Here is a 72,089-nt window from a genome sequence, read left to right as displayed (position 1 = left end):
AAGAGCTAACAAGCTTTAATTGTTCAAAATTGTCACAGCTCCTAGCAGCCGAAAGGGACACCAAACCTCTGCCATCTTCAAGATGATAGTTTCCCCCATTTTGGGTTGGAAGAGGCTTTGGAGGGATTGTAATAGGAGAGGGTCAATTCCTTTGTTTTCAAAATCTCTATTGAATCTAAAACTTCTGATATATCTGAAATTTAGATAATGAGTTATAAGTAGTCCAAAGAAGATGAGAAAATTTCCAAATATGAGACAACAAATATGCACCTCAATTTAGAAAAGCTTAATGCATATTCAAGACGATCAAAGTGGTTCACTGTAAGAGATCTATGGTTACTGGACATTAAAACTCAATGGCAAACAATTGTCAGTTGTTGAATCAGTTGATTAAAATATTGCTGTAAAATTTACCATTCCTTAAAAAATCATTAGAAAAGGTAAATTCAGTACTTCACAAGCTCACAAAACATAGCAATAAGATAATCAAAACTACACACCTTGGAAGTATCTAAATGGCAAGAATGTAAAGTGAAAATTTCAGAGGAAAATACTACAATCAATAGGCAATCTTGGGTTCTTAACTGACTTAGATCTTAATGGCCTTAATTCACAATTCCATAATCAGTAGGCAAAGGCTTATTCGCATACAATTAGAATTCCAAAGGAAATAGAACTTGGTAGCAGGTACAAACCTTCAAATACATATATTAAACCATCAATTAACTTTTAGACATAATCATACCTGCAATTTTTTACTTCTCCAAATTGTGCAAAACAAATACCTCCAAAAAACACATTAATCAAGAATCAAATTCGAAGTTCATCATTAAATACTAACTGAAAAGCAAAAAAGCAAAATCCTCAACCACTCATGAATATTCAAACACCAAAAATGGATTCAATAGACAATTAGCAATTTTAAGTCAAACGTTTCAGGGGAAAGAGAAACTAAGCATTGAGCTAGTGCCAATAGTAGTCATGGGGATTGCGATTGATGAACATGATCACATAAAAAGTCTAGATTATTCGGGGAATGTAACTCAACCTACAAGAAAGACAGAGACCAATCAATCAAGCAATAGGATCTGTTTGGATGCCAAGAAAAAATGAGGAAAACCAAAAAAAAGAAAAGCCAGAGAGAGGTGTGATACTGCAACAATAATGTCAAAAGCAGACACAGATAGGAAGATAGGAAGACGCAAGATTGCAATTAAGATTTCATGTTAGGATGTGTTCCAAATTCCTAATTAGTATAGATTTTTTTTATAAATAATATTATATAAAATATTTTTAGGTTGAGATATAATTGTAATATTAGACTTCCTTATATAATATGGAAGGTTGTTGGAAATATCTCTATAAATATTTTAGGTTAAGAAGGGAAAAAGTTATGAAATAGATATGAGTCTGTAAAGACTATACAAGGTGGATAGATATGTGAGGAAGAACGGAAGGTACTTGGTGGAGTGAGAGAGCTCGTAGTAGGTTAGGGATACGAAGAGTGAGAAAACATGGGATGTTTTGAGAATCCAATAGTTGTATATAGTTATTTACTCTATAATATTTTGGTTTTGTCCTCTATAATATTCTTTATTGTATAGTGAAATGATTCTCTTTTATCCGTAAACGTAGGTATGGTTGGCCAAACCACATTAAAACCTCATGTACAGTTTGTGTTGATTATTTTATCTTTGTATTCTTTATTAATGATCTTTGCATCAAAGTTTCTACCGCAACAAATTGGTATCAAAGTTTAAGTTAAAGATTTTTGGAAGAGTAAAAGATCATATAACACACAAGATGAAAACAAAAAGAATTTTCAATGAAGGTAGAGTCAATTGCTCTCTTGTAATGATATGATACAAAAAAGAAAAAAAAAAAGTTAAGTTTGTGTCATACAAAGGTTGAGAATTGACTTCATGGAATTTGGTTCAAGGTGGAGATTTTTAGGAAGTATCTCAAATTCTTAATTAGTATAGATTCATTTTTTATAAAGAATATTTTTAGATTGATATATTATTATAATATTATACTTCCTTATAAAATAAGAAAGATTGTTGGAAATATCTTTATAAATATTCTAAGTCATAAGGGGGAAAAGTTATGAGATAGAGATAAGTTTATAAAGATTATATAAGATAGATAGAGATATGAGAAAAAACGGAAGGTACCCGATACCCGATAGAGCGAGAGGACTCATGGTAGAGTAGGGATACGAAAAGTAGGGAAACATGGAATATTAGGTTAATGGAATATTTTGGGAACCCGATAGTTATATTTAGTTCTGTCTTCTATAATGTTTTGGTTTTGTCCTCTATAAAATCAAAACATATATGTTAACAATGTTTATATGAAAGTTTTTGTTGTCGCAACATTTCACAACTCATGTACTTTGGTTGTTGTCAAAATACAGAAAAAGGCAAATGGGTAGGGTCACTTCAAAGAGCTCAAAACCAACCGAGATTAGATTAAATGGAGGTGAGTGAAAGTTTATTTATTGATAGTAAAATTGTTTATTTTTTTATTATATTGAATTTAAATTCATAAATGTAAAAATTATTTATTTATTATAATATTGAATTTAAAGGTATGAGATATAAGTTTATTAAAAGAAGTATGTGTTAAATGATTAATAATCTAGTAAAAATTATTAGTTATAAATAAAATTTTCTCATAAGATTTTACAAAAATTATTTACCATAAATTGATATTGTGATAAAATTTATTTATTTTATTACAAATACAACATTCATATTAAAATATTATGAAAATGTATTTACCTCAAATATATTATGTGTCTGAACATGATTTTTTATCATTAATAAAAAATTCATAATAAAAGAACTTTTTTTGCCATAAAAATGAAAATCATTGCAAAAATTTATTTTTTTACCATAAAATATTATTCATGCCAAAAAATATTGTAGCAAAATTGGGATTTTGACCTTAAAACTACTACTCGTGACTCGTGAGTGTATATTGTATATTCTGTTTGTAAGAAGCTGAATCATGAAATGGCCAATGTGTGGTGGTGGAATAAACACTGCAATATTGTAGGCCGCCAATTTTGCACCACCCAATTCCTGCGGCGAAGGATTTAAACACTGCAATCTTGCCCACCAAAATCCTCGGAAAGAGGGAGTTATGCGAGCACGAAACCTAGACCAAAGCCTTTGGCTTTTTTTATTTTTCTGTGGATCCAAACACGACTAGCTTTGCCGTGCGGTTAACGTTGGAAGTCACATCTATCTCTCCTCGTACTGTCGCTACTGTGGGAAAATGACTAGGTGCCTGTTTTGAAATTGTTTTTTACACGATTTTCTTTTTTCCATTAAAAAAAACATAAAAAACTATTTTTATTTTCTATTATTAAAAATATAAAATAAAATATTTTTCGAAAATACTTTTTAATTATATTTTTTTCCACTTGTTTTTTTATTATTATTTTAAGAAATACAAATATATAAAATAATTAAAAATAAAATACCTCATATAAAAATTATTTTTAAAACATATTTATAAATATTAAAAACAGATTAAAAATATTTTAAGTTTTCAAACAAACTTTTATTTTACAAAAATTATAAAATTATTTTTAAAAATTATTTTCAAAAACTATTTTAAAAAACAATTAGCAAACAAACCCTAAAGGTTTTAAAAGTTCTATTGATTTTAAGAGCCTATTTAATCACGTTTTCTTAAAATATTTTTTTTTAAATAATTTAAAAAAAATAGTTTTAATTTTAATTTAGAACAAAATTTTGTTTGGATGTTAAATATAACACATAGCTTTCTTGATTTATTTTCTATAAATATATTCCTTACTTATTTAACAATACAAAAGTTTTTAAAATATTTTCTATTTTTTCATGTATCGTTTAGAAAACTCTACAATGCTAGATTGACTCATTTTGATGCTTGAATTCAATATCCGTCTTAACTTGGTTAATACTTGTATGCATAATATTCTCAAGAGGTGAAGGGCCAAAGCCAGATATGACCCGTCTCTATTGCCTTCCGTAGAGTAGCAAATTAGGTTTTGAAAGAGTTCCTTCTGTAGGCCTATTTTCCCAGGTAGGAATATTGATTTTATGGAAGTGGACTTATTTGATTTTGCTGAATTACGCTTGACTGAGTGTAGCCTACTCCAACATGCAATATGAATATGGTGGCCTCATAAAAGCCATGTTGAGAGAGGTGAATCTTAAGTTATCTGTGGAGAATTGGAGTGAAAATTTGGAAGTCTTCAATGAAGTTGTCTCTTTGTATGAAACTTAAAAATTGGCCTAGAATTGAAGGGTCTGCAGCCTTAGAAGCCTAAAGAATATGTGATCTACCCCTTCCTTCAGTACCCTTTTTAAGTCCCCAGCCCCACAACTCAGTACTATTTATAGTCGCCAATTGCCCCCGTATGTTGGGATATGTCTTTTATCCTTAAATGTAGGCACCATGTTGACGTATGATTTTTGAGAGATTTCTTGACGGTAGCATCATTGAGGGAAAGCATTCAATATTAGTTACATCATTTTACAACACATTACGATTTTCCATTAAAAGGATTTTGAAAGCATTTTAGGTCAGCTTTCTAGGAGAGACGTTGAGTGACTAGCCATTTATGGAAGGGAGATGCGGTTAAAAGGGAGACATTTGTGTAGATGGACTAGGATAGAGATCCCATGAGTGCGAGTGTTATTCCTTTAGCACAAGGGCATGATGATGGTTATTGATGTCAACTCCCTTCTCATTGGTGAGTTAGTAGAATCTCTCTTGATTTTTAAGATATTTCTTCTCCCTAAGAATTCTAACAACGTAGCCAAAGAGTTTCTAAAGAGAATCCAGGGGTGGATCCAAGCAAGGCCTGAAAAAATTTCTACTTCTCACGAGTGAAATCAAACCTCAAACCGAGTGTTTGCCTCCCATGAAAAGTGTCATGATTGGTTATTAGGCTAAAGCTCATATATTTTGTAATTGACAAATTTTATACATGTTTTAGAAGTTGCGCCCACCCTCTCCCCCCACTTGGCTATTAAAAGTTGCAATCAATAGATGAGAGTGAACACTGAAAGTTGCAATTAATAGATGAGCGCAAACTTCTGCTAACCATAGCAAAGGTTAAAGAAATTTACTCGATTTCAAAATAAAAATAACTCTAAATCATATTTTTAAAAGGAAAAAAATTAATCTTACCAAGGAAAAAGAAAAATAAAATGAGTTAAATAAAATGCCTAAGTTGAGTGCTTTAATTATGAGGGTAAATAATTGTTGCTAATTATTTTCTTAGCCTAAAATAAATAAAAGGGCAAGACAAATAACTGAGAGTGATACTAATTAAAGACAGAAGAGTTAGATGACTCAAAACTTATTGTTTTTATAGTTTATGTTGAAGTGTCAAATCCTTAGTTGAAATTAAAAAAAAAAAAAAAAAGAGTCCATTTGTGAAGCCTTTTGGAGACACCTCCTCATAGGTTAATTGGTTAGGCTTAGATAAGCCTAAGCACCTTATATTGAATTTAAAATTTAATATCAGACTCTCATCAAAATTGTTGGCTAGGCTCTCATGAGAAAACGATTGCAAGTGCCCCATATCCAAAAATCCATTATGGCTAATATGGCTAGTTGACAGCTGAACAAATTTGAAAAGCTATGGTGTAGGTCTAGAGTGGAAAAGTCATTTTCTCATATTATAAAAGTTATACTATCCATAAAAGAATAGGTCAAGGTCGATTGAAGCAAGTTTGACTTTTCTGCACTAGCCCTAACACAAAGCTAGGCTGCTACATGCTGCTACACTAATCTCAAGAGTATCCTACCATGGTCTGGGAGCATTCTCTTGTTTGTTTCTCAGGAAAATATTCAATGTTGCCATTTTCTAACATTCTTACCAGTAAAAGGAGAGATTAGATAACAAAGGATCGAGGTTCAACAATGGTTGTAAAAAACTTCAATATATAATTGATTTAAATTCCTCCATTCAAAAGCCTTAAATTATGTTTGATTCTCATAAAATTTGAGGAAAAATACAAGAAAAAGAAAATACAAAGGAAAAATATAAAGAAAGAAAAAATGAAGGAAAATAAAAAATGAATTAAAATTTGATAAGTTATTTTTATTTTTTACTTCAAACTCATTTTATTTATTTTAACTCATTAATATAAAGATTAAATAATTTTAAAATACATAAGTTTTTAATTAATTTTAATTATATTTAATTTTCTTTTATATTTTTTATAAGACAATCAAATATGAAAAAATCATTTTCTTTTACATTTTTTTCTTTCCTTAGTATTTTCCTGGAATCAAACATAACCTTAGAAAGAAATATTCAAATACATTTGAAAAGTATAAAGCAGTGCACCTTGACATAATTAAAACCAGTTTTATCTGAAAACAAACATCATAATCAAAATCACGTGTTCCGATAAATTGAAAATATATTCAACCATGCATGTGGATTAGAATAAAAAAAACATATGATTGATAGCAGCCTTTTGAAGAGGTAGAAAGATCATATATATTTTAATGAACTCTAATATGAGAGTTTCTAGAAAACCTTCAATATTCTCAAAAAGCTGTTGTAACCAGCGGAAAATAAATTCACTTTAAATCTTGAATTTTACTGCAAATATCAAACCTCATGATTTCCCATTTTTGACTGATCTGAATTGAGAATGATCCTTGTCCTGGGTAAGTGTAGAAAAAATCCAAAATTAACAAAACAAAAATTGAAAAAAAAATGACAGAAAATATGCGTTAATAGGACTAGATATGGATTTTCTGGAACAAAAAGGAAAAGAGGTGTTTGGCAGGAAAGAAAATAAGTCCAACTTGATGAGCAGATGTGTAAGCCCCAAAACAACTTGATAAGGATGTACAAAATACTTCCAACAAAAGCAACTTATTTTCCAACCTCATTTTGTTTTCAAGTCAGAAAATATCAAATTTTTGGTCACTATCCAAACCTAGGAAAATATTTGGCCATTGGAATCAAATTTCTTTAGGTCACTATTGGAGAGGGTTAGATTTTCTAAACTTCTAACTTTTTGCTTACAAAAGTCAAGCATTTATCAATTTTTGTTAGGTCACTTGGAAGGGAGTTTTGGACAACTAGTTCATACTTATAATCTATTTTTTCATTTTTTGTTATTAGCGTACATTGACTAATAATTTTAAAAAATATTTCTATTTTTATTAACACTTGAAAATTTTAATTTTTAAATATTAAAAATACTAAAAATGCTTCCCAAAAACACTGTCAAATATACTCTTAGAACCTATTTAATAATAATTCTAAAAAGTATTTTTAATATTTTTAATACTTAAAATTATAAATACTAAAAACGTTTTTTATATTATCTGCAATCTTAATATCTTACCAAAAAAGGGAAAAAAATTACCATAAGAACTCTGTTTTGTTCTAAACGCTTTGACGAAAATGACTCGGAAGTGTGCTCTTATTTATTGAATCTGTATCTATTTTGGAAACCTAATCCTAACTTCATGGAAAACTAACAATGCAAAGCGTGTCTTATGTGCCTACCTCCCTTCCTGAGAAGTCCCATGTATCTTCGCGGGAGTGAAAGGGAAAGTTGAAGAATTCCTCGAGAGACTCTAACATTCGAGCTACACTACTATCATTCTTTACTAGGCAAGGTTGGAGTTTATTCCCTTTTTTCATAGGATACATACAACTAAGTATTAATCGAAAATGTTCTTTATTGATGTCAGTGACCGAGTATATCATTTCCAACAGTTGTTCATATGTTGTCCCAAGAGGCACATCAATAGGTTCAACCACAACTCTATCCCCAACATAATCAACATCGGTTTGTGTTCTCACCATTTTCCCATTACAAAAACAAATTATTGCCACGGATAAATTGGACATAGTTTACCTATAGAAGAAGCCAAAAAAATTAAATCAATTTCATTTTTAACCACAAAATTATACAATATAAAACATTACTAATAACATCAATTTGTAATGAAATAACAAATAACAATAATAGGGTATGTTATTAACAATAATCAAGAGAAGGAAGAGGATCGCGTTGTATAAGGCTTATGACATTAAGGGAAAGATGAAGGCCTCCTTGAGAGGTGGGTTTCGTTGGGTTAAGAACAGAGCTAGAAGATTTTTTTTTTTTTTTTATTAAACTGGGCAAAATCAAAGATTTTGCATTTGGGTAAAAAAATTGTTATTTTTGCATGACCTGCACTTCTTCTTCCTCTTCGAACCCTAACCCACCATTGCCCAAATTCGAAATCTACCCAAACCCCCCAATGTACAGAAAACAATTTCATTTAATTTTTCGTTTTCCTCTGTTTGGTTAGTAAGAAAGCTAAGGAAAATGAGGGAAAAAAAAAACTTACCTAGTAGATGCTGCTGGTGGGAGCCGTTGATGGTGGGAGTCGTAGATGGTGGGAGCTACAGACGGTGAAGAGAGATGGCGGGAGCCGCAGAGAAGAGAAAATAATAGTTAGGGTTTTTGTTGAATGATTTCGGATGAAAAAATTGGATCTTCAGAGTAGTGGATTGCTGATGTGGATTGCTGATGTGGATTCAAAAGACTACTTTGACAAATAGTTTGAAAGTTGTATTAGTTTGATTTTTTTTTTTTTCAGTAAACATTACTTTGGTTGCAAACTTTGATTTAGGTCTTATGAAGTAATTTTTTTTTTTTAGGAATTCAAGTAAAGCAATCAAAAAAGGAATTTTTTATTTGTATCTTGAAAATTTGTTGGAGAAATTTCAAATGACAAGTTGCAAACCTTTGTTTACACTAATGACCCTCAAAGAGAAGTTACACTGAGCGATAATGAAGAGAAAATAGAAGAAATAATTTATACAAACCTAATTGGTTCTTTCATCTATCTAACAATTGCCAAACCTAATATTGTGCAAGTTGTTGGTGTAAGTTATTTGAAGATTTATATGTAATCCTAGTAAGTTGTATATATTTTGTAGCAGCAAAAAGATTCATTTGCGTTAGTGAGCTAGACTAATTAACTTAGGTTAAAAATTTTATTTTTGGATTCAATTATACATGCTTTCTGAATTTTACATTGGCCTTGAAACACATGTTATTCCTAATTCATTCACAAAGCTTTTCAAGTAAGTATTAATAAGCATATGTGGTGAATAATGCATGTATAAGGTGTGTTATATATGGGGCTTAATTTCAAAATGGGTTTATTTTTTTAGCTAAAAAGTCAAAATTTGAAAGGGAGACTGAAAGCTAGAGCTCAAGCATGCCAGACGATTAACTGCTAGTGAATAATTTTATGAAAATTTTCCCTTTTTAACTACTTTATTAATTAACAATCATGGCCTGACCCACTTGGATCTTTTAATTATAAATACACCTATAGGTTGGATTTTTACACACCATGCCCCTAGAGTTAATTTTCATTATTGTTTTACACATTCCCAACACTTCCGAAGTCTATATTTTAATTGTGGCTATTAATCACAGCCTTTCAAATTGTTGACAAGTTCACCAAGGACCATATAGGTATCGTGTTGTGGATATAAAAGTGATTATAGGTGTTGATCAATGTAGTAGTGCGTAGTCTAGGTATTATGTACTTTCTTTCAAATTTAGTGAATTTGTCCTATGGTCGATTGATCCATAGTGTTTACATCTACCAAGTTTTTTGAAAACATTATATGTGATTTTTTAAGTTCATTACATACCAATTATGATATTTTTTTATTTTAATATTGTTAAAGTCTATTTGATAGTGACTGTCGAAAATGTTTTTAATCCTTTTAATACTTAAAAAATAAAAATTTTCAAGTGTTAAAATTACTAAAAATATCTTTTATAATCATTATCTAACATACTCTTAGTTTCATAAACAAACAAACCTTGATTCGTATCAAAGTAGTGAAATTTAAAAATTAAAATTTTTCATTCCTAGTTGATCTTAATTTATAAAATCACAATAATTTAGATTATTCATTAATAATCCTCCATACTTGGGTAAAAAAAAAAAGATATCTTCACCGGAATGAAATAATTCTTAAAGATTAGGGAAAATGAGTTTGAAACATTGCGAAATTTGGGATTCTTATTACAAAAAATGGGTTTAGGATATATGTCATCTAAGTATAATAATATATAAAACAAGATGAAGTATTAATTTCCATCATAACAATTTTTCTTTTGAACTTCTTTTGGTATCACTCAATTTAAGGTTTTCGTGCTAGTAAATTTAGTAATCTGCAATTGTGCTCTGCACGTACCTAAGGGTCTCCAAAAAGCCCGCGGCCCGAGCCCATTTTTGGATGGGCCGGGCCATGGGCTCCAATTTAGGCCCGGCCCAGCGGGGCTAGCCCACCCGTAAGCCCGCCACTTAAAAAAAAAAAAAAATATATATATATATATATATATATATATATATATATATATATATATATATATATATATATATATATATATATATATATATATATATAAAATATTCAAGAAATAGAAAATGCTACATTAATAAAAATATTCATTGCTAACTATTTTATTCATTGAATGTATACGTTACATTTGAAAATGTGGGAAAAGTTTACATCACTACAAAGTAAATACATCCCAACTAGGTTGACACCTACTTATTTGTCAATCATTTGTACTTTTCAACCACAAAAATAAAAATAAAAATATGACATACATTTAGTAAAATATTTTAATCATTATCTCTTGACGGTGATGGCGAACTATCGCAAATCTATGAAGATCTTGATGATTTTAGTTTTTCCATATCAACAAGCATATTTTCTTCTTGAATAGAATCAAATATCCTTTTATCTGCTATTGTCCAGTCTTTCACACATATATTTGCTTCAATAGAATCCGGCGCTAAGCTACATCGTTTATCACTAACTACTCTTCCACTTACACTAAAAGCAGCTTCTGATGCAACTGTACTCACAGGAACTGTTAGTACATCACGAGCAATGATAGAAAGCACAGGATATTTGTGTTGTTGTGATTTCCACCATATTAAAATATCAAAATCTTCATTATCTTCAAATGAAATTAAATCAATATTAAGATATCTATCTAAATCAATTGTGTTGTTTGGAGAACTATTTGTTATCTTTTTTCGACTTTTTAACATTTCTAGAGCTCCTTTATAAAAAGATGAAGAACTTGTAGATATAGGTGGTAATTTAATAGAACTAATATCATCACCATATTTTTCTTTATAATAGTTATATAAATTATATAATAATGAATTTATTTCATTTTTAATTTCTTCAATTTTTATTTGGTTATTAAAATAAATAATTGTTAACCATTCATACAAAGCTTCAAATTTCAATCTAGGGTCCACAATTAAACCAAGATAAAAATTAAAGGTATTTCTCCCCAATATTTTCTAAATTTTTCTATCATTGCAAATATTGCATCATTAAATATATACAAATTTAAATATTTTTGAAGTACAATAAAAATATTAGTTATTTGCATGACAACTCGGTTTGAAGATGGATAATATACACCACAAAAATTTTTTGTTGAAGTATCAAATACTTCAAAAAGATCTCTTAAAAGATCTGCAATATGTCAATCATAATCATTTAATACATCAATATCTGCTTCACAATCATTGTTAATTAATTGTATTTCGTATAGTTCTATTACTTTTCTATATTTTGTAATAGTTTGTAAAAGTTTATAAATGGAATTCCATCTAGTGGGCATATCCAAATTTATATTTCTTTTTTTCATATTTAACATTTTGCAACAATAAAAAAATAATTCATGTTTTGCTTGAGAACTATTAAGACCCGCAACAATGCCTCTAATTTTTTATAATGTATCATCAACGTGTTTTAATCCATCTTTTACAATTAAATTTAAAATATGTGCACAACAACGCACATGAAATATTTTACATTGATCTTCTTTTATTTGTCAATATCGTTTTAATCTAGATACTGCTGCATCATTATTAGAAGCATTATCTAATGTTATTGTAAATATTTTATCACAAATGCCAAAATCTATGATTTCATCATTTATTAAAGATGCTATATTTTTACCATTATGTGGAGCATTTATTATTTTAAATGAAATAATTCTTTTATTTAATTTTCATTCATTATCAATATAATGAGCAGTTATATATAAAAAACCACTATGAGTTAAAGATGTCCAAATATCAAATGTTAAACAAATTCTTCCTTCAAAATTTGCAAAAAAAAGTTTTAAATTTTCTTTTTGTGTTTCAAAATTTTTTATAAGAATTCTTTTAACTGTATTTCTAGAGCAACCTTGAAACTGAGGATTAACAGCTCGTTGCATTGTTCCCGTAAAATCATGAGTTTCCATGAAATTGAAAGGTTGTTCTGCTCTTATTATATAACCAATCATTTCTTCACGACAATAAGATTCATCATAAGAAAATGTTTTTAAATTTTCACTTTCATCTTTACCTAATTGCATATAATTTCTAATATTTACATTATTTTTAGTTTTACAATTTTCATGATGCCTTTTTAAATGACTTGTACCTGCATTTGAGCCACCACTAAGAAGTTTGTTACAAATTTTACATTTTGCTTTTATTTCTTTTTTATTATTTTCTAAATTTATTTATATTCTATCAAAAAAATTCCATATATTTGAAGTAAAGTTTTTGCTATCACATGCATTAGATGAAGAACAAGAACCACTTGCCATAATTATAATTATTGATAAAATATTATGCTAAAAATAATAAATGTAAAATTAAAATGTAACAAATAAATAAAAGTAAAGGTGAAGTATGTTACTAAATTGGAGAATCGAAGCAGAAATTCCTTCAAATTTGAACTCTTTGAACCACCAATACTTGTTTTTCACCACCAATAATATTGAATAATTTGAGACAAAATGCAATAATCGGAAATATTGTGGAATGAGAGAGAGCTTAAGAGTTGAGAGAATAGAAAAAAATTGAGGGTATTTAATATTTATAGGGATTTAAATATTAGGATTTAATTTTTTTTTTTTTAATCAAGACCGTTCAACGGTCATAATATTGAATTGAGTGGCAAACATGTTCAACGGTCATGGACCGTTGAACAGCCAACTCACTTTTATTTTTTTTTTTAAATCATACAACATTTCTAATATACATATAACTAATACAAAATAGTTACACAAAAGAGGGCTAGCTCCCCCTTCCCTTCAAAACTGAAAACTATTTTAATTTTTACCCAAGCCCGTCCAGCCCTCCCAACTTGAGGGCCCACAGGCTGGGCCACGGGCCTTAGATATACCAAGGCCCGGCCCGGGATGGGCCATGGGCCTTACTCCTCCGGGCCAGGCGGCCCGGCCCAGCCCGTTGGAGACCCTTCCAGTGACGTACCTAAAAGGACGTATATAACTCCAGAGAAATTGGGGCGTTTGCACCACTCAATTCCTCGCTAAGATTTAAACCGTACAATTTTGGCCCCGATACTTCCCATCGGAAATAGACACATGCCGCAATTCCTTTTGGCAATCCAACATGACGTCCTGGGCGCCTTCAACTTCTTCTGGGGATCCAAGCAAATCTAGCTTTGCAACACGGTTTACGTTGGAAGTCATCTCTTTCCCAATATTAACTACTATTGCTGTAGAAGTCTGGACTTTGGCCCTAGGAGATGTCACTTCATCAGAAAAATATATACGAGAGGCAGCTTCAACTTCTTCTGGGGAGCCAAGCAAATCTAGCTTTGCAACACGGTTTACGTTGGAAGTCATCTCTTTCCCGATGTTAACTACTATTGCTGTAGAAGTCTGGACTTTGCCCCTAGGAGATGTCACTTCATCAGAAAAAATATCTACGAGAGGCAGCTTCAACTTCTTCTGGGGAGCCAAGCAAATCTAGCTTTGCAACACGGTTTACGTTGGAAGTCATCTCTTTCCCGATGTTAACTACTATTGCTGTAGAAGTCTGGACTTTGGCCCTAGGAGATGTCACTTCATCAGAAAAATATCTACGAGAGGCAGCTTCAACTTCTTCTGGGGAGCCAAGCAAATCTAGCTTTGCAACACGGTTTACGTTGGAAGTCATCTCTTTCCCGATGTTAACTACTATTGCTGTAGAAGTCTGGACTTTGGCCCTAGGAGATGTCACTTCATCAGAAAAATATCTACGAGAGGCAGCTTCAACTTCTTCTGGGGAGCCAAGCAAATCTAGCTTTGCAACACGGTTTACGTTGGAAGTCATCTCTTTCCCGATGTTAACTACTATTGCTGTAGAAGTCTGGACTTTGCCCCTAGGAGATGTTACTTCATCAGAAAAATATCCACGAGAGGCAGCTTCAACTTCTGGGGATCCAAGCAAATCTAGCTTTGCAACGCGGTTCACGTTGGAAGTCACATCTCTCTATTTCTGTAGATGTCTGGACTTTGTCACTTCATCAGAAAAATATCTACGAAAGGATTTGAAAATATATATATAGCTCAATACTAGAAGCTAGTTTTCTTCGTGGAATCATCTGCAAACATGAGCATTCCACCAAGAAGTTCAGCTCTTCCTCTCTTTCCCGTTCTGATGCTATGCTTCTTTATCTTCATCTGCTATAAGCTCTTTCCCAAGTTAATCCCTCGCTCCATCATGTCAAATTACATAATTCCAACCGCCGCTCATTTGACATGGGCGTGGGATTTCTTGCTTCACCATTCCCTATTTCCTAATTCTCATCACAATATGAATGTGCCGAAAAATGGTGATCAGGGACTAAGACTAGGGCTCTACAGACCCGAGCCGGGGTCGAAGGAGGTGGCTGAGTGTGCAGTGTGCCTGTGCAAGATTGAAGAAGGAGAAGAGATAAGAGAGTTGAGGTGTGATCATATGTTTCACAGAGATTGCCTTGACAGATGGGTTGGGCATAGAAATGGCACATGTCCCTTGTGTCGCGGTTGCCTTGCTCCTCCACGAATGGTGAATGGGGTGGGAGAGGAAGTAATAGTTTTCAGGTATTGTTCATTCAGTTCCAGTACTCGGTCTATGTGGTGGCTGCGCTGAATTCATCATCCCACGATAAGCAACTTTAGTTTAAGATTAAAGTATTCATGTATTGGCATTGTTCAGAGGAGGAGTTTCTTATATAGCTGAGTATTAGGGACCTCCTCATGTCCCTGTCGTTCATCAATAACCATGGGGTTTTTCTCTTTCAAAGTCAGAAGCTAGAAAGAGTTAACAAGCTTTAATTGTTCAAAATTGTCACAGCTCCTAGCAGCCGAAAGGGACACCAAACCTCTGCCATCTTCAAGATGACAGTTTCCCCCATTTGGGTTGGAAGAGGCTTTGGAGGGATTGTAATAGGAGAGGGTCAATTCCTTTGTTTTCAAAATCTCTATTGAATCTAAAACTTCTGATATATCTGAAATTTAGATAAGAGTTATAAGTAGTCCAAAGAAGATGAGAAAATTTCCAAATATGAGACAACAAATATGCGCCTCGATTTAGAAAAGCTTAATGCATATTCAAGACGATCAAAGTGGTTCACTGTAAGAGATCTATGGTTACTGGACATTAAAACTCAATGGCAAACAATTGTCAGTTGTTGAATCAGTTGATTAAAATATTGCTGTAAAATTTACCATTCCTTAAAAAATCATTAGAAAAGGTAAATTCAGTACTTCACAAGCTCACAAAACATAGCAATAAGATAATCAAAACTACACACCTTGGAAGTATCTAAATGGCAAGAATGTAAAGTGAAAATTTCAGAGGAAAATACTAGAATCAATAGGCAATCTTGGGTTCTTAACTGACTTAGATCTTAATGGTCTTAATTCACAATTCCATAATCAGTAGGCGCAAAGGCTTATTATTCCCATACAATTAGAATTCCAAAGGAAATAGAACTTGGTAGCAGGTACAAACCTTCAAATACATATATTAAACCATCAATTAACTTTTAGACATAATCATACCTGCAATTTTTTACTTCTCCAAATTGCGCAAAACAAATACCTCCAAAAAACACATTAATCAAGAATCAAATTCGAAGTTCATCATTAAATACTAAGTGAAAAGCAAAAAAGCAAAATCCTCAATCACTCATGAATATTCAAACACCAAAAATGGATTCAATAGACAATTAGCAATTTTAAGTCAAACATTTCAGGGGAAAGAGAAACTAAGCATTGAGCTAGTGCCAATAGTAGTCATGGGGATTGCGATTGATGAACATGATCACATAAAAAGTCTAGATTATTCGGGGAATGTAACTCAACCTACAAGAAAGACAGAGACCAATCAATCAACCAATAGGATCTGTTTGGATGCCAAGAAAAAATGAGGAAAACCAAAAAAAAAGAAAAGTCAGAGAGAGGTGTGATACTGCAACAATAATGTCAAAAGCAAACACAGATAGGAAGATAGGAAGACGCAAGATTGCAATTAAGATTCCATGTTAGGAAGTGTTCCAAATTCCTAATTAGTATAGATTTTTTTTATAAATAATATTATATAAAATATTTTTAGGTTGAGATATAATTATAATATTAGACTTCCTTATATAATAAGGAAGGTTATTGGAAATATCTCTATAAATATTTTAGATCAAGAGGGGAAAAAGTTATGAAATAAATATGAGCCTATAAAGACTATACAAGGTGGATAGATATGTGAGGAAGAACGGGAGGTACTTGGTGGAGCGTGAGAGCTCGTAGTAGGGTAGGGATACGAAGAGTGAGAAAACATGGGATGTTTTGAGAATCTAATAGTTGTATATAGTTATTTCCTCTATAATATTTTGGTTTTGTCCTCTATAATATTCTTTATTTGAATAGTGAAATTATTCTCTTTTATCTGTGGACGTAGGTATGGTTGGTCAAACCACATTAAAACCTCATGTACAGTTTGTATTGATTATTTTATCTTTGTATTCTTTATTAATGATCTTTGCATCAAAGTTTCTACCGCAACAAATTGGTATCAAAGTTTAAGTTGAAGATTTCTGGAAGAGTAAAAGATCATATAACACATAAGATGAAAACAAAAAGAATTTTCAATGAAGGTAGAGTCAATTGCTCTCTTGTAATGATATATATGATACAAAAAAGAAAAAAAAGTTAAGTTTGTGTCATACAAAGGTTGAGAATTGACTTCATGGAATTTGGTTCAAGGTGAAGATATTTAGAAAGTGTCTCAAATTCCTAATTAGTATAGATTCATTCTTTATAAAGAATATTTTTAGATTGATATATTATTGTAATATTAGACTTCCTTATAAAATAAGAAAGATTATTGAAAATATCTTTATAAACATTTTAAGTCATGAGGGAAAAAAGTTATGAGATAGAGATGAGTTTATAAAGACTATACAAGATAAATAGAGATGTGAGGAAAAATGGAAGGTACCCAATACCCGATAGAGCAAGAGGACTCATGGTAGGGTAGGGATACGAAAAGTGGGGAAACATGGAATATTAAGTTAATGGAATATTTTGAGAACCCAATGGTTATATTTAGTTCTGTCTTCTATAATGTTTTGGTTTTGTCATCTGTAAAATCAAAACATATATGTTAACAATGTTTATATGAAAGTTTTTGTTGTCGCAACATTTCACAACTCATGTACTTTGGTTGTTGTCAAAATACAGAAAAAGGCAAATGGGTAGGGTCACTTCAACGAGCTCAAAACCAACCGAGATTAGATTAAATGGAGGTGAGTGAAAGTTTATTTATTGATAGTAAAATTGTTTATTTTTTTATTATATTGAATTTAAATTCATAAATGTAAAAATTATTTATTTATTATAATATTGAATTTAAAGGTATGAGATATAAGTTTATTAAAAGAAGTATGTGTTAAATGATTAATAATCTAGTAAAAATTATTAGTTATAAATAAAATTTTGTCATAAGATTTTACAAAAATTATTTACCATAAATTGATATTGTGATAAAATTTATTTATTTTATTACAAATACAATATTCATATTAAAATATTATGAAAATGTATTTACCTCAAATATATTATGTGTCTGAACATGATTTTTTATCATTAATAAAAAATTCATCATAAAAGAACTTTTTTTGCCATAAAAATGAAAATCATTGCAAAAATTTATTTTTTTACCATAAAATATTATTCATCCCAAAAAATATTGTAGCAAAATTGGGATTTTGGCCTTAAAACTACTACTCGTGAGTGTATATTGTATATTCTGTTTGTAAGAAGCTGAATCATGAAATGGCCAATGTGTGGTGGTGGAATAAACACTGCAATATTGTAGGCCGCCAATTTTGCACCACCCAATTCCTGCGGCGAAGGATTTAAACACTGCAATCTTGCCCACCAAAATCCTCGGAAAGAGGGAGTTATGCGAGCACGAAACCTAGACCAAAGCCTTTGGCTTTTTTTATTTTTCTGTGGATCCAAACACGACTAGCTTTGCCGTGCGGTTCACGTTGGAAGTCACATCTATCTCTCCTCGTACTGTCGCTACTGTGAGAAAATGACTAGGTGCCTGTTTTGAAATTGTTTTTTACACGCTTTTCTTTTTTTCATTAAAAAAACATAGAAAACTATTTTTACTTTCTATTATTAAGAATATAAAATAAAATATTTTTTGAAAATATTTTTTAATTATTTTTTTTCCACTTGTTTTTTTATTATTGTTTTAAAAAATATAAATATATAAAATAATTAAAAATAAAATACTTTATATAAAAATTATTTTTAAAACATATTTATAAATATTAAAAACAGATTAAAAATATTTTAAGTTTTTAAACAAATTTTTATTTTATAAAAATTATAAAATTATTTTTAAAAATTATTTTCAAAAACAATTAGCAAACAAACCTAAAAGTTTTAAAAGTTCTATTGATTTTAAGAGCCTATTTAATCACGTTTTCTTAAAATAATTTTAAAAAATAGTTTTAATTTTAATTTAGAACAAAATTTTGTTTGGATGTTAAATATAAGACATAGCTTTCTTGATTTATTTTCTATAAATATATTCCTTACTTATTTAACAATACAAAAGTTTTTAAAATATTTTCTATTTTTTCATGTATCGTTTAGAAAACTCTACAATGCTTGATTGACTCATTTTGATGCTTGAATTCAATATCCGTCTTAACTTGGTTAATACTTGTATGCATAATATTCTCAAGAGGTGAAGGGCCAAAGCCAGATATGACCCGTCTCTATTGCCTTCCGTAGAGTAGCAAATTAGGTTTTCAAAGAGTTCCTTCTGTAGGCCTATCTTCCCAGGTAGGAATATTGATTTTATGGAAGTGGAGTTATTTGATTTTGCTGAATTACGCTTGACTGAGTGTAGCCTACTCCAACATGCAATATGAATATGGTGGTCTCATAAAAGCCATGTTGAGAGAGGTGAATCTTAAGTTATCTGTGGAGAATTGGAGTGAAATTTTGGAAGTCTTCAATGAAGTTGTCTCTTTGTATGAAACTTAAAAATTGGCCTAGAATTGAAGGGTCTGCAGCCTTAGAAGCCTAAAGAATATGTGATCTACCCTTCCTTCAGTACCCTTTTTAAGTCCCCAGCCCCACAACTCAGTACTATTTATAGTCGCCAATTGCCCCCATATGTTGGGATATGTCTTTTATCCTTAAATGTAGGCACCATGTTGACGTATGATTTTTGAGAGATTTCTTGACGGTAGCATCATTGAGGGAAAGCATTCAATATTAGTTACATCATTTTACAACACATTACGATTTTCTATTAAAAGGATTTTGAAAGCATTTTAGGTCAGCTTTCTAGGAGAGACGTAGAGTGACTAGCCATTTATGGAAGGGAGATGCGGTTAAAAGGGAGACATTTGTGTAGATGGACTAGGATAGAGATCCCATGAGTGCGAGTGTTATTCCTTTAGCACAAGGGCATGATGATGGTTATTGATGTCAACTCCCTTCTCATTGGTGAGTTAGTAGAATCTCTCTTGATTTTTAAGATATTTCTTCTCCCTAAGAATTCTAACAACGTAGCCAAAGAGTTTCTAAAGAGAATCCAGGGGTGGATCCAAGCAAGGCCTGAAAAAATTTCTACTTCTCACGAGTGAAATCAAACCTCAAACCGAGTGTTTGCCTCCCATGAAAAGTGTCATGATTGGTTATTAGGCTAAAGCTCATATATTTTGTAATTGACAAATTTTATACATGTTTTAGAAGTTGCGCCCACCCTCTCCCCCCACTTGGCTATTAAAAGTTACAATCAATAGATGAGAGTGAACACTGAAAGTTGCAATTAATAGATGAGCGCGAACTTATGCTAACCATAGCAAAGGTTAAAGAAATTTACTCGATTTCAAAATAAAAATAACTCTAAATCATATTTTTAAAAGGAAAAAATTAATCTTACCAAGGAAAAAGAAAAATAAAATGAGTTAAATAAAATGCCTAAGTTGAGTGCTTTAATTATGAGGGTAAATAATTGTTACTAATTATTTTCTTAGCCTAAAATAAATAAAAGGGCAATACAAATAACTCAGAGTGATACTAATTAAAGACAGAAGAGTTAGATGACTCAAAACTTATTGTTTTCATAGTTTATGTTGAAGTGTCAAATCCTTAGTTGAAATTATAAAATAAAATAAAAAAGAGTCCATTTGTGAAGCCTTTTGGAGACACCTCCTCATAGGTTAATTGGTTAGGCTTAGATAAGCCTAAGCACCTTATATTGAATTTAAAATTTAATATCAGACTCTCATCAAAATTGTTGGCTAGGCTCTCATGAGATAACGATTGCAAGTGCCCCATATCCAAAAATCCATTATGGCTAATATGGCTAGTTGACAGCTGAACAAATTTGAAAAGCTATGGTGTAGGTCTAGAGTGGAAAAGTCATTTTCTAATATTATAAAAGTTATACTATCCATAAAAGAATATGTCAAGGTCGATTGAAGCAAGTTTGACTTTTCTGCACAAACTAGCCCTAACACAAAGCTAGGCTGCTACATGCTGCTACACTAATCTCAAGAGTATCCTACCATGGTCTGGGAGCATTGTCTTGTTTGTTTCTCAGGAAAATATTCAATGTTGCCATTTTCTAACATTCTTACCAGTAAAAGGAGAGATTAGATAACAAAGGATCGAAGTTCAACAATGGTTGTAAAAAACTTCAATATATAATTGATTTAAATTCCCCCATTCAAAAGCCTTAGAAAGAAATATTCAAATACACAACTAGTGTGACATTTGAAAAGTATAAAGCAGTGCACCTTGACATAATTAAAACCAGTTTTCTCTGGAAACAAACATCATAATCAAAATCACGTGTTCCGATAAATTGAAAATATATTCAACCATGCATGTGGATTAGAATAAAAAAAATATATGATTGATAGCAGCCTTTTGAAGAGGTAGAAAGATCATATATATTTTAATGAACTCTAATATGAGAGTTTCTAGAAAACCTTCAATATTCTCAAAAAGCTGTTGTAACCAGCGGAAAATAAATTCACTTTAAATCTTGAATTTTACTGCAAATATCAAACCTCATGATTTCCCATTTTTGACTGATCTGAATTGAGAATGATCCTTGTCCTGGGTAAGTGTAGAAAAAATCCAAAATTAACAAAACAAAAATTGAAAAAAAAATGACAGAAAATATGCGTTAATAGGACTAGATATGCATTTTTTGGAACAAAAAGGAAAAGAGGTGTTTGGCAGGAAAGAAAATAAGTCCAACTTGATGAGCAGATGTGTAAGCCCCAAAACAACTTGATAAGGATGTACAAAATACTTCCAACAAAAGCAACTTATTTTCCAACCTCATTTGTTTACAAGTCAGAAAATATCAAATTTTTGGTCACTATCCAAACCTAGGAAAATATTTGGCCATTGGAATCAAATTTCTTTAGGTCACTATTGGAGAGGGTTAGATTTTCTAAACTTCTAACTTTTTGCTTACAAAAGTCAAGCATTTATCAATTTTTGTTAGGTCACTTGGAAGGGAGTTTTGGACAACAACTAGTTCATACTTATAATCTATTTTTTCATTTTTTGTTATTAGCGTCCATTGGCTAATAATTTTAAAAAATATTTCTATTTTTATTAACACTTGAAAATTTTAATTTTTAAATATTAAAAATACTAAAAATGCTTCCCAAAAATACTGTCAAATATACTCTTAGAACCTATTTAATAATAATTCTAAAAAGTATTTTTAATATTTTTAATACTTAAAATTATAAATACTAAAAACGTTTTTAATATTATCTGCAATCTTAATATCTTACCAAAAAAGGGAAAAAAATTACCATAAGAACTCTGTTTTGTTCTAAACGCTTTGACGAAAATGACTCGGAAGTGTGCTCTTATTTATTGAATCTGTATCTATTTTGGAAACCTAATCCTAACTTCATGGAAAACTAACAATGCAAAGCGTGTCTTATGTGCCTACCTCCCTCCCTGAGAAGTCCCATGTATCTTCGCGGGAGTGAAAGGGAAAGTTGAAGAATTCCTCGAGAGACTCTAGTACCTTGGATGAATGATGATCCTTGCCTGAGAAAGAGAACGTTGGAAATCAAATGACCATATTATTGATTTCTAAATGTGAGAAATTTCCATTGGCTGTGGTCTCTGTCAACATATACAATTGAAAAGTAAAAGCTGTTGAACACGTTTTTCAATTAGCCTCAACATACACAATTGACACATATTGTGTATATTTATACAGACATATTTGTTTATGTACTGTTGTTTCGAAAATTAAATACGTATACGGCTGCCAATAAAAGCTATTTATATCTGTGGTTTTGTGCAGAGCTCTATCCTCAAAAGTTAGTTTTCTTCGTGAAATCACAAAACATGAACTTTCTACTAACAAGTTCACCTCTTTTTCTCTTCCCCATTCTGATGCTATGCACCTTCATCTTCATCCGCCATGAGCTCTTTCCCAAGTTCATTCCTCAATCCATCATGTCCAATTATATAACTCCAACTGCTTCCCATTTGGCTTGGGCATGGGATTTCTTGCTTCACTACTCCCTCTTTCCTAATTCGCACAAAATTAATGTGCATGAAAATTTTGACCAGGGACTAAACATAGGGCTCTATGAGCCTGAGGAGGGGTCGAATGAGGTGGTAGAGTGTGCGGTGTGTCTATGCAAGATTGAAGAAGGAGAAGAGGTAAGAGAGTTGAGGTGTGGTCATATGTTTCACAGAGATTGCCTGGACAGATGGCTTGGACATAGAAATGGAACATGTCCCTTGTGTCGAAGTTGTACTGCTCCTTCAAGAATGGTGAATGAGGTGGGAGAGGAAGTGATAGTGGTCAAGTTTTCTTCATCCAGTCCTGGCAATCGCAGTATGTGGTGGCTGCGCTAAATTGATCATTGTCATCAATCAGAGCCTTCAAAGTACTCCTATTCAATGTATATTGTAAAATTATGTTGTTTGATGCTGTTTCTTCTCAGCCAAGCATTGAAACCAGTCTACTTTTACGTAAATTTAACAATTGCTTTCATAGATTTCTCATTTTTGTGGCTTTAATTTCCTGAATTGGTTGTTGATTGATTCCAGCTTCCGACTAACTCACTGATATCCTCTTCATCTGGAATAATATTCTGGCCGAAAATTGGGTATATTTCAATACCAACTATTGCATTGATGGCACATGTGTATGCATTGCCCAGCACAGGCCACATAGTACATTCCTGACTGCTAAAGAAAATATGAGTCTGTAATAGCCTAGTACTATTCATGCAGATCATCTTTTGTGGGTCCATTTGGGATTTGTGGCACTAGCCTTGTCACCTACAGATGTTTGAATCGATACTTATCTACCTTAATGGCAAATCCAGATTAAATTTGGATCTCTGCTTTTTCTCTTCACCGGACCATAATTCTGAATGTGTCAAGATCATATTTGAAAAACAATCATAGGATTGTTTGGAAGCCATTTTTGGAAACAATTTTGCCATCTTTGGAACAGAAAAAAATACATTTGACGAAGAAAATCATTCTTTGTGAGATGAATTTTTAAAACAAATATGAGACGTTTGCAGTTGCCTTTTTGTATACTATTCTAAACATCAATAGATCAGATCGAGAACATATTGTCAACTCTTGCATCGGATACGTTCATGAACCACCAGTTGAGGAAACTGTTTTTTATATTTAAATTTTCATATAAAATTTTGTTCCAATGAACAATTTGAGCTGGTCAAGAACTGTTTCCAAAAACACTTTTTTCTTAAATCCGGTTTTGGAAAATATTGCCAATCTGACCTCATGTCTTCAATATTCTGCATTTTTTTCTTCTATTATAATGACATTTGCGAGGCTGCTAAATACGTAGCTGCAATCCAATTTTCTTTGTCACCATCACACACATTGATTGTGAGAGGTAGAACATTGAAACTTTTCCTTGTCTGTTCTGCCTATTCAACTCACGTGATGAGAAAATTGAAGAGTATCCAACGGACACATGGGACCTCAATTCTACTGTTCTTTTTTTTTCCTTATAATTTTCAAAGTTGATGACGATTACGTACAATATTTTATACTGTTTTTGCAGTAAAAGTGTGACTAAATTGCATAGGAATTTCACGTCCGCAGCCTCCTTTCCGTAGTCTGTTTTTTATAAAAAGAGGCCAAGCTTTTACGTTTCCATGAAGAATAGTCACCTAAAACAAATTTAATTAGGTTAAATATAGACGTATAAAAAAATGACAATTCAAAAAGTTGGTGGAATATGATGTGATAAGCAGATTTCTTAGTCAATGAAATCAGTTCTATTTAACAAATAGTTTTCTGGTATGAAAGGTGAAGTAGGGCTGTGCAATTTCCTCGTAGTTTCAAAAGACAAGCTTTGAATGGTCCCTTGTTATTTATCTCAGCCTTCCCGCTCTACTTTTCTTCTCGCTTTCTGCATCTTCCTGAGGTAATTCCCAGATTGATCATGGTGAATTACATAGTTTTACCCATTACCCATTTCAAATGGGCATGGAGTTTCTTGTTCCACCGCTTCTCCTTTGCAAGTTACACACTTGGCATGCTGGAAAATGGTGAGGAAGAACTCAGGATAGGCCACTATAAGGTTAAATTAGGCTCTGAGGAATCAGAAGAAGAATGTGCTGTCTGTCTATGCAAGATTGAAGAAGGAGATGAGATAAGCGACTTGAGATGCGATCATCTGTTTCACAAAGTTTGCTTGGATAGATGGGTTCAGTATAAGCGATCAACCTGTCCGCTGTGTCGTGATTCTCTAGCTCCATGTAGAGCTGTTGCTGAGCTGGGTCAAGAGGTGCTTGTGTTTAGGTTTTGCTCTTTCAGCTCCGGTGACCGGAATAGTTGGTGGCTGCGCTAAGCCATGGCCATATGCATGTAGTAAACAGCAAATTATATTTGGTGCTTCAATGTGTCAAAGTCATATTTGATTGTTGAATGTGGCCTCTGGTTTTAAAGTCACCATGTATATATTCAATCCATATCTGGACTTGGTCATAACTGATCTTTATTTATAAGATAATTCACAAAGAAAATTTTTAGACATTAATTAGACGTGGTCGGAAATGGGTTTTTGGGTGTTCAAGTAGGTTGACTCAACTAGATTTGATCTAATATTTTCAAAAGCAGAGGAAATTGAGAGTTTTTTGGGTTTTTGGGTGTTCAAGAATGGTGAAGGAGGTGGGAGAGGAAGTGATAGTCTTCAACTTTTGTTCATTTCAGTCCCAGTAGTCCCAACACGGGGTGGCTGCGCTAGCTGAATTCAGCAGTAGTTTTTTCGGAGTATTAAGCCTCCTTAAAGGGGGGGTTGCTTTACTTTTTTATTGCAAATAATTATCCCTTATTCTTATAATAAAATTTAGGGTTCATAAAAGTACAAATACCAATCAATTTTTCAAGATAATGGAGAATCCAAGTGTCCAGATCGTTGAATATAAAAATGGAATAGGATGAAGTGTTGTTTTCAGCCTTCTCATCAAGAGTACGATAATTAGACCTCAACAGACACGCAGACCCACCCACCAAGTAGGCCAATTAGTCTGGCCGAATACCGAAAAGAAAGGTCCTAGTAAGTGGTCCTGACTTAAATTTTATCATGAATTTAAGAATATTAGTTGAATTCGAGTATAAGCCTGATGTTTAATTTCTGCCTTAAGAGCAGACGAATTAGAGATAACAATTAGTTAGAGCCTATTTAACAGTGATTTTGAAAAATATTTTCAATATTTTTAACATTTCAAAATTTTTATCATTCAAATATTAAAAATATTTAATTACTGTCAAACACTCTCTTAATGTAATTTGATTTTATGTTTAATAATTTTATTTTAAAATTTAATTTATAAATAAAGTTTGTTTTCAATGTTATGGTTTAAGGGAAAATATAAGGTCATGTTTGATTGCTGTTTTTGAAAACTGTTTTAGAAAACATTTTTTGAAAATAGTTTTTAAGAACATTTTTATTTATGTTTTTAGAAAAAAAAAATTGTATTTGAGAACGGAATTCTAGAAAACAGTTTTTGTTTTCAAAAACAAAAAATATATATATATTGTTGAATTAATAAAAAAGTTTTTTAAAATAAGTAAAACAAAAAATCATGTTTAAAATTTATTTATTTTAATTAATAAAGTGTTTTCTTCCATTAACTTGATATTATAAATATATAAATAATTTTCATATGCACAATTCATTTAAATTAAAAAAAATTATTCTATTTTAAAATTTTAATACCAGTTATAATTTTCTTAAACAAATTATGACTTTGTCATCATGTATAAATATATTAATTTCAATAATTTAAGGAAGAAGAAAGAGTTTGTGGGTGAGGGTGTAGTGGTTGGGTCGAACTCACTTTTATGAAAACACAAAAAAACAGCTAAGAAAACACAAAAAGAATGAAGAGAAAACATGAAAAATAATATATTCTTTTAACAATAAAAACATTTTTTTATTGTTCTTAAAAAAATGGTTTTTGAGAATACAGAAAACACAAAAAATAAAAACACACCCTCTTCCCCAAATAAGTTTTTGCGTTTTTTATTTTCAAGAACAGAAAATAGTTCTTGGAAACAAAAACCAAACAGACCCTAAGAGTTTATTTAGTAATTGTTTTCGATAACAGTTTTCTATTCTTCAAAACAAAAACTAAGAAAATATGTTTGCCAATCAAAAATCTTTTTTTTTTTTTCTATTCTTAAGAATAAAAAATAGAATGTTTTCATATAACATCTTTTAATTATTTTTTTTATTATTTTCATTTATTTTCTTGTTTTAAAAAATAATTATTAAAATATATAGAATGATTTAAAAATAAAAATTTATATATAAAATTTATTTGTAAAACATATTTTAAAATATTAGAAATCAAATTTAAAATATTTTAAATTTTTAAACAGACTTTTATTTTATAAAAAAAAAAAAAAAAAGTTTTTAAAAACTATTTTTTAAACTATTTTCAAAAATAGTTATCAAACAAGCCTTAAGTCATCTTATCTCTCCATATTTTTAATTATTTCAAGCTTTTTATTCAATAAGCATTAAAGTCCTTAGGTATCACTCAATTTAGTTGGAAGAGCATGTGATATCCGTACAAGTTTAATTCAATCATGGTACCATTTTGGTATCTGGTGGAAGATTTCTCTATTTTTCGCCATGAAATGAGTTGTTTTGTATTTTGCTTCGCTTAAAGGCATTTTTGATTTTCCAACCAAACTCCCACCGTGTTGGCTTCGACCTCCTTTTGAGAATCCGTGCAACCCCAGCATTGCAATGTGTCACATCTCTACTAGGGCCCATGACTCGTGGCATTTGGTTTAGTATATTGCTTCACTTTGAGCAATAGAAATCATTTGTCTTGAAGGGAATTCATTTCGTCCACGTTTTGTCACTCCAATCCTTTAACATCAACTAAAAAGCTTGACCATGCCCATGATTGAGCCCCAACCCTGTCTTAAACAGTGGCATTGCACTCTCTCAGTCGCCCACCCGAGCATCCCTATTTCATGTCATGGAGTGCATCAAACATTCAATAATTTATTAATAAAAAATAAAAAATAAAAAAACACTATAATGAAGCACAATCCTCACGAGTTAAGCTAAGCGAGAGTTCAACCTCCGATATCCCGAATGAAATGCAACAAAACTGATTTAACTTCACAATCCAACACTTAATTAATATTATATTTAAATTTGAATAAAGTTTAATATCAAGTATGTTTGTTTTTATTAATAACTTAATCAAGTTTATTTATTTTTACATATTAAAATTTGTATTTATATGTTTTTATCTTATTTAATTATATATAATTAAAATAAAATTTTCAAAATTAATTTTGTAGGGACTTTTAGTTCTTGCTTTATGTTTAGCTTAATAAATATTCCATTATTGAAAATTTTTGTTGCAAGCTTCATATTCACTAGTGTTTAATGATGGTACAATTAGTGTGTGTTTAGTAACGATTTTAGGAAGTATTTTTAGTTTTTTTTAATATTTAAAAGATAAAAAGAATTTAGTATAAAAAGTCTAAAAATACTTTATAAAATCTCTACCAAATATACTCTTAATTCACTTTAGAAAGTGTTTAAATTTCCTTTAGTTCAAGAACTAACCTCGACAAAATTGCCTTCCACTAAATAAGAAAATAATAGACCCAAAAACTTTAGACAAGCCTGAACTGTGAAATAATATTAAAATAGATATACGAAAGATTAAAACATACATGTAAAGAAATTTCTTTCACCCTCCATGTAAGCAAAGGAAATGATGGCCATTTGATCACAAGTCATCCTTTATCCACCATTAAATTTATTTTGAGGGCAAGTACCCATCACCCTTTGATCAAAATTTGACAATAAGCAAGAAATCGTAAAAAAATTAATATTCTTTTATAAAGAATATAGTGAAAAAGATCGTAACCAAAATTTATTTTATATACTCATATAAAAATATTTATAAAATAAGAATTCTTTAAAACTAATTCAAATTTTATACACTTACGGTGATAAAAGATGGTACTTATTTTATTAAAATGTAGTACATAATTGGTCAAAACTAGAAATATTAATTATTTTCAGATAGCTCTTAAAATTTATATTTTATAAATTTAAATTTCTATTTTATGACTTTTTTCATATGAATATATGAAAATACATTTTTCCTATTACATTTGTCATACTGCTTTCTAATTAATCATATTCAAAAAGATTGAGGCAAGTGTGGACCCCGCATTTCGGCTCATGCGTTTCCCACTCGATGGCGAGCTCGATTTTTATTTGAAAAATGATTTTTTATTTGATTAAGAAAACTAACTTGGAGTCGCCACTTATTTTTGTTTTATTTTTAAAGGGTAAACAAAATAAGAAAGAAAAACCCTAAGTGTGACTCCTTACTTTGGAAAAGGTGGTCTGTGAAAAACCGGATCGGGTTCGGGGGTCAGGTTACTTATCAGGAAGGTACGGTAAAAACCGTAGCACCCTTCTAAGTCCCTAAAAACGGGTCTCTACTAATAAAATGAAGCAATCATGACAATTGATGAGGGAATCAATGAATACTCAGAGTGATCATGCACATGTGAGAATCTAAACATGCGTATAGAAAATGACCCGAGCGGGTGTGGATGCGTACCTGGGCAGTGATCCATGAAGCGCTATCAAGAAGTGACGTTAGTGCACAATTAAGGAATAATTCCGAGCATGTCATAGAGCAGAATAACATCAATCACGCATGACAATTAAATCAAAGAAACAATCAGTCAATCATAAGGAAAACATATATGTTGGGCCCCCACCAAAACCCATTTATTTTGCATGAATTAATATCACAGATTCCATTATTATGGAATTATGAAAATTGCATTCACACTTATGTAAAACCAAGGAAAACATAAGGTTTGAGAAACGGAATAGAATTAAAACTGTTCACGTGAAAATCGGATTTTTGGAATTTATTTGAAAATTGGAGCTTTGGGAATTAAATTTGAAAATTGGAATTTTGGGAATTAAATTTAAGAATTGGAATTTTGGGAATTAAATTTGAAATAAATTAGAATTTTGAAAATTGGAAATTAAGTTTGAAAGTCGAAAAATTAGAATTTCAGAAATTAGGAATTGAATTTGGAAATCAGAATTTGTTTGAAAGATTTATTTTAAGATGACATTTTAGAAATTAAATTTGGATATTAGAATTTTTGAAAAATTAATTTGAAGATTGAAGTGATTAAAAAAACTAAAATTTTGAAAGTTGTTTTAAGAATTCAATTTGTGAAAACGTGTTCGCCAAAAAGCAAAAGAAAGAAAAATGGACATAAATATTCAAACCCACCAAAAAGTCTTCTGCCATGTTATGATTTCCATGCAAGAAAGGAATAATAAAAAAATATATATAAATGGCTTTGAGAGCTTTTCTCAAAGTCAAAAATAGGCACGAACCCAAATGCCTTGCTAGTAAAACAATTTGAATTAAAAACTTTTAAAAAGCATCCCATTGTCTTATAATCCCCCAGCCGCCCAATTCTTTTCTCTCTCGGAAAGGCTCCTCCCAAGCACAGCTTTTTTTTTTCGTCTCCCTCAGACTGTCTCTATCTCCCTTTTCTTTGTTTTTCTCCTCTCCAGATATCACCCTCTCCCCTTTCAGCTTTGGTTTTTTTCTTTCTAAAAATCCGGACCTCCACTCTCTTCCTCTGAAAAAAAAATCCCTTCTTTTCCAAAACCTCAGATCCTTAAACGCCAGCCTCAAAACGCCCTCAAAATAATCTTCCCCTCTTTCCTTTTCTCTTTTTCCAGATTTCCTCCTCCTCAAATCTCCCAACTGCTGCTCGTCTTCAAAAACCCTTTCCCCTTGAGGATACAAATGACTATCGAGAACAGAGTATAAACGAGAAGGGAGCAAGCATAAAAAGGAAAAATAAAACAAAGCATCCAATGAACGGGTGGGAAGAATGAGATGAAAACGAGATCCAAGAATGTGACTCAGACGCAAATAGGAAAGCTATGAGGAATTAAATCACTCTCAATCAAGTAGCATATGAAAAAAAAAGCATCGTTCATTCATATCACAATCACCATAATGCTAGTGAAATCAACCACAATAGATATGTAGTCTAGTACGCGCACCTGAAAAAAAAACTTCCCTTCCAACGGGACTTATGTATCCAGATTCTCTACTTCTTCTTCCCCCTCTGTAGCCTCCTTTCCCCTAGATCACAATCTCTCTCTGTTCTCCCTTTTTTTTTTTTTAGCCGTCGCCTGCCCTCCTGCAACCCGCCTCTGAAAAAAAAACAATGTTTCCCCCTCAAAACCCAAAAGAACTCTCTCTGAAAACCCACTCTTCTATCTCTTTTCTATCTCTTTCTCTCCAGCCGATTCCTACCTTCTCGGGCAAGCCATTACCTGCTTCCCTGTTCATCTCTCAGCAGGTATGGGTTCCTCAAACTCCAACATGGCATCCCTTGCAGCTGGTCCCACGCATGGAGAGGGGTCCCCCACACACCTCTCGGGTGCTGCCAGCCCCTCTAATATATATAAAAAAACTAAATACCCCTTGGCTCTTCAAAGGGGGTCTACAGCAAGGAAATTCATGCATGTTTGAAAAATTATTTCTTATTCTTTAAAACAAAAGGTATATGGATTTCTAACTTATAAAACGTGTTTCACAAACTTTTGGAAGAAAATAGTTTTTTTTTTAATTTATTTTAGAACAAATTCACAACATTTACTGATTTGTTATCCCTTCATAAACTAAGGTTATGTTTGGTTTCCAAAAAAAATATTAAGAAAAAAAAATGTTAAGAAAAATGATTTTTTGATCTGTGATTTCAATATAGAAAATATAAAAGAAAATCATATATAATTAAAATTAATTAAAATTTTATGTATTTTTAAATTATTTATTTTTTTCATAAAAAAGGAAAATAATTAAAATGAGTTTGGAGTATCATATAAAAATAATTAATTTAATTTTAAATTTATTTTTATTTTTCTTCACTTTCCTTTCTTTCAATTTTTTCTTTTTATTTTATTTTTCTCACATGTTCTCTCATCATTTTCAAGAACCAAACATAACCAAAAATAATTTGAGTTTTTTCAAATAATAAATTTGTAAAGAATTAAGTAAAATTAACCTATATTAAAAGGAAACTCAAACAAATAATCAACAAGTCTAACATAAAGATGAATGACATTGGTGAGAGTCGAGTACAAATTAGCTAGGAAATAGGGATGGCAATGGGGCGAGTTCAGGATGGGTACCCCCATCCCAACCCTACCATGTTTATTTAAAATAATTCTCATATTTATCCCATTTAACTTTTTTTTTAATTTTCTTTTAAAAATTATTTTTAAAATTTTTAATTACAGTAAAATAAATATATTTTACAAATAATAAAATTATTACATTTTTATAACTTATTTTATTAAAAAATATTTTATTATTATCTATATATTAAAAATAGTAAAATAAAAAATTATTTTATTTCATTTTAAAATTTAATCTTATATATAATGCAAGTGGGAGATGAAACAAGATAAGGCAATACCCGAACCCATCCCATTAAAGTCCAGATGGGACTAATACTTAAAAAAGCTCCTCTCCATTACCATCCCCACTAGAAAACAAAGAGCATGTGAAAATAGAAATATAGAGAACTTGTCACGTGTTTGGTGGGTCTAGGCTTTTATTCATTTATTTATTTTTTTGCATTAAAAACGTGGCAATGGACTGTGAAAATTTCCTCCCACGTGAAAATTCCACATGTCTTAGAAAAGTCAAAGCCGATGTTCTTTGCATCCATTCACGTTCATACATATTTTTTTTGTTATTTACTATAAATTTCTCAATCCTTTTGGGCACGTGATTAATAAAATTTTATTCTTCAATCCAAGATTTTAATCCTTTTAAGAATTGATCCATCTATATTGTGTTTGCTTCCTAAAATATTTGAGGAAAAAATATGCGGTAAAGAAAATAATAAAAAAATTAAATTAAATTAAAAAAATAAATAAAAATTTAAAATCAATAAATTAATTTTTTTTATATTACTTCAAATCTATTTTAATTTTTAAAATTTTTTATATAAAAATTTAATAATTTGAAAATAGTTACATTTTAATTAATTTTAATTATATTTTATTTTCTTTGATATTTATTATGAGATAATTAAATATAAAAAAATTATTTTTCTTTAACATATTTTTTCTTTTTTTAATATTTTTGGAGAAGCAACCTTAATATCAAAAATACAGTTAATGTAATAACCTTAATTTTTTATAGCCCAGTCTTCTTATCCTTCGGAGTCCCCGCAATTATACAAGGGTCCACGGGTCGAATAATTGAGCAAGCAACCTTCACCAATCACCACAAAAATCACTGTCATTGCTTCACATTTTCCATGCTCCTATCTCTATATAAACTGTTGGCACAACCCTCTGGTCTTCAAATCCTCAATATTTTCCAAAAGGAAAAGAAAAAATGCCCCATATCTCAGCCTTTCCTTCTTCGCTTCTTTCATTCTGTATTTCCATCTTCCATGCCGTACTTCCCAAAGTCTTTCCAGGGTCGATCGTGTCAAGCTACATGGTTCTACCCACGACCCATTTGAGTCGGGCGTGGAATTTGTTGATTCACCACTTCTCCTCTGCAGCTTACACACTTGATCACATGCCAGGAAATGACGATGAACAACCCAGCATAAGCCAGTATAAGGTCAAGTTAGGCTGTGAGGAGGGAGAAGAATGTGCTGTGTGTCTATGCAAGATTGAAGCAGGAGAGGAGATCAGAGAATTGAGATGTGACCATCTCTTTCACAGAGTTTGCTTGGACAGATGGCTTCAATATAAGCGCGCAACCTGTCCACTGTGCCGCGGCTCTCTTGCACCGCGTAGAGCAGTCGGAGAGCTTGGTGAACAAACTCTAGTGTTTAGGTTTTGTTCTCTCAGTTCCAGTGACCGGTGTAATTGGTGGCTACGGTAAGTCATAGCCACATACAACCAGTTCATTTCATAGAATGAATCCCCAAGTTCATCTGTGGGTAGTCTTATATATATAAGAGCTAATTCACCAAGGCATGCACAGGCAACATTGGCACTTTTCCTTTATTAATTAATAGGCAGCTGTTCACTGGTTTTCAACTTGATTTCTATAAATGATACATAAATACCTCCAAATTCTTCATGATCATCTGTCAAATGTATAAAAACCCATTTCAGTAATCAAATTGCTAACAAAATGGAGATGTAGTTATATTCCTTAGACCGAAAATTCAGATCAAGTTTAGGAAAGAATTGTTGAAGTACTGCAATTCCACTTCCAGCTACATATGATTTGATAAGAAGTTAGGTCCTGTTTTCTTGATTTTATTGGTAGAAGGCGAATCAATTAGGCCCATTTTGCAAAACAAGTCCAAGACCATATATGTGACATTCTCCAAAACAAGACCCACTTCCAGTTTTGCCAAATAATTGATCACCTTAGTTAGAAGAGGCATGCCCACTCATTTAGCAAACCTTAGAACAAGAACAACCAGATGCGTGATTTCATTGTTCAACGAAGAATTTAGTGCGTAGTTAGTGATCCAGAACCCTATCATTGCTGAAACATGAATCAAATGTTAGACTTACTGAAATTTTGTGCATGTAATCCTGATTTATTATTGATAAGGGTTGAAATGTTTATGCTGCGTGATCCTTGTTGCTAGGTTGTTTAGATAACAAAATGAACTTCATTCAGAAAGAAATACCAAGTGGTTGGACTAAAACTTGATTTTGGGAAAAGAGAGTAGAGGGGGTGTTTGGTAGAAAGAAAACAGGCCAACCCATATAGAGAAGCAGGCGCATTGGGGCTTTGGTAGAAAAGATTGAAAAAAAAAGGCCCAGCTATTGTTGCCACGAAGTCTGAGCATGTACTACAGTAATTAAAACTATCTTTACTGCATTGGGCCAGCCGTGCCCCTGTGCCTAGCTTTTCCGCACCCCACTTTTCTAACGGAAATCGATGTATTCCTTTAACACAATTATTCGTTTTAAAGCAAAGCATATTCTTTGTTAATCAATCACACATACCAGCAGAAATTAAAAAAAAAAAAAGACAGAGAGATTTTTAATATGGTTCAATGATCAATATGATACTTATATTCATGTAGTATATCAACGCTCGAAAATCTACTAATGAAATGAAAGATAAAAATTACAATGGTAAAGCTTCTCCTTTTTTTTTTCAATTGTGGTCATACTTCACATTTTCTCTTTAAAATGAATCCCTAAATGATAAGAGAATTAAAAATATAATTTGAACAAACTTGTTATTTAATAAATAAATAAAATTATTAAATAGAAGCTCATAAAGCCCGTAGATGGGTAGCACAACAAGACTAATTTATATTTCGCAATCCAACAAACTTTGCCATGGCCATGCTATAAGTTAATGTAAAGCTGTCTATCTTAGTAATGTAAAAATTGGACTCCAAATTCAGCTTAAACAATCAGAAAGACGGAGGGACATGGAAGGGAAAGAATGCCAACATCCAGCACTAAGAGACTTGAACCTGAGTCCCACTTTTATTGCAGCCCAGGTTAATGAAAGTTTGGCAGATTTATTCACCAGATTCGAACATTTTTTGAACCAAAGGCTCCTCGTAAAACAACAAAAAGTCCTTTTACCATGCATCCTCATCTTCATCTGCCATAAGCTCTTTCGCAGGTTCACCCCTCACTCCATCATGTCCAACTGTATAATTCCAATCGCTGCCCATTTGACATGGGCATGGGGCTTCTTGCTTCACCAACCACTCGCTCTTTCCAAATTCTCACAAAATTAAAGTGCAAGAAAATGGAGATCAGGTGGCTAAGCAGAAGGCCCTACAAACCGGAGCCGGTCGAAGGAGGCCAGGTGGAGGGTATTCAGTGTGCCTATGCAAGATTGAAGAAGAAGAGATAAGAGAGTTGAGGTGTGGTAATATGTTTCACAACGATTGCCTAGAGACATGGGTTGGACATAGAAATGGCGCATGTCCCTTCGCAGTTTGTCTTGCTCCTCCAAGAACGGTGAACGAGGTGGGAGAGGAATCGATAGCTTTCAAGTATTGTGCATTCAGTTCCAGGGATTGCACAATGTGGTGGCTGCATTAAATTAATTGCCCATGATGAGAAACAATGCAAAATTAATTGCACAATGTGGTAATATGTTTGTGCTACATTCTTTTTACTCTTCTAGAAATCTTCAACCATGACACGAGTATCACTTGTTATGTTAATGAAAGCTTCGCTGCAAATATTTTCAATCCTTGTGTTATATATCTTTCTCTTATATGATCAATTAATACACTTTAACACATAAAGAGCATATATCAAATTTCATGGAAGGTTGGAATTTCCTAAATAACAATGTAACAAAAACTAACAAATAAGATATATAGCAAGTAAAGAACAGTAATATCAAGCATATTCCATCCTAGGTAACCGATGTAAATCACTCGTCGTATCCAAGGCACATAAAAGAGATTGAGAAAATGAAGAGTTTGAAAGTATAGTAAAAGATGATATGAACATAAATAAGTATACAAAAACTTAGATAAAAAACAACAAGTTTATTATAACAAATACTAATCACATGAGCCAATTTTGAATCAACTATATTATTCTCAAAGGAAAAAGTTTGGTGACAAAAATTCCTTTCAAACATGAAAATAAAAACCCTAGTCTCTAATAGAAAGTATCCAACATAAAGAGACTTATGAATGATTCAGGACGCTAAATTAATTGCAATGGTCTCAAATCAATCTCGTTAATTTATGAATTAATATGTTATTTAGGTTATTTATTGCCTGCCAAGTTTTGCCCCCCAATAATCACATTTCAGATCTGAATTAAATTGAACAATCAAACTTATTAATGAGAGCTCGTCATAATTAAGTCTTCTATTAATTCCAGTTAGCTCTCTGCTAAAATCAGGAGAAAATTGTTGAACATATCCACCTGAAATCACTCTACATGTACTTTTCTTTTTTCAGTTTTTTCTTAGTTAAAATAAATTATAGATGTAAAATAAAAAACCCAAATTCTTCTACAACCTCTCAACCCCACTCACCCAAAACTTAACCCTCTTCTTCAACATGGCTGTTACGAAGGAGAAGACTAGAAAAGGAAGAAAATGGAGGAAAGAAAAGGGAAGAAAAGAAAATATGAGTTGAAGAAGGGGGTAGAGTTAGGATAAGGTGAAAAAGATGATAGTTTTGTGATTTCACACCATTGATTTATTTATAAAGAAAGAAAAAAGAGTAGATATTGGGAGTGTTTTGTCCACCGTTGTGTTTAATAAATCTCAGATCAAAATCATGATTTAAAGCAATAAAAAATAATTAAAAAATATAATAAAACTTAAAATCCATTTAACAGTAATTTTATAAAATATTTTTTGTTTAAAAAAATATTTTTTAAAAAAATAAATATTTGATAAATTTTTTAAAAAAATTTAAAAAATTTTTAAAATCACTAATAATATTAAAAAATTAGTTATGATATTTTTTATAAAAACACTTAATAAGTAATTCTTTTAAAAGTATTTTTATTAAAAACACTTGCTCTTATACACATGAAATGTTTGATATATATATATATAAAAGAAAAAAATCAAATTATAAAATTAATAGGTTTTAATTTTTGTAAAAATAAATATTTTTATTTTTATTCACATTTTAATAAATAATTTACATGCAATAATAAGGAGAAATAAAATAAATTTTTCATTATCATTTTATATGTCAACATTTCAGACATGCTCCCAATATTTCCGGATTTGAAAGCCCTAATTTCCTTCTCCCTCATGTGCATAATTATTCCATCTCATAAAAATTATTTATTAATACGCATGTAGGGTTCCTTCATTGAAATTAAAAAGAAAATGCAGTATTAACCCTAAATTTAAGCTAAGAGGCACTACAAGAATAATAACCCCACCTGTTGAGAGTTTTGTCTAACACTTGATTCAATCTCTATCATCTTTCACATACACATATGACTCAAGATCAGGTGATTAATATGTTCCAATGAATTTGTGACCCACCTTCACATTTATTGGAATGTGGACCAATATTTAAGTCCAAGAAGGCTGCAATGCTCAACTACCTTCTGAAAGAGTTTTAACTAGGTTATGAATTTTGAAATGGGTCCAGCTATATATATATATATATATTTACAATCGATCAATAATTCATTTTAGAGATAGTCAAGAAATAATTCATCTCCAAAGAGATTTTCAACGAGTAAAACGAGTTAAACACTTTCTTGTCGTACGTAATTATAGACCTTTTTTGTGGTGGAGAGGAAACCAGGCTTAGTATCTAAAATACATGGACAGTATTGCTTTGCATGGCCGACTGATTTTTGTTCCATACAGTATTGGTTTTGTCGATTTGACAAAACATTTTGCCCCACATGAACAGTTAGACAATTGGGAGACTCAAACTCAATTCTTCATGGTATGTTTCACGACCAAATTAAAAGAAAAAGCAGCCCCCATATTAGAAACATTGATGTTCCTTTGGAAGGTTTAGCCGTTTGAGTCTTAAAAGATTGATCCAATTAATTAGTTAATTTCTATAGACATATAGAAATCCTAAAATGGGTTTCATTGAAAAATCTTGAATTTTTGGAATTCATTTTCTCGTCCTCTAATCTATCCATTAATTTTTTATCCAACTTCAATTAATCCAATCAAATCCTTCCGCTCACCTGTTAAATTTCTTGATACATACCCTTCTTCAATCTTTATTGCCCAACCAAAGACCGGACAGTTAATGCGTTACACAACTGTTGGAAGCCAAAGGCTCTAGAGAGTAAAAAGAAAATTTAAAATAAAATAAATAAAATTAGGAATAATGAGAAGAAAGAAACTTTCCTTCTAAAAGTAACCTTATTAAGAAGAAGAAATAGTTGGCGGCTTCAACGTGTCGTAATCCGAAAAACATCTAACCTTTACTTACGTAATATAATTGGTCACTTGGTCATCAGTACGTAGGTAAGTAGAGCAAAAGCTTCTATATATATTAAGAAGCTGCATATGAATATAGATACGTGTGGCTTTGGGTGCAAAGATCTATACTCAAAAAGCTGGCGTTCTTGCTGAAATCAGCGACCATGGGCATTGTTTCAACAACTCCATCTTTTCCTCTCTTTCCCATTCTCATGTGGTCATGCTTCTTCATCTTCATCTGCCATAAGCTCTTTCCCAAGATCATCCCTCGCTCAATCTTGTTCAATTACATAATTCCAACCGCTGCCCATTTGTCACGGGCATGGGATTTCTTGCTTCACTACTCTCTCTTTCCTAATTCTCATCACAATATGAGTGTGCTGGAAAATGGTGACCCGGGACTAAGCCTAGGGCTCTACAAACCCAAGCCGGGGTCGAAGGAGGTGGTAGAGTGTGCAGTGTGCCTATGCACGATAGAAGAAGGAGAAGAGATAAGAGAGTTGAGGTGTGGTCATATGTTTCACAGAGATTGCCTGGACAGATGGGTTGGACATAGAAATGGCACATGTCCCTTGTGTCGCGGTTGCCTTGCTCCTCCAAGAATGGTGAATGACGTGGGAGAGGAAGTAATAGTTTTCAGGTATTGTTCATTCAGTTCCAGGACTCGGTCTATGTGGTGGCTGCGCTGAATTCATCGCCCATGACAAGAAACAATGCAAGATTTTTAAAGTCTTGTAGCATGGTGGTGAGATGAGAAGTCTTTGTAAAATAGTTGTAGCACTGAATATTGTACAGGTGTACTAGTGTACTGTGTTGTTGATGCACCTTGTAGCCTCTCCTCTGTGAGGAATATGAGGACTGATGAAGAGCTATACTGCAAATTAAGCCAATGAAAGGTGATGAATTAAATTCAGTCGTTTTTTTTCCTTGATATTATCACAGAAAATTTGTGTTTTTATTTTTAAATCGTGTCTCACCACGACTTAACTCATTTATGAACCCAGGAAGATGGGAGAGATGGAAAAACATTTGGGTATGTTAGGGTTTTGGAAAGTACCAAGTAGCTTGATGTTTGATAAGGTAAGAAATAAGATAAAATATATTATCATAATTATCCCATTTGATATATTATCTATTTTATTTTAATATCACTTTTATATAAGATATACTTATCCTATGCATTATAAATATATTTTTTTATTACATTTTTTTTCAAAATAAATAATTTTGGTTAAATTTTTTTTTTAATATATATATAAGCTATTTTTATTTATTGAATAATATAACATAAAAAAAATATTTATAAATTTTAAATATTTTAATCATTAATATTGTTAAAAGTAAATAAATATTGGAATTTAATAAAAAATTTATTTTAAACAAATATCAAACATTACAATATATTATATATTCCATTTTATTTGTATTTTTTTCTTTTACAAACCAAATATAAATATAACATAACATATATTATTGTATACATTATTTTATAATATCATGTTCATCGGATAGAATGTCTTTAGATATACATAGTCTATCCTCTCTAGTTAATCAAACATAATTTGAGGGTGCTAACACTATATTTAATTATTGAGGAAAGTGCCGGAAAAAGAAAATAAAATGAAATGAAAATTTTAAAAAAATGAAAAATAGATATAAAGTTAATAAATTATTTTACACATATTTATTGAAAATCATTTCACTTATTTAATCATTTTAAAAGCTTCTAAATAATTTTAAGTATATTTAACTTTCTTTCATATTTTTTTATTTTAAATCAAATATAAGAAAATCATTTTGGTTAATATTTTTTTCTTTTCCTTAATATCTTCTCAAAAAATAAATATAGTATAAAAAAATTAACAAATTTTAAGAAAAATAATTTTTTTTTAAATGTTTTGAATATCATAAAGAAATGTGAGAAAAGAATAATAAAGAAAAGTGAAGGAAAAATGATCTCTTTGAGTAAATGTGAGCATAATTTGAGGGAGTAAACTCCTTAGTATCTATTTGAATACACGTCTTATTTTATGTTTTTAAAAACAAAATAAAAAAAAATAATAGTAACCTATATATAAAAATCTTACATTAAAAATGTAATCATTTTTAAAAAATGATTTAAAAAATTCATGTATTAAAAAAATTTTGCCATTTCAAATTTTAAAATATTTTTAAAGTAATTTTAAAAAATATAAGGTATCGACTATATTTATTTTTTGTATTGTTATTTTATATAAAAGTTTATATTTTTCAAAATAAAGAATAGGATATATATCCAAACAAAAGCTCTAACGTTGATTTTCTTTTCCTCAACTTTTAATCTACACAATTAAAACAAAAATTGTATACATTTCTTTCCCTTTTTCTTTACTCATAATTTTCTTTTCTTTTCTTTTATTTTCTTTCCCTCAAACTTTCTAGAAATGAAACATAGTTTTAAAGACCACTTTCTACTTTGTTATGTATTTAAAAACAATTTATATATAAACAAAGTTTAATTTTCTTTCCCTCCGTTTTTTCATGTACATTCAAATAAAAGAAAATTTTTATACATTTTTCTTTACTCATAATTTTCTTCCTTTTTTTTATCTTAAACTTTCTAGAAATCAAACATAATTTTTAAAGACCAATTTCTACTTTGTTATGTATTTAAAAACAATTTTTATATGCATATATCATCAATTTTTCAAAAAAAAAAAAAAAAATAGAAGTAATTCATATTTTATATAATTAACAAAAATAAATTATTACTCGCTATTGTTGAGATATTGATCAAAAATGACTTTTGTTTTTTAGTGAACTTTAAGTGATTTCTTGAAATACTTCAAATGATAAAGTTCATTTTTGTAAAGGATTTAGTCATAATATCGAATAGTATTTTTTTCAATATCTATTGAAAAAGCACAACCAATTAGACAATGTCATGTATATAATTTTGTCTCATTATTTATAGTTTAACTTCATTTATTTGTATTTTTATTCAACAATTTAGATCTTATTATATACTTTTCAACTGTTTCAAATCTTTTGTAGAATAGATACCACTACGGTATCTCAATATATTCTTTTTGTAAAACTATACCTATAATGATAAGCATTGCCAATTAAAACAATGTGATGAAATATTTTTCAATGCATCACTTTTTCAATTGTTTTTTTTTATTATAATTTCATCTATTACCACTTATACCATCTCTTTTACAAGTTAATTTTGTCTAAGCATCCACTAGATTAAAAATAAATAAATAAATAAAAAGAAAAATGGACAAATGTATTTGCATGTACACTAAAAAAATACTCGTTAGTAAAAAAAAGGTACTATCCCTTCAAGTAAAATGAAAATAATATCCACATGTTATATATCTTTGATCTAAAAATATATATATCCTAATTATTTTAAATTGAATATATTATATTTGGATTTTTTCTTTTTTTCTTTTTCTAAATATACTCTATAACTTATTTCTACCCAAAGATAATCCAATGACATTAAGAAAATTGTTACATGTTTGTTTTTTAACTGAATAAAAAAATCAAAATATATAACTTATTCTATTCAATTTGATATCAATTAAAACAATTAAATTAAATCTATTAATAATAATTTCACTTTATTTATATTAGATAATATCGATATTTTATTAAAAAGTAAATAATACTACACAACTCTCATTCCGATGGATCACATCTTTAAACAAACACGCCTTCACAATTGTACCCAACCTTAAAATCATTTATCATATCATAAACGAGGTAATCAAACTATACTGATAAGACATTGATCAAACCCAATAAAACAGCATTTTCATTTGTATCCTCACCCAACATTTGGTGGGATAAGGGCTGCATGAGGTGACAAAAGATGCCGTGCAATGTAACAAAGCAACTTGGGTCTCTCAATGAATTGGTGCCATGTGTGAAGCCCATTTTGTTACACTAAGAAATTGTGCTACGAATAAAAGCAAGATGGTGATAGATAATTGCCTTAGTTCCACGAATTGTTTCCACCATTGACATTTGACATGAACCAAGGCCACAATGCTTTCCAATCACCACCAAAATCTTTCCCAAATAAAATTTCCTGGATTTATCTATGGACAAGGCATTTTCAACTTTTCAATCAATCAAAAACTATATATATATTTACTTAATCTAAATTCAATACATATATCATATGAAAGGAATTAAAAAAAAAAAATTGAACATGTAATAACTTATCATAACATATCACCAACTAAACATAGAATAGGATATAATATCCCTTCGTTTATCTGATCTCATACTATATTCAATTAACCAAACATGACATTAACTAGTTATAACATATTCCTTTCTTGATAAGGAATTGTTTCCACCATTAATATTTAACATGAACAAGTCATAAGACTTTAAATTTATGTATATAAATTTGAATTCATTTAAATACATTTTCTATTTTTAAAATTAAAAGATAATAGTATCTTTTGCATGAAACTTTTAAAGTGTAATGGTTTAAAATTTTTAAAACTATTCAAAAAAAAATTAAGGTTTCAAAAAATCTTATTACCAGGTATTTTAAATTTTTTTAAATTAATTTTTAAAACAAGGTAAATTTATTATTTTTTATAATATATTCTATTTTTATATAAATGTTTTTTATTTTAAAAAATAATAATATCATATGTATCTAAATTGACGGACTATTTAAAAATGTTTCCAAAAACTATTCTTCAAAAATCATTTTTGAAAATAGTTTTTAAAAATAATTCACAAATGCTTTTTAAAACAAAAAAAAAAATATTTATGAATTTGGAATATTTTCAATTTATTTTTTATGTTTTCAAATATTTAAAAAATAAATAAATATTATGTGTGTTTTATTGTCAATTATTTTTCATATTCATTTCACTATTTTTTTTTAAAATAATCCTAAAAAATTAAAACATCCTATATTTATTTATTATGTCTCGATCAATCAATCAAAACAAGTCCATTTCCTCATATAATAGGATTAGAGGAGAATGGTGCATAAGTCATAACGTATCCCTTTCGCCAGATCAATGGTGCAAAAGTCAGTATAGAAAGAGGAGAATGGCGTCCACACATTTAGGAATAGAGAGGGAGAGCAATGGCGTCCACAAATTTAGGAAGCAGGATCCGCCTTCTCACAAGATAAATCCAAGGTATCCAAATAGGGAAGAATCGACAGTGAGAAGAAAGATCTCCAAACATTGGAAGAATGACGCCGATGAGGAGAAAAAACCAATGGGGACCAGTTCCTTACCTTGACCAGAGTACAATCCTATCTAACATGCCTATATTCCACACGTGAAACTCACGGGCCCAGCTACATCGGTAGCTCCCACCACAGCAATGCTACTGGGGTGCCCCATGTGGAACCTGATTCCTGCATTTTCTCTCTAACCAAACAGCCAAGTCTGCGTTCACCCCACCCCCAATTTTTACTTATATTTTAAAGTAAAATTTTATATGAGAATTTAAATATATAAAAAAATATATTTAAAGATTTAAAATATTTTCAACTTATTTTTATTTTCATATTTTTTTAAAAGATAATTTTTATTTGTAATACTTAACCATAAAATAATAAAAATATGTTCTTAAAAAACAATTTATCTTCAAAATAATTTTCAAAAATCTTTTTTGAAAAAGATTAATAATGAAACTTATTTTTAAATTTTTTCTCCCAAAAAAAAAAAAAAAAACCTATTTTTGACAATAGTTTCCAAACAAAATCTTTAATTCTTAGTTCTTTAGAGCTCTCGAGTCTTACATTTGTTTTTTTGTTTTTTTTTTCTTGCCTTCTGTCGGAAAAAAATGTATGAATATATTATAGATAATAACGAAAATTTACACCAATAAAGCACATTGGTCGATTAATAGCTCTTCAACCCACTGAAAGGCAGACGAAGAAAGAATTTCCCCCCAGTAATTTAAATAGGAAAAATAAAGAAAACCCGGCTTTACAAACTCAACTGACAGCTTTTCCACCCTTAAAGGCTGGTTTGGACAAGCAAAGAAACAACGAACTTTATGTAGCCAATAAAACATATTGGCATAAGGATTGGACTTCTCACCGATTCAGTATCATTTGAATAGCATTCTGCTGAGCCAGTGTCAGACTCTGCAAATTCAATAGAAAAACAAGGGATGTTAGAAGCGTTTGAATATTAATTACAGCAGTCGTCGGCTACAGGCTAAAACTAACCTGGCAAAGGTGGTCAAACAACTGTCTATCGCTATGAGAAAACTTCACAAAGAAATCCGCTAGATAATTTGCCAGATTAATCTGTCAGGCAGGGTGCAAGACATTAGTCATATATGAAATGATTTGAGGATTTCTGGCACGTATTAAGTTTAGGGTGAAGAAATACCTCATTAAGGGGATCAGCACCACTTAGTAGGTCATCTTCATCACCATCTTCTTGGTTCTTAAAGATCATGAGTGAAATGGAGTTTAATTAGCAATTCAGAAAACCATGCATACGTATCAAAAATATAGAAAACAAGAAATCCCAGGTTCTTTTGACCAAACCTCGTCAAATACTTTTGCCATTGCTTCAAGCTGTTCATATGTCGGTCTGCCAAATGATGTAGCACCAGATGAAATTACCAAATCTTGATCTGTTTCCACATCCTCTGCTTGAATTTCTTCCCAGTCACTATCCTGCAACGGCAGTAGCTTCAAAACTTTATTATAAGTTCCAATCTAGTATGTAATCTTAATAAAAAGACGAAGCTAAAGAGCAATAAGTACCTCATCATTGCCAATGCCCACTTGTTCTTGAATCTCAATCAACACATCCGCCAATAAAGCAAGTATCTGTTACCAAGGAGGAAAAGAAGAGGTCTGAGGCTTTTCCATGCTCACCAGTCTATTCAGCTTAACCATGCCATCAAAATATTCACAACATTATAAAAGAGGAGAAAATTGTTTGTGTGCAGCAAAGCCCCTTGCCAAGTATGATCATGGGTTCATGTTGCAATATCTGTTGGTTAGCAACATCTTCAATCCAAAAATTATATCAGCCGATTTGAACAAAGCTCAGTAGTACCTTTGCAGGAAGCGGCATCACAGTCCATTGATCTGGAGTTGATTTAGCTTTTGAGCGAGTAGTTATCCCTGCAATAGTCTTCCAGAGAAACAGAATAAGTTCTCAAACAAATGCGTGGACCACAAAAAGATACAGGTAATAAATATATGCCAAACCTTAACAAGATGGCCCTGGACATTGATTTTTGCCAATTCAACATGCCTTGTGGATAGTAATAGAGCCAAAGCAGTGGTTGTGACTTTAATTTGGTAAGCCCCCTGAATCTCCCCTGCACTTGATCAGTATGTGCATAAAATTCATGTGAGTCTCACTGACACATGACATCTAACAAGGCTACATGACTAGAATATATACGCAAAATTATGCAAAACCATATTTGTTGGGATGACCAACAAAAACACTCATGTAAGCAAGCATAAAAATGATGCATAAAAGCTAGTTGATTGTTCAAGTTGTCTAAACTAAGATGCCACTTCTCGGCACCATCATTATCTCAGATTATGTTTTCATTATTAGTGCACAAATCAATGACAAAATCCACTACCAATTTTTAGCAAGTAAATTATCACACAGAAATAAAAAAGCTGCAATAAAACCGAATCTGGATAACAAATTTACTGTAATTTTCAGATAATGCATGTACAATTCAGGCCTCAAAGTTTCCACTCCCAAAAAACATGGATTGAAGATGCTGACCTTGCTGCTTAGCCCATTCTGACATTACATAAACAAATGAATTGTCGTAGTCTTTGGCAGGGACTGTGACCAGCAAGTCAATAAATTGTTCTACATTTGGAGCACTCATATGAACCTGCAGTAACGTTTTATATAAGATAACTGGGGATCATAAATGGTATCATTCACATAACCACTAAATAACAAGATACAGGCATTACAAGACGGAATTAATCAAATTTAACAGGCAATTCTCACTCTCTTTAAGACAAGGTTCCAAAAGAAAATAGGCCGGACTCGTGCTTTAGACAGTTCAGACATGTCTCCCTTATGTCGCAAGTACTATAATGGCTTAAACGTATTGTATTCCATGTTACAGAGCAAGTAAGCAACTAGCAGTTTAAAAACCATCTTTACATTATTTTCCCACCGGCCCTCTGTTCACCAACTTCTGTTTATAACTACAGTTTAATAATGTAAATTGCATCTTCAGGAACATGCATTTTTCTGTCATTCCAATGGACAAAGCTAGATAAATTGTTTGCTAGTATGATATTTCAAAACAAAAAGCTCGGCTGAGGAAAACTTCCAGTTTCCTAAACATCAAAGTGAAAAGTTTAAAAAGAAAAAGAGTTTACCAATCTAGCAAAAATAAGTAACAATGAGCTTCTCAATCCTGTTATTTGGCAAGATTGCAAGCGCCTAACAAGAGCAGCAACTAGGTCTCGGATGTGAGGGGCCATTTGTGATGGAAGATGCAAAATAAGCTGCAGAATATAAGTCCCAACAAAAAGAGATCCAGAGCTTTCCATATCAGGATCTAGAAGCCTGCACACAGATTGACCAAAAATCAGTTTTGGGACTCAGGATCTAAAAATATCCTATTAATACACACATGTAGTTTAAATAATAGCTAAATCTACAAAGAATTCAATTCATTAACACAGTACTAGTAGGTTTTGACAATACTCTTATTCATATAAATGCGTGTATGATGGTCATAAGACTAGCCCACCAGCTAAGCTAGTACATATTTTAACTTTCGCTATCCCAATATCACATCGGTTCGGGACTAGGTACATGACCAGTGACACCCTCCACATCCCCATTTCTAGCATATAGGAATTCAGGTAAAAAGGATAAGGGAGGTGGGGGGTTGGGTGTTGTTGTGGGGGGGAGAAACCCCTCAATAAAAACAATTAAAAGAAAAAACAAGCATATCCATAACAAAAACTGCCTCTCATTTCTATCACATCTTAATCTTTCCTCTCTTATCCATAAAAAGCTACCTCTCAACAAATTTTTTTCTTCATTGTAACCATACACAAAGGGACTCCAAAGGGGAAAAAGAAATATTCCTATGTGTATTGTGCATCCAAGCAAGAAAAAGAAAATCAATTAAAAATTAAACAGTTATATACCCAAATTAAAATAAGTGTATCATACAAGGATCCCACACACTTATCACATGGTGTCAACACAGAGCAGCCAGATAAAGTTGAGAAGTCAAAGAACACAGGTCACAGTTATATGTCACACCATGCCCAAATTAGGACGATTAAGGCATGATGTGACATATAGCCCCACCTAGAGCAGCAGCAAAAATAGGTTGATTCAGGTAGAAGGTCAACCCAAGATCAGCCAAGAAGAAATACCCTGTGAACAAAAGCCCAACCAAACTCTAACAAGCTCAACTGGGACTCAATTCTCTACTAAGACACTAAGGCTTGTTCAGGTTGGCTGAGATACTCAGGAGATGAAATTCCCATTTGGAGAAGCCAAGTAGCTTCTAAACGGTCAAAAAACTCTATTTTACTGTTAAAATGTTTTAGAAGTATTTGATTATACTGAAATACTTCAAAGTAGAAGAAATTTGGGGCCGAAAAGTTCTATAATATCACAGCAAGATGTTTATGAATTTACTTTAAAAAATTAAATATTCTATTCTTTTACACAAATATTTTCGAAGAAGCATTTCATCAAAAGTTAAAAGCACATATTGAATTTCTTGAAAGATCATGAGAGACTTAGTAGCAAAAACATTTAGAGGCTTAGTGTTTAGAGAAACAATATATTCAGGGTCCTTGAGGTAATCGAATGAGAATTGTGTTTTACAATGGAACCATGCTCTGGCTTTATCTTTATTATATTACCACAACATATCAGACTATATCACAGCTAAAGCCCAACCAGAAAATCCTTTTGCAAGCTTGGAAAATGATTGTGTTGGGATTAGGTTAAACCTACCCAACTTGAGGCTCTACCCCACCTAAAAGTAAACAATATGTGGTACATGCAACTAGGAAAGCTAATCATACTTGATGATCTAGCATAGTCATGGTACATCTATATTGGATGTTTCAGCATATGATTTGCAGAGTGGTTTTTTTAGAGGGTGCATTGATGTATTAGAAATAATATTACTAACTCTTGTTGTAACCATGCATATGAATTGCAACTTTAGTGTGAGTGCTTATCATTTTCATTTTAAAGAAGAGAAGCATTAAAATTAGACTATTTTTTATGTATATCTTCATAACGTTTTTCACTAGTCACAATTACTCAATCTCATTGATCAATAAGTAGTTAGTGACCATAGTAGCAGACCAACAATTGTAGTAGTCTCCAATATGTAAATAAAACCACTAAAGATCCAAACATGCTACAACATGATACTAATCATAAATGTCGCAACCCGCTAATACTGTGTAGATATTGTCCGTTTTTGCCCAAATCGGCCTCACAGCTTTAAAAACATGTACATATACTAGAGGAGTTGCTCTTTTAAGTGTCAAAAACCTCTCTCCCAAACTAAGTGCCTGACAATGAACTTTGTCTTTCCCAAATAAATTCCAACAGTTCCTTAAAACTCCCAAAATTTTTAATGTAACATGAAGAAGAAAATTACAATGAGCTACAGCAACCAAAAAAAATGCAATAGATTCCCAAGAACTGAATTTAGGACTTTATATAGGACAATTTGACATCCCTAAATACCATTAAAAATTGATCCCACCTCAAATATCTAGTCCAAGAAAAGGCTAAAACCAACCCCAGAAAAAGAGGGTCTCCAAAAGGTTGTTATGCCCTTCAAGCACTTGACCTAGTTCAGTTCTCAAAAGGTGAAATCATGATTTTGCAACAAAATAAACACTTTAAAGGCAAGGTAACAAAAATCAACACAAATTAATGAAAGAAAAAAGAGGTAAGCAAAATCTCCCCACTCTTCTCCCATCTATAAAGTATCCAAAAGGATATGAAACAAAGTAAAAGAACAAGCAACTACCGTGAAGCTACATCCAGCAAACTTCTCATTGTATATCCAGAATCACCACCCCAAGCAAGCATTTCTTGTTTTCCCCCAGCTATAATAGCAGCTAAACATTCGGTTGCATTCTGGTCAATGTTGCAGCAATGAGAAATATGGAAGGTATGCAATATAGAAAGTCATTTCTCATTTTAAAAAACAGAACTAGTATAAAAACTAAAAAACGTGGAACACTTTAACCAAAAGAAGGTAACCTGCATTTCACCATAATCATCACTTTGTAGAACTATTCGGATGACAGGATCAAAACAAACATCGTATACTACTTTCACTACATCACTAGGAGAATTCTGAAAAATGTCATTACGAATTGTCATTAGAAAATTGTGTAATACAATTATGATGCTCTTTAAACATGGAAAATAAAAAAAATGATAATATCTTGTCAATGTCACTTGCCTTCAATAGCATAGTCACCAGATCCAGTGATCCAGCTACTAATCCATCAGGCTGCTGCTGGGGCTGACAATTGCCATTAAAATTTATCATAAAACACATAGAGCAAACCTAAAAATATCAAGGTGCACCACCAAGATGCAGTTTGTTTTCAGATAAGTATTGCAACCCGTACATTATTCAGAACTGGCCCAATATATGGTAGAATTCGAGAAACAAGAGGACGAACACAACCGGTAGCATTTTTTATTGCCTGATGGGAAAGAAAAAGGATAATGAGCAAGAGCAGAGGAATATATGAACCTGTAAAGTTTAAACTCAATCCATTTCCAATTTTTCATGCAATAATCTAATAGATCAACCAAGGGCAAGAACATTGTAGACAAATAGAAGGATAAATTAGTCTCCAGTTCCAGAACTGTTTCAAGAAACTGTCTTGACAACCCAAGGGCAGAGTAAGGGCATACTGGGGATTCTAATCCACTCAATCAACACCAAAGACGAGCACATTGTAGATGGTAGAAAGATAAAATAATAACCAGTTCCACAACCATTAGGAAAAACTATTTGTCTTAGCAATCCAAGGACATATTAATTTCCAAAAAAAAAAAAATATAAACCTCAATTTTAGAATGTCATCCCAATAGTGGCAATTTTTTTTATATCAATCAATATATTACAACAGAGGTAAAATTTAGATACAATTTGGCCAGAAGTGGTGCAACTTTCTAGAGATTTAATCTTTGCTTTGAATTTACCTTGACAGATGTTCAGGAAAACAATCTTCACCAGATGTCATATTCAGTAATTGCCAACTCACCAAATTTGTTAGAAACAAATTTCTAGTGAGAATTCTACTTGGCGCTTATCCTACAGCTCTTTTAGTCATAATACGAGCAAATCTTTAGTACATAATTCACTTAAAGGACTTGATGTCTTGAACCATGCAACTGCAGTGTCTATCACACCAATAATTAGAGTTTTCATTAAAGATAAGAAGCTGGCACCTAAGGTCACAAAATGGCTAGGAGCCTAAGCTTTCAGTAGAATGCCAATACTACTTGTTTAAGTCTTAGAAAACAATATCAACAACGATAGTATAAAGTCTTTTACTTATCAAAAAAAAAATATCAACAATGATGATTCATGACTAAAAGGTTGAGAACTTGAAGATTAAGCAGAATCATGAAGTCTTGTTACTAAAACGTATAGAATAAGAAAACACCTCACTTTTGGCCTAACAAATTCAAAAATTGGCAAGATACCATAGCATGTAAAGAATTCAGTATTTTTTTACCCTTTTAAGAATATTATATGATTAAGAATCAAGAACAAGTGAAAAATACTTCTCTACCTCTTTTCAAACAAAACCATGTAAGATCTCCAACTTTGCGTGTGTAGAAACATTGAATTAATGTGACAGTCAATGTTATTGTAATTAAGATGACATTTCAACAGGATTGACATTAATATTAGGTAACAAAAAAAAATATCAAGCTTCAATCTGAGAATCAAACTTAACCATCCTATATGAATTAGCACTTACAAATGCAAGGACCTAATTACACCTAACATAACAAACTCAAATTAAGAAGATTGATGCAGGTATTCCAACATACCATCACAATTATCAAGATGACTCAACATCATACCTCCAGAACTTCAACAGCATCAATACTAATAAAAGGATCTGAGACATGAGAAGCCCATGTGTTAAGGATGATAGGAGATATAATGGGTTCTATCGCTGCAGATGCTTCATCACCTGCAATCAAAATACAAAGCAGACCTGTAATCAGCATGAAATTGGAGGCATTCACCAGCCTAGGCTCAAAAAATGGATCTAAATTAATGGAATTTAAACTTAGACCAAGCTGTCAACCTGTCTTTATAGCTGCTTGCAGTGTCTCAAGGACCAAGTGCAGCGTTTCATCGGATGCCTGACAAGCAGGGGTTGAGTAACCATTAAATGAAACTTCAACAATAACCTACAAGGAATTTTTAGCAGCAATACATTACTTGATTGAGGAGATCTGTGAGTGATGAAAATAAACCCATTAGATGAGGCTGAAGAATTTCTTTGTTTGCTCCAGGTAAGAGCTGGAAAAGTGCCCGACAAGCACCTACTTTCACAGGTGGGGGCCTGTCAGATGAACACTATCACCTTTAGATTCATCCTATTCATAGATAGATAGATAGATAGATAATATCAACAGGGGAATGTAGATCCTTACACATCCATGCCAATTGCCTTGATAGCAGCATAGAGAAAATGTTCAAGGACTCCATGGCTGATCTGTATGGCATTAGAAATTCAACAAGTAAAGTTATTCTGGAAAGACATAACCACAAATATATGCATATATATACATATATACAGGAAATGTTGTGATAATTACCACAGAGGAGAACTTGGCTATAGATGAAAATAAACGAGCATGAAGAAACGGATATTCATCTACTCCTGCAAAATAAATGACACAGAAGAATAAATAGCATCAAATTGTATCCAAGGATTAACAGTATCAACACATAATTGGAAAACAACATCTACCAGTTCCAATGTCTTCAGCTATTAATCGTTCCAGAAGGTCCCTCAAGCTGATTCTAGTCATTCCTGAAACCTGTGAAGGTAAATTAAACTAAATGAAAAAATACAAAATCCATTGAGAAAAGGAGTTATGCATTGTCCATAAAGAAAAGGGTGGCAATACTGCACACCCTGCTCATTTGAACTGACCCAAGCACAAGAATATCAATAGATAGTGAGATTATGAAAAAAGCATACACCTCGGCTTCCAGCAATTGCTCTGACAGCGAAGCCAAAGCAAAAATAGTAGCCTCTCTTATCTGCCAAAATTTAACTTTGAAAACTGAGTTGTAAACAGAAAACTAAAATGGAAAATGAAAAAGAAGAAAACACATAAAGGGGAACCTTAAATTGGAACAAATTTCACATTTTGCCACTCATCTCACAAAAGACTACAGAACAAGTCTTCCAAGAGAATCTGAGCATTATATAAACAATAAACAAATGGAAAAGACTAGAGACAAGCATCTACCCTGATTGGGTCCAACTTTTATTAAACATTTACTTCCAACGAAAAGGATTCTCATCTCAAATAAATCCAAAGTGTGGCTACTCCTGACATGGAGTGGCAACTAATTCATTAGATTAGTAAGCATACTCTTGACCAATACATCTCAGATTCTAGAGACACTTTTATAAGTATGTAAATTGAAAGCAAACCCAACAAGTACTTGATCACCAACCAGACATTAATAATACAGAAACTAAAAATGTGTACCAAGTGAGATTGGCAATGATTAACAGTTCAACATACATGACAAATTATTGCATAGATTAGAGCAATCACCAATAGAAGCTCTATAGCACAACATACATAGACCTGCTCTGCCCAACTGAATCACCTAGAAGAAATTTTAAGACTTCACATCATGCTGGAAAAAAGAGATTTTTTTCTCTAGAGCAACGCAATTAATAACACAACCAATTAGCCTTCCAAGCAAGCATCATACACATTAGTTAGATGGAAATGCATGAAAAATATGCACCTATATACATATATTCCACTCTCAAGCCATAGATAAGGAATTTAGTTAATACCTTATAAGGCGACTACATTAACAGGTGGACGAAAGGAAACACCAGAACTACTTAGAAAAAGCTCCAAGAAAAACCCAACTTCATAATTTTCATTACTTACTCTCCACCAGACTGCAGAACCAGCAACCTTTCCCTGTTGGGACTCATTAAATCTTTTTTGTGCAGCATCTATTATGGCTTCAATTCCCTCTAAACCGCAAGAACTAACCACCTCTTCCAGCAAAAGAGCACCTGCAAGAAACAACTTTTTTAATACATTCATAACACAGCATAAGCACTAATAAAGTTCATGTAACCTTCAGAAGGAAAAAAATAAAAAATAGCTCGGATTTGATCCAAAGGATGCATAAGATAAATGACACACCTTAAATAAAAGAAAATCCAACCTTTCATTACTAAGGCTATGTTTGGTTCCCGGAAAATGTGAGGGAAAGAAAATAGAGAGGAAAAGTAGAAGGAAAGAAAAAGTAAAGGAAAATAAAAAATAGATTCAAAATTAATAAATTACTTTTATTTCATATTTTCCATGGTGAAACCAAACATGAGAAACCCATTTTTTTTCATTCCTTGGTACTTTCTAGGAACCAAACATAGCCTACAAGTCACCAAAACAATATATGAAATTACAAAATAATAATAATAACAACAATCATAATAATCTAAATAACTACCACTTTTATTTGAGATGGTTGTCCTACAGCACAAACAATTAGATTAAGAACATACTAAATTTTCAAACCACAAAAATCACCAATTAAAATTTTCATCAAAGGGAAATAAGAATTTAAGAGGTCCTTGGTAACAGAAATGAGAGGCACTTTCAGTTTTCAAAATCCAAAAAAAAATTGAGTATCATGCCAAATCCAAAATTTTTTAAAACTGTTTTCTTATCAGAAACAAATCAAAACTACTTCCTAAAAAGGAGCCATTTTCAGGAACCATTGGAATTCTTCAATTTTTCAGAAATAAAGTCCTTGAACAACTAATAACAACCCAAAAAATATAAGTTCTCAAAGATTTTCACTGCTCTCCTTTTTTAAAAATGAAATGATATTCAGAAAGCCACTTTCAAACTCTGAACCAACAGGCACTGACCTTCCAGATGCATCACACATGCATGACACTGAATATCCACAGCTCGAACATGAAATTATACTTTTTGCACATCTTACCTTATTTAATACGATACAATTTTCTTCTCTTACCAAAAGGTACATCAAAATTATAGCTCAAAATATCAGGTCAATAAGCAGAAATGCCAACTGGTAGATAGTGAAAGAATACCAAAAAAGGATAAGAACATGAAAATTGGGAGGAACCAACATCAATTGGAAGACAATATAAATTTTAGAATTGAGAATATGAAACTCAGTCAGACCACAAAATAATATCTGAAGGAAGATTCTAAGTTAAAAAAATTACCTTTAAGCAATTCAATTTTGGATAAACATAGACCAACACAGAAATAGTTCCAAGACATACCAAATTATTCAATTATTCTACTCCTTAGATTCCCACAAATTATCTGAGAATACCAGAATGCAACAAACCATAATTATACTTCATATATTATTGGTAGAAAGTTGGCTGGTGTGTGTAATGTCATTTTGCTGTCATATCAAATTATGGCTTGATATATGAAGTATATTATAAACCCTGAGGGGTAGCTCAGTTGGTCTGGCCTTGGGTTTGCTCCCCAATGGTCACCAGTTCGAGTCCCCTCAGGGCCACTGGAGGTTTATCCAGTCGTTAACTTCAAGGCCTCGTGGGATTAGTCGAGCTGCACGTAAGTTGGCCCAGACATCCACAGTTATCAAAATATATATATATATATATGAAGTATATTATATATTTACACCACTCAATAAGGCTGTCTGTATGCACCCCACCAACTAAACTGTTTCTCTCAACTGGTTGATTATGGAAATAATATGAGTGTCCTTGAACTTTCAATGATAACTTTAACACTTGGTCAAACTAGACAGGTTTTTTGAGCAATCTGATATTTCCTATAACTCTAATTGTCAATTATGTCTTCTCCCTTTTTTCAAGATGTTCAAGAGAATGGCAGATGCCAATATTTCAGATCTTATACTGAAATGCATGTAAAAAGATACACTAGGTTACTATTGAAAGAAATAAGTAACATGTGATCAGCTTATGAACTGCTGCTCACCAGAAACACGACAACTATAAGTAGTGTCATCCTCATCTGCAACATATTGATTAGCATCCAGTGACCAAGTATGAACCTGGAAAATACTCACACAGGAAAAACAAATACCAAAAAACGAAGGCTTAATATTTAAGTAACGGTAAAGAAAATATATTAAAAAAATTTCATTGACTAATACAGTAGCAGACAAGAGGAGACTGATCAAATAACATTGAAGGCAAGTAAATATAACTAGCGCAGATGGCTTTTAACAGATTTCCACAGTAATAAGGAGCTCCAAAGCCAAGTCATGTCCAGCCCACAAACAGTCACAATTTTCTACACAACATGGTAGCAGACTAGCAGGCCCAAAACAGCCTTTCAATAGTCATTATTTTATTAATTTCAAATTTCAGTATTGATTATAATGCCTTGTGATTGCATTATGTTATAACTCACTGCATTAGAAATTTCTCTTCCTAAATTTTCTATTTGAACACAGTCAACACGATAGTATGTCATGAACAAATTATAATTGTGAAATCCAATAAAAAAGACAGATCTCTCAATCGACCATCCTTTTATTGGCTACCACAACTTTCCTTGTCTTTTATTACAAAACCTAAAGAACTTTCATCATCTCCATTTCTTCCTTTTATTTAATTATGAAGATGGATTAGGTGTAGAATTTTTTCATTTGTGAATCTTGAATGAAAATAAAAATTTCTGGAAAAAAAGACTTTCATTACGCAATCGTAACAAGCATATTGACTAGAAGGTTTATTAAAAACACAATTGAGAACCTGATGTCTGAACAAATCAAAGCAAATGCTGCGGAAAAAAAAAAAAAAAAAATCTTACAAATGTTATGTTTTCCACAAAACATGCAACAAAATAAAAACAAAATTACCTGTTGTTCTGTTATCTGCAAAAAAGCAATGGTATAATATACCAGCTCTCTGAGATTATTTGCAACAACCTACACCAAAGAAAAACAAAAGGATGCTCAATTTTGATACTGTATGACATGAATATAGGGAGAAAAAGAAATGATAAGGAGCAGAATACAAGTTAAATAAATTGGGTGGTACCTTTGCCAATCTTCTGCTACCCACAATGGTCAACAGAAACTCAAATAACTGTGAGTTTCAAAATATATGTAAGAAAAGAATCAGTTGACAGGTGAAAAATAAAATGAGTTTTGACTGGAACTTCATGAAAAAAAGTAACATAAAAGTAGATGAAGCTGATTGATACCGATTAAAAGTTAAAAGGCAAGTTTCTTGCAAATACATTGAACTACCAATTTTCTTAAAAGCTTAAGCTTTAAGATTTAAGTTCACAATGTATATCATGACTTTAACACCCTCCCTCACGTGCGGCCCCATGCCCACAAATGGAGGGATACACAAGCCTATAGGCAAACAACTACAATTAGCCTTTTGGGCTTACATATAAATTAAGGAAATAAACATGCAGTGAGGTTTGAACGCATGACCTCCCACCAAACAAAACTTTAATACCATGTTGAACTACCAATTTTCCTAAACGCTTAAGTTTGTAGCATTTGGGTTCACAATGTGTTGAAATAATGCCAAAGTTAGGACTTTAATTTAGGAATAAAAAAGGAGAGATCATTTAGGATATTTCCTTATGATTTAGTTTCCTAATTTTAGGAGAGAATTAAGCTAGATTGATTTTTTTCTTATTCAGTCATTTGTGTATATATATGTGTATGGTGTGTACCGATAAAATATCAATAAAGGAGTTCAGAAATTCTTCATGGTATCAGAGCCAGTTTTCTGAAACCCTAATCCCTTCTGGCCACCTCTTATTCAGGCCATCACTCATTCCGGCCAAATCTCTCTGGCCATATCTCAATCCGATCATCTCTCTCTCTCTCTCTCTCTCATTCCGATCAAGGGAGAAAACGCTTTCCGGTCAGTCGAATCGTCGTCAGAAAACACTCACCGCCGGCAACTTTTCCGGCGAACTTTCCGGCGACGGTTTTTTCTACACCGCAAGGAGCGCCTGGAGGAGATCTCCAATTTGTCCCAAAGCACCGGAACCAGAAACCCATCTACGCGCCGCCCACGCGCGTTTTTCCGACCGGCGACTGCATCTTACGCGCCAGCGCGTGAGGGCGCGTGAGCCACTTTCCGGCTACGCGCTTCCTCCTCCAGGCTCGCCTGACGCCGACCAGCCACCCTTCTTACCTGTTTATGCAATCCGAGCCCTGCACGTGCCTCTTTTGGGGTTCTTTTGCTTCCGCGAGCCCTCTGATCAGATTTTCCGACGTCCTCCGGCTATTTTTTCTCAACTCCAGTCCCTGCACGTGCCTTGGGAAGTGTTCTTCTACCTTTCCGATCCATGACAAAATACGGAATGGCATCATCACAAGTATCCAGCGTCACGTCACCAGAATCAGGGGGCAGATTTGAAATTTCAAACCTTGGTGGCAATGATTCCTCTCTTATTCTCATCACAGGACACAAATTAAATGGCCATAACTATTTACAGTGGTCACAATCTGTGTTGCTGTTCATTTGCGGTAAAGGAAAGGATGAGTACCTCACTGGAGAAGCAGTCATGCCAGAAACTACAAAACCGGGTTTCAGGAAGTGGAAGATTGAAAATAGCATGATCATGTCATGGCTTATCAATTCCATGAACAATGACATAGGCGAAAATTTCTTGCTGTTTGGGACTGCAAAGGACATATGGGATGCAGCCAAAGAAACTTACTCAAGTTCTGAAAATACTTCAGAACTGTTTCAGGTTGAATCAGTTCTACATGACTTCCGCCAAGGAGATCAGTCAGTTACTCAGTATTACAACACACTCACAAGGTATTGGCAGCAACTTGACTTATTTGAGACTCACTCATGGAAATGTTCGGATGATGCAGCAACATACAGGCAAATTGTGGAACAAAAGAGACTGTTCAAGTTCTTCCTAGGACTAAACAGGGAATTGGATGATGTTAGAGGCCGAATCATGGGCATTAAACCCCTGCCAAGTCTCAGGGAGGCTTTTTCAGAGGTTAGGCGTGAAGAAAGTAGAAAGAAAGTGATGATGGGATCAAAAGAGCAACCTGCCCCAACATTGGATGCCTCTGCCCTTGCTGCTTGGTCATTTAATGGTAGTGGTGGAGATCGTCAGAAACGGGATAGGCCTTGGTGTGATTATTGTAAGAAACCAGGTCATTATAAGGAGACTTGCTGGAAGCTTCATGGCAAACCGGCTGATTGGAAACCAAAGTCACGGTTTGACAGAGATGGCAGAGCACACGTGGCTGCCAACTCTGAGAGCACATCTGTTCCCGAGCCGAGTCCATTCAACAAAGAGCAGATGGAGATGCTACAGAAATTATTAAGCCAAGTTGGCAGTGGCAGTACTACCGGTGTAGCCTTCACTGCTAATCGAGGAGGAATGAGGCCGTGGATAGTAGACACAGGTGCTTCTGATCACATGACAGGAGATGCTGCCATTCTTCAAAATTACAAGCCAAGTAATGGTCATTCATCCGTCCATATTGCTGATAGTTCAAAGTCAAAAATTGCCGGGACAGGTTCTATAAAACTTACTAAAGACTTATATCTTGACTCTGTCCTCCATGTTCCAAACTTGGATTGTAATCTTTTGTCCATTAGCAAATTGGCTCGTGATCTCCAATGTGTTACTAAATTCTATCCAAACTTGTGTGTTTTTCAGGACTTGAAATCGGGGAAGATGATTGGCAGTGCTGAACTGTGTTCCGGGCTCTACCTCCTTTCATGTGGCCAATTCTCAAACCAAGTCTCTCAAGCAAGTTGCGTACAGTCTCAGAGTATGTCAGAGTCTTTCAATTCTGTGTCAAATTCTAAGGTCAATAAAGATAGTGAGATTATAATGTTACACTATCGCCTTGGTCATCCTAGCTTTGTTTACCTTGCAAAATTGTTTCCCAAATTATTTATCAATAAAAATCCAGCATCTTATCACTGTGAAATTTGTCAGTTTGCAAAGCATATTCGAACAGTATATCCTCAAATCCCATACAAACCTTCGACTGTTTTCTCTCTAGTACATAGTGATGTGTGGGGTCCCTCCCGGATAAAAAATATTTCTGGCACTCGATGGTTTGTGACATTCGTTGATGATCATACTCGGGTAACATGGGTTTTCCTTATGAAAGAAAAGTCAGAGGTCGGGCACATTTTTCAAACCTTCAATCTTATGGTTCAAAATCAATTCAATTCCAAAATACAAGTCCTCAAGTCAGATAATGCAAAGGAATACTTTACTAGTAGTCTCAGTACTTATCTTCAAAATCATGGCATTATCCACATAAGTTCTTGTGTTGACACCTCACAACAAAATGGGGTGGCTGAACGCAAGAATAGACATCTCTTAGAGGTTGCCCGATGCCTTATGTTTTCCTCTAATGTTCCAAACTATTTTTGGGGGGAAACTATTCTCACAGCTACCTATTTGATTAACCGTATGCCATCCAGAGTGCTTACCTTTCAATCCCCACGTCAACTTTTTTTACAACAGTTTCCTCACACCCATGCCGCCTCTTCTGATTTACCACTCAAAGTATTTGGTTGCACGGCATTCGTTCATGTGTATCCTCAAAATCGTAGCAAATTTGCTCCTCGAGCAAATAAGTGCATTTTTCTAGGGTATTCTCCAACCCAAAAAGGGTACAAATGCTATTCTCCAACCAACAAAAGATTTTACACCACCATGGACGTCTCTTTCTTTGAACATGTCTTCTTCTATCCCAAATCTCATGTTCAGGGGGAGAGCATGAATGAACATCAAGTTTGGGAGTCTTTTCTTAAGGGTGTACCTTCTTTTCACTCAGAGTCACCAAATCCTTCCCAATTCGCGCCCACTGAGTTGTCCACACCCATGCCGCCATCAGTTCAGCCAGCCCAGCACACAAATGTTCCTTCTCTCATGACCATCCAATCTCCCATGCCTATTCAACCTATAGCCCCACAACTTGCTAATGAGAACTTACAAGTTTACATCAGGAGGAGGAAAAGACAGGAATTAGAGCACAGATCACAGTCAACATGTGGCCAATATATTGACTCCAATTCAAGTCTTCCTGAAGAGAACATAGGTGAGGATAGGGCTGGAGAGGTGTTAATTCCCAGCATTGATGATTCTAGTTTGCCAATTGCATTGAGGAAGGGTGTTAGGAGATGTACAGATCATCCAATTGGGAATTATGTTACGTATGAAGGGTTATCACCATCTTACAGAGCATTTGCTACTTCTCTTGATGATACTCAGGTTCCCAACACAATACAAGAGGCATTAAAAATTTCAGAATGGAAGAAGGCAGTACAAGATGAGATTGATGCACTTGAGAAGAATGGGACGTGGACTATCACAGATTTGCCGGTTGGGAAGAGGCCTGTGGGGTGCAAGTGGATTTTCACTATAAAATACAAAGCAGATGGATCAGTCGAAAGATTCAAGGCTCGTTTGGTAGCTAGAGGGTTTACACAATCCTATGGGATAGACTATCAGGAGACTTTTGCTCCTGTTGCAAAACTGAACACTATCAGGATCCTTCTCTCATTGGCTGTCAATCAAGATTGGTGCTTGCAACAACTGGACATAAAAAATGCGTTTCTAAATGGGGACCTAGAAGAGGAAGTCTACATGGAAATACCACCTGGTTTCGAAGAAAGTATGGCAAAGAATCAGGTTTGCAAACTCTAAAAATCCTTGTACGGCCTTAAACAATCTCCTCGAGCCTGGTTTGATAGATTCACAAAAGCAGTCCTGAAGCTGGGCTACAAACAAGGTCAGGCTGATCATACTCTATTTGTCAAGAAGTCTCATGCCGGGAAATTGGCCATATTGATAGTCTATGTCGATGATATTATTCTATCTGGGAATGATATGGGGGAGTTACAGAATTTGAAGAAGTATTTGTCAGAAGAGTTTGAAGTTAAAGACCTTGGAAATTTGAAATATTTCCTTGGTATGGAAGTGGCTAGATCAAGGAAGGGAATCGTAGTCTCTCAAAGAAAATACATACTCGATCTTCTTAAGGAGACCGGTATGCTTGGATGCAAACCAATTGATACTCCTATGGATAGTCAGAAGAAACTTGGTATCGAGAAAGAAAGTACACCGGTAGACAGGGGGAGATATCAGCAGCTTGTCGGGCGCTTGATTTATCTCTCACACACTCGGCCAGATATTGGCTTTGCAGTGAGTGCTGTAAGTCAATTCATGCACAGCCCCACTGAGGAACACATGGAAGCAGTCTACAGGATTCTTAGATATTTAAAAATGACATCAGGGAAAGGCCTATTCTTCAGAAAGACAGAGAACCGTGACACTGAAGTATACTCAGATGCGGATTGGGCAAGAAACATCATTGACAGGCGGTCCACTTCCGGATATTGTTCTTTTGTCTGGGGAAATCTTGTTACCTGGAGGAGTAAGAAGCAATCAGTTGTAGCCAGAAGTAGTGCAGAAGCTGAGTACAGAGCTCTTGCACAGGGAATCTGTGAAGGGATTTGGATAAAAAGGGTTCTTAGTGAACTGGGACAAACGAGTTCATCTCCAATTCTGATGATGTGTGATAATCAGGCAGCTATAAGTATAGCAAAGAACCCCGTGCATCATGACAGGACTAAGCATGTTGAGATTGACAGACACTTTATCACAGAGAAGGTGACTAGTGAGACGGTCAAATTGAACTATGTTCCTACCAAGCACCAAACCGCAGACATCCTCACCAAAGCTTTACCTAGGCCTAACTTCGAAAACTTAACTTGCAAGCTGGGATTATATGATATATATTCTCCAGCTTGAGGGGGAGTGTTGAAATAATGCCAAAGTTAGGACTTTAATTTAGGAATAAAAAAGGAGAGATCATTTAGGATATTTCCTTATGATTTAGTTTCCTAATTTTAGGAGAGAATTAAGCTAGATTGATTTTTTTCTTATTCAGTCATTTGTGTATATATATGTGTATGGTGTGTACCAATAAAATATCAATAAAGGAGTTCAGAAATTCTTCACAATGTATATCATGCTCTTTAAAATGTGACACATGGTATTGATAGCGAACAAGTGAAATTTAAGATAAGCATGACTAGTTTACATCAAAAGTTCCAAGGAGTGGGAAAGAGCAAATAGTGTCATTGTTTAAGGGAATGCTTCAGCACAGTGGACTGAGTATGTTTTTGTAACTGAGTCACAAACCTAACCAGAATCCTCTTTGAATTTATGCTTGAAACACTAAACAGCAATTAGACTGCAAAAAAACAAACATAAATTTCACTTTTTCAACAGCTTCAAACCACCCCTTTCATTACAAATTCAAGTTTCTCAAAGTTGGTTGAGCTTTAGTTTTCCCGGAAGGCATCTTCAGAAAATGTTTCAATGTAATAATTGGTGGAGTAATGAAAGAATGTTTGCTTGAGCAACAAACACATGGACTGGGATCAGCAAACATTGTGGACATACTTACTTGAATTACAAAGGATTCAAGGCTTTTCTCTGCACCATCAGAGTCATATCTTCCCTCATAAGGATCATCTGCACCTTCAACTGATGACAGTTCATACACTCTTAATGATGATACAAATGTCTGCCACAATGGTCCCACAACAACTGCAATAATACAGGGTGTCAGAGGGACAAAGTCAACCATTTGAAATAAAATAAGCATGACTGAAGGTAACTGGAATAGAAGGTAACTTTTAGGTAACATGAACATAAAACTCACCCTTAAACTCTGTTTCTGTGAGGCTTGGGAAATTCTGGACAAACTGATTCAAACACTTTAAAACCTGATAATGGAGAGAGTTGAATAAGATTTATTATTATAAACTAAATGCTCATTTTAATTTACAAGCAAAGATTAAATAATTGATGCCAGGAATTTTCATGGATCAAAACACAACACCGACCTCCATTCTGATGCTCCAATCATCAGGATCTTCAGATTGCACAGGATGCTCTAGGATGGTAGAGAACTGATCCATCCATGGTTTAAGCATTGGCATCATCAAATTACTGGTTTCTGTCTGCAAAAATAAATCTTAAATCTGTTATCTCATAATATGAGCTAAATCAACCACAACCCAGAACCACATATTGGAAATTAGGTGTCAAGAAAATACCTTATATACACCCGTCATCACACCCAACATGGAAGTGCAAGAATAAACTATTGAAAGTGCTTTTGTGCGCAAAGGTTTGTCATAAATCTGCACAAACAAGTTCCACAACTAAGCAGACACATAGAGTAAACAGCAAAGATGCTTTACTGTCTAGTTTTAGCAAGAGAGACCAGGATTCCTGAGACAAGTTTGATGTGAAATATTAGGATTTTTTCCTTTTTTGGCATAAGTAAACATCATGTTGATGAAGATGAATGACATATGCACAACCTAGAAGGGAAATAGAGGTAGATACATAGATAGATAGAGAGTGAGAGAGAGAGAAGAAAAACATACAAATCAACCATTAATATACCAAGGTACATTATGAGCCAAAATATAGCACAGAAACTCCTTAAAATCATAAACAAGTGAAAACCATGGATAGATATTGGAGCTAACCCTCTTAGCAACCACCTGAATAGCTCAGGAATTTGTTTACAGTCACAAAGAACGGAGGACTATGCCACAAAGAAAAGCAAAATAGTCTCATGAGGGGATTCGTCTGACACTAAAGCTAACCTGAGGAGATGAGACAATTGTATGCAAGCATGGGAACAAAACAGGCACTAGTTTTGGCACCACTGTGTCATCCAAATCCCCAGAAAGAAGTGCCAAGCATCTTAGAGCTCCATGCACTACAAAATTTGAGAACATGATATAAATCCATCTGCAGCCAAACTCATCACACCAACACTTCAAAAAAAGAATATGAAACAACAATAGGGAAGCAAGATAACATTAAAACAGAATTCCTGATAACCTTGATCAATAACAGAAACAGGACTCTTATGCTCAACAAAATTAATTAACTATCCTCAATTCATCAATGTTAGAGGTCCTTCCAACCAATGTAAAAGCATACATACAGTAGCTTGATACTTTTGGCTTTACTAAAAACCAGCTATTTCAATATAATTGGTCTAATATTCTGTTTATGGAAGAGAACTTTCATCTCAGGTCATAACAATTAGTTTAAAGAGTTTATTGTGCCATATTTGTTCCTTGATAAGTATACCTTAGTTCAGTCACTTAGTTCAGTCACTTCATTTTCAGTCAGAATTTTTCCTATTAATTTTGCTTTAGAAAATAAAGGATGAAGACAAAGTCTTCAAGCCCTATGCTATATACATATTAAAAGATCTTAAAATTAAATTGGCCAACTTCCAGCTGTACTGGGATAAGAAAAAGGAGTTCTAAAGAGGATAACTAAAAAGACACAGTATAAAAGGATTGGTGGAAGCTTGAAATTCCAAGGAATTACCCCCATTTATATTAGTTTGATCATTAATTAACTTCAGGAGGAATGGCAATAAGTCAGGCCAATCCTCTGGCCAGTCATAATGCGCAATCGATGACACAGCCATGCTAATTGCCGTGCAGATTTTCCTATTAGAATCATCCAATGATAATAGAAGAAGTCGGCGTATAATTTCCTGCAAGTTTAACATTGAAAATTTCAGGGAGACAAGCCTTGAGAGGATATTAAAGATTAAGCAATATGAGAAGCAATTAACTGCCATAGTAAAGGAGTGACCTTATCATCCTGGGGTAAAGTATGACCGATAAAAAACAAAAAATAAACAAAGTATTCCCAAGGCATAGAACCTAAAGTATTCAGGAATAAAAAAATCAGCAATACCTTTTCATCACTTGAAACAACAGGATGTTCAAAATTTTCCTCGCCCTCCTGCCAATGTTTCTTAACAAACTGCTTGAGAAGGACAGCAGCTAGGTAAAAGTTGCGTTAAATCTTACAAGGAAAATTTTCTTAGCATAAGAGACACGAGAACATCTACAAGCATGCTTTAATAGAATAACATAAAGAAGAAGATGCTATTTGTAACTCCAGCAATGCGTATGAGAAATCTAGCAGTAGTTAAATAATTCTCCTCTTCTATTGAAGATGAAAAGGAGAAGAGAGGGAAAAGTGGGGGAAAAGCATAATAAAAGTAATATTAGTTCAATTCGGAAAAAGGATATCTGACGCAATCCCAATGGGAGCTCCCTGTTTGCTGCAACCTTGGACAATGCACCTCCAAACCCTTCAAGAAAATTCAAAGAGAAAAAAACGAACTTAAGCCTTTGTTCCATGTACTCTCGTAATTCACGACACCATGGAAGCGTATGACAAATGCAAAAATAGAATCATTTCATTTGTTCATCAAAGATGGATGCCATTAATTGATAACATGGAACCAAAAGAACTAATGATGCATAAACAAGAAAAAAATGTTGAGTTCTTGGAGGAATTCTGGCCTGACAAGACATTTAAATTTCCAAATCTTTATGACACGATGATCAAATGATCGGAAAGGGTAAGAGACAATGTTACTAATTTGCATTTCTACTACCTCGTTCATTCAAAAAGAATTTACTCGAATCAAGAACCATCTGCATCGAGCCACCTAAGTTTTTTTCTCATAGATTGGTTAGAGTTTTTATGTATGAAATTTTAAATTTAGATAATCCCATTGCAAATGATTTTTTTCAAACTATATGACCGTTGTAGGTAATCCTTTCAAGTCTTTCAAAATCTTTTTCCATATTCACAAAAGTCCGCAACAATTCTGATTCCTCTCCGCAACACAGAAAAATTCCACATCAAAGCACCCGACATAGATAAACAGCAAAACCGAATTCTATAAATGGAACATCACCAAACAAAATAACAAATCTAATTATATAAGACAAACATCAACAACATCAAACAATTCTATAAAATTAGATTAAATTAAGCAGAAAAGAGAACAAAAATAAAAAATAAAAATCACCAGGCTGTAGGGAGGCCTGATTGAGAGAGGCTTCGGCGAATGATCGGACTTCCTGACTGGTGTCGAGAGTGGCAGTCAAGCAGTTCAATAGCCATTGCTGGTCTTGATCCGCCATCTTGTTGTCTTTTTCCTTTCCTTTCTTTTCCTTTCCTTTCTCGGGAATTTTCCCGCCTGTGGAGATGGGGGAATGGGTGAATCGGAACAACCGACTTTAGAGTTGTTGTAGTGGTTTGGGGTATATATAGAGTGGGAGGCGGCAGTGACAGATACGAAAATTTGGTTTTGGCGCTGCGTTTTGAGATTTTTAGGGTTCCCCGAAATCGTATGCTACGGTCGGACCGCTATTTCTATTTTGCTATTAACCATATGGCATTTATCCTATCTGAGAAAAAAATAAAATTCTATTAGCTGGAAAAATTAATTAATTAATTAATATATCTTTTGATACCCTGATTTGTTAGCTTTTGTAAGTTGTGGTCATTAAAGAAATCATGCATCAAAACCAAAAAGAGCTGCCTAAATAATCTGCACTAGTTTTGCATGTAGCACATAGAAGGGTGAGATATTCAAATCATCATCGTAACGCATAATTTTTAGTACCACCCGTTTTGATTTCGTAGGGTTTAAGAAAATGTGTATAGAAACGGGAAAAGCGAGTTTTTACTCGCTGATTTGAAAAAATATGAAAAAAAATATTTCAATTTTTATAAATTAATTTTATTTTTATTTATTTCAAAATATTTTAAAATATATATTTTTTCATTAAAATATTAATTATTTTATAAAATACTATTTTATTTGGTAATATTAAATAAAATTATCAAAATTTTAATTTATCATTTTAATTTGATAAAATTAAATTTTTTATCATATAATATGAAATACAAATCATTGTATAAAAATTGTCTAAGATTCTCATCTTCTCTTTTTTCTTTTTAAGAAAATTGAAATAAAATTTTATTAGTTGACATCGACAGTAAAATAAAAAATTTTAAAAATTAAAAATATAATTAAAACCAAAATACTTAAAATTTAAATATAATTAAAACCAAAAAAGTAAAAAACAAAATATCAACTCTCATTGTATTTATAACTTTTTCTTGATATCTATATTTTCTATTAATGTCTTTTAGCGAGATAAAAGTTAATATTTTTATTTTAAAGTTTTTTTAATTTTAATTGTATTTTTATATTTTTATTTTTAAAGAGTTGTCAATGGGTATTATTAACTTGGCAAATAAAAAGTCATTTCATAAAACAATTTTATAACTTATAAAAAATGCATATACTTTAATATATTTTTAATTTGATGAAAATAAAACTAATTTATAAAATTTAATGGTTTTTTCATATTTTTAAAATTTAGCTAGTTAAAACCCACTTTTTTTTTTGTCAAAACTGTGGGACCCCAAGTCCGTCTAGCAACCTCTCTCCCAACAACAAACCAAGTGTCGCCTCAACGACAACCACACTCATATTTCATGAGTGATAAATATATCGAACCGTTACATTAGTAGAAATCATTATCATAAATGTTTAACTTCAAGCATAAAAACCGATATTCATAAGAACAATTATTGACATTTAAAACATTAAAAAGACACATAAAACGTTACAACTCTAACAAAATAAAATACAATCAAACATCAAATTCATGTATAAAAAATAATTTCCTATAAAACTATTATATGTCTCTTTTAAAAACTAACTTAAACTTCGAAGAAATATGTTCAATAAAATCATTTGGACATGTCTTATCATAGGTATGCTCACCATCCACTCAGAGGAACTTAAGGCATGATTTTTAGGTCCACCCATTTGAATTTTGTAGAACGTGTGTGATAGTGATTTTAAAAAAATTGAAAGCATTACATAATATTTAAAAGTCATACTTAAAATTATGCATTAGGTACATTTTAGAAATCACTATGGAAATAAATTATCGGAAGGCAATCACCTTATTTGCTATATAACAATGTACCATACATACTATCAAAATACCCTTTTTTTTATTTTTACATTTAATACTAAGATGATGTTTGATAAAATTAAAAATAAAGTATTAAATCAATAGAAGTGATAAATAGAGCTTTTATTTATAATTCTAATACTCTTTAGTGTGATAAAGACTTTATTTAAAATATATAACTGCACACTTTCCTCTCCTAAATTCCTAATAGTGTGTGTTCAATTGGTTGTGGTCAAATACTTAGAAATGTTTGTAAAGGTCTATTAGGTCCCGAAATCCAAGTGTACTCAATGAAAATTTGTGATTCAAGCTTCGACATGAGTAGAAACCTCACTCATTAATGAATTTGAAGAAAGTGGATAGACACGTTTTGTTAGATTTCTATAAAAAAAAAAAGTTTGTATTTTATTCCCTTTGTTTTTTTATTTTGACCCTTCATTGTTTTCTTCATATCCTGCTTAAAAATTATTTTTTATTTTTTTCTAAAAAATAACTAATACTCAATTCAAACCCCATTTCCCACCCCATTTTGGGTGTATAATTAAATTGAATTAAATTGTTTTCACAAATGTTTTTTTAAGTGATATTTAATTAAAAATTTAATGAAAAATAAGCTATAGAGTAAAGGATTGCATTAGAAATGAAAAAAAAAAATCATACACAACATAAGCAGTGAAAAAAAGTGAAAGGAAAAAAAAAAGCCAATAAATTATTTTATATGTTTTTAAAAATTTATTTCACTTATTTTTTTATTATATGAAGATTAAATAATTAAATATATATAAATTATTAATTAATTTTAATTATATTTATTATTTTTTTTTTTTCGACAATCCTACCCATATCCATTCTTCACGATAACCCTTTTCAAGTGAGGGTTCGATTAAACAAGACTACAAACCAAGTATCTAATCTTGTACATTTAGAATTACAACTCCAATGGGCCATTACCAACTTGAAATATCAACCACTCAAATCTTTTTGCAAGGAACTGCATATCATACATACGAAGGAACAGGGGATGAGGGGAAGCTGTAGTTATTGAGTGTTACAAATGAATAGTAGACACTCTCATTCCCATCTGCTTTTAATCTGATGAGTGTGCTTGAATCCACAGCTCAATACCAAGCTCCCATCCATCCTATTCAATACAAAAGTCTCAACCAACGCGTAGCAACCAAATTTTCTCCACCCACCTGAGCCCCCATACTCCTCTGCTCTCTCCACTCTCGCTTCCTTTCTCTTCTCTCCGTCCCAGCCAGCCCTCACTTGCTCCCATTTCATTCTCTCAATAATTTCCAATCTCAGCCCTACACCTGCTCCTGAACTACTCCTGAACCACCTCACCCCATCATCCTCATTTCTCTCGTCCTGCACGGCTTCCCCTTGAGGTATTGCAACCACTTCTCCTTGAACAACAACATCCACAGCCACAGTGTTGTTCCCTTCATTATAATTATTCTCACACGCAAAGATCTGTTCCCATTTCTGCTCAAGTGTCATCTCATAATACACAGATCTCCTTACCCGATCTTTCAATTCTCCTTCTTTGACAAACATGAAAGGACAGTACCATTTTCCCACAACAACCGGTTCAGAGCTCTTAGAGTGTAATGGGAAGTTGAAGTCTGGGAGGCGAGCCCTGAGGGAGGGGTCAAGCCCTGCAGCTTCACCCAACTTGAAATTGGGGGGAGTGGAGGTAGAAAGCTTCCAACCTCTTCTCCTCAAGAAGTATGGAGGAAGCCCATCTGGAGCAATAGATTTGGCTATGAAAGAGCCCTTGGGAGTGCAAGTTCCTTCAACGAGAGAGACCTCAAACTGGTGGTATATGTCTTGGGGATCCAGTGGTCTTGGCTTTACATCATCAACGACGTCGCAGAAACAGCAAGTGCCCATGTCCTCTGCCCTTGAACTTGCGTACGCTTCCCTACAGAACGGATCAAGTAGTCGCAGACACGCATAATTAGGAATAACAAGGAGTTCTTAAAGCATCACATACTTCAATATTGCCTAAATCAACGACATCTAGGGGATTATAAACATACCCTTTATGCCTTCCATGTGGCTTTATAGCATAGTATCGATTGAGAGACAGCGGCTGATTCAGAACTGGAATGAAGAAGACCTCGTAAAAGTTAGTGTGTCTGCGAAGACTAATATCTCCAGCAACCACAGTACTATAGCGAACTGTTAGGTTCTTGTCTTGAGGGAAAGGCAGATCCCTGATGTCACGTTCCTTGCACAACCCGAAACAAGAAGTGGTTTCAGACTCTTCATCCTGGAGAACGAGATAACCAGAATTTGGGCCTTCAGGGGGAGGCAAGGAGAGAGCATCCGGAGACTTTCTGTACAGAGAAAGAGGCCTTGTCACATACATTTTCTTTTCTTTCAAGCACGGCCCTCGTTGTTGACATGGTGTATCATCCGACTCTGTCCTTATAGAGCGCCTTTATTAAATCATTCCCACCCATGAAAAGTAAAACCTACCGTCGGTGAGAGACTGGCCTTTTGATTATTTATGGGCATAAATGATCGCTCTGCGATTTGTTATGGATAAGAAGACAGGCCTTGCCAATACACAACAGCCACATGGAGCCAGTAGTACTCATCGGTTATGAAGTTGGTGTAGGACAACTGCTGCAATAAATGATCATCAAGTCTTGAATATTATTCAATCCTCCGCATTCTACAAATCTAGACGTAACCTGACCACTCGATCTATACACACCTAATGGCAGATTTTACGGGTCAACTCAAATAATGGTGGGATAATGCTTTCAATGAATAAAAAAAAATATTAATTCAAAATAGCCTAGATGAAACAGAACCAGAATTTAGTCCACACTTTAATCGATGCTATTACTAAACACTTCTTAGGAGATCCAATTTCCTTCCAATCCCGAATGTAGAAAATTATATTTTGCCACATACACTCAAAAACGTAGTTTCAAATTAAGTTACCATGATTGCTCAAAATATGGAAGTAATAGCTTCTCATTTCAAAATTATAAATTTAAAAGACAATGAAAGAATAATAGTAACACT

At 32.7% G+C, this 72,089-nt stretch overlaps 7 protein-coding genes across 8 annotated transcripts in view; 5 read left to right on the top strand and 2 right to left on the bottom strand.

Annotated features, from left to right (window-relative positions):
* LOC104878965 (uncharacterized) overlaps positions 1-129 on the top strand; it is an 815-nt gene extending 686 nt beyond the window's left edge. The window contains exon 1 of the mRNA XM_010649961.3: positions 1-129. This exon is cut by the window's left edge and continues 686 nt beyond it. The gene's annotated coding sequence lies outside the window, so the exon portion shown is untranslated.
* A 14,352-nt stretch (positions 130-14,481) lies between these two features.
* Positions 14,482-15,328, top strand: LOC104878969 (E3 ubiquitin-protein ligase RHA2B). Its single transcript, XM_010649966.3, has one exon. The coding sequence runs from the start codon at positions 14,482-14,484 to the stop codon at positions 15,001-15,003; it is 522 nt and encodes a 173-aa protein (XP_010648268.1). The 3' UTR covers positions 15,004-15,328.
* A 9,386-nt stretch (positions 15,329-24,714) lies between these two features.
* Positions 24,715-25,467, top strand: LOC104878972 (RING-H2 finger protein ATL5). Its single transcript, XM_010649970.3, has one exon. The coding sequence runs from the start codon at positions 24,871-24,873 to the stop codon at positions 25,276-25,278; it is 408 nt and encodes a 135-aa protein (XP_010648272.1). The 5' UTR covers positions 24,715-24,870; the 3' UTR covers positions 25,279-25,467.
* Positions 25,468-33,331: 7,864 nt separating this feature from the next.
* LOC104878973 (RING-H2 finger protein ATL51) lies at positions 33,332-34,084 on the top strand. The gene has a single exon (XM_010649973.3). The coding sequence runs from the start codon at positions 33,383-33,385 to the stop codon at positions 33,881-33,883; it is 501 nt and encodes a 166-aa protein (XP_010648275.1). The 5' UTR covers positions 33,332-33,382; the 3' UTR covers positions 33,884-34,084.
* A 4,875-nt stretch (positions 34,085-38,959) lies between these two features.
* Positions 38,960-39,804, top strand: LOC104878974 (uncharacterized). The gene has a single exon (XM_010649981.3). The coding sequence runs from the start codon at positions 39,043-39,045 to the stop codon at positions 39,565-39,567; it is 525 nt and encodes a 174-aa protein (XP_010648283.1). The 5' UTR covers positions 38,960-39,042; the 3' UTR covers positions 39,568-39,804.
* A 4,884-nt stretch (positions 39,805-44,688) lies between these two features.
* Positions 44,689-67,423, bottom strand: LOC100268066 (uncharacterized). Of its 2 annotated transcripts, XM_010649986.3 has the most exons (33): positions 67,076-67,423; positions 66,285-66,346; positions 65,944-66,036; positions 65,566-65,737; positions 64,824-64,939; positions 64,263-64,349; positions 64,050-64,166; positions 63,866-63,929; positions 63,608-63,750; positions 57,207-57,254; positions 57,026-57,094; positions 56,137-56,212; positions 54,061-54,191; positions 53,123-53,182; positions 52,887-52,956; positions 52,732-52,796; positions 52,567-52,628; positions 52,352-52,475; positions 52,215-52,272; positions 51,985-52,097; positions 50,508-50,585; positions 50,336-50,398; positions 50,131-50,226; positions 49,895-50,004; positions 47,247-47,436; positions 46,630-46,744; positions 46,089-46,201; positions 45,934-46,011; positions 45,636-45,701; positions 45,414-45,545; positions 45,253-45,309; positions 45,087-45,167; positions 44,689-45,002 (listed from the first exon to the last, which is right to left on the bottom strand). In XM_010649986.3, exons 1-33 carry the CDS (start codon positions 67,188-67,190, stop codon positions 44,952-44,954), a joined length of 3,075 nt encoding a protein of 1,024 aa, XP_010648288.1. In that variant the 5' UTR covers positions 67,191-67,423; the 3' UTR covers positions 44,689-44,951. The 2 variants fall into 2 exon arrangements, with proteins under 2 accessions (XP_010648288.1, XP_059593814.1); XM_059737831.1 differs by having other exon boundaries at positions 45,414-45,560; positions 65,944-66,346; positions 67,076-67,422.
* Positions 67,424-70,022: 2,599 nt separating this feature from the next.
* LOC100261208 (uncharacterized) lies at positions 70,023-71,680 on the bottom strand. The gene is made up of 2 exons (XM_002280037.5): positions 71,090-71,680; positions 70,023-70,971 (listed from the first exon to the last, which is right to left on the bottom strand). The coding sequence occupies exons 1-2, from the start codon at positions 71,419-71,421 to the stop codon at positions 70,116-70,118; spliced, it is 1,188 nt and encodes a 395-aa protein (XP_002280073.1). The 5' UTR covers positions 71,422-71,680; the 3' UTR covers positions 70,023-70,115.
* Positions 71,681-72,089: the final 409 nt, after the last annotated feature.

The sequence above is a fragment of the Vitis vinifera genome, chromosome 1, assembly GCF_030704535.1.
Source record: "Vitis vinifera cultivar Pinot Noir 40024 chromosome 1, ASM3070453v1".
Classification (NCBI taxonomy): domain Eukaryota; kingdom Viridiplantae; phylum Streptophyta; class Magnoliopsida; order Vitales; family Vitaceae; genus Vitis; species Vitis vinifera.
The sequence above is the reverse complement of the archived record's forward strand: the minus strand, read 5'-3'. Positions and strand labels throughout refer to the sequence as shown.

Excerpts from the sequence above, each read along its gene's own strand:
- LOC104878969 (XM_010649966.3), top strand. The coding sequence starts at position 14,482 with ATGAGCATTCCACCAAGAAGTTCAGCTCTTCCTCTCTTTCCCGTTCTG.
- LOC104878972 (XM_010649970.3), top strand. The coding sequence starts at position 24,871 with ATGGTGAATTACATAGTTTTACCCATTACCCATTTCAAATGGGCATGG.
- LOC104878973 (XM_010649973.3), top strand. The coding sequence starts at position 33,383 with ATGCCCCATATCTCAGCCTTTCCTTCTTCGCTTCTTTCATTCTGTATT.
- LOC104878974 (XM_010649981.3), top strand. The coding sequence starts at position 39,043 with ATGGGCATTGTTTCAACAACTCCATCTTTTCCTCTCTTTCCCATTCTC.
- LOC100268066 (XM_010649986.3), bottom strand. The coding sequence starts at position 67,190 with ATGGCGGATCAAGACCAGCAATGGCTATTGAACTGCTTGACTGCCACT. Across the intron at positions 64,940-65,565 it reads TCAAACTAATATAAATGGGG|TGCATGGAGCTCTAAGATGC; the intron begins GTAATTCCTTGG and ends CAAATTTTGTAG. Across the intron at positions 52,098-52,214 it reads GCAAGCAGCTATAAAGACAG|GTGATGAAGCATCTGCAGCG; the intron begins GTTGACAGCTTG and ends TTTTGATTGCAG.
- LOC100261208 (XM_002280037.5), bottom strand. The coding sequence starts at position 71,421 with ATGTATGTGACAAGGCCTCTTTCTCTGTACAGAAAGTCTCCGGATGCT. Across the intron at positions 70,972-71,089 it reads CCACATGGAAGGCATAAAGG|GGAAGCGTACGCAAGTTCAA; the intron begins GTATGTTTATAA and ends TCCGTTCTGTAG.